We start from the raw sequence: 72089 nt of genomic DNA, 5'->3' as shown, positions 1-72089 counted from the left end.
TAATGAATGACCGAGTTGATACCCGCAACATCTCGAACAGCCCATTCCAAGAATGAGCTGAACGTCTCGAAAAGAGCACATGATATGGAGCATCCCATTGGCAGGCACCGGTCCACGTAGTAGGCCCCTTCCCACTTACAGCCTAGCAGTCTAAAACTGTCTGGATGTACAGGCAGTAGCCGGAACGCCGATTCGATATCTGACTTCGCCATTAAGGACCCCTGTCCATATTTCCGAACCCATGCCACCACTGCATCAAAAGATGTGTACGTAACCGCATAGTCTTCCGGTGCAATTGCATCATTGACAGACCCTCCTTTTGGAAAAGAGAGGTGGTGTATGAGTCTAAACTTGTTAGGCTCTTTTTTGGGTACCACCCCCAAAGGGGAGACCACTAACCCCCGCATCGGTACTTCTTGAAAAGGGCCAGCCATGCGTCCTAGCGAAACCTCCTTCCCCAATTTATCAGTAACTACTGTTGAATGCAGCAAAGCCGACCTTAGATTCTTGGCCTCGGGCGGAACTGCCGCCAGAGAGCAAGGGTTACTAAACCATTCGTAAAGCCTGCCTCCAACGTGGTGGCCGCTGCCCGGTCGGGGTATCTACTGAGGAAAGGAAGCATCCTTTCCACCCGCACCGGAGTCCTTCCTCTTACCTAAAGTATCTCCGGCACGACCCTTTCCCTTTTTAAAACATTTGGACAATGCATGGGATCCCGCGCAGCCTGAGCACAAGTGTTTGAAGCGACAGTTGGAGCCAAATCTGCAGTTTCCCTCATTGAACTGCCAGCAATAGCCCCATCTCTTCTCGGTCGGTTGTCCTGGAGCTGCTGAACCTCCGACCCCTGCCTGAAAAAACTGATTAGGGGCCCTCGCTGCCGTCATCAACCTCATCCACAGGCTGATGTCCTTATGATCCCAGCGTAGATTCGGTCTTACTGCCATCCGCTGATGAAATTGTTCATCGTAGTGTAGCCAAGCCATGCCGCCATATGTCCTGTGGGCCTCGCTAATGGCTTCCAGATACATGAACAGCGCTGAACAATTCTCGGGTGCCTTTTCACCTAATACACTTGCCAAAATGGCAAATGCCTGCAGCCAATTGGAGAATTACGCTGAATTAAGCAATACCTCCACTTTTCTTCATCCTCCTTCTTGCCCTCAACCGGTTTCAACCTATCTAGATTTAATTTTTCCAACGTCAAACAACGTGAAAATTTCCACATATTCGCCCTTCCATATTTTTTCTTTTATCTCTGCTTTCAAATAAGCCCCCAACGGGCCCTCAAAGCAGACATAGACCTTACTTCTCGCCGCGTCTGCCAATCTAACTGAATCTGCCTTTTTGTCACTTGGCTTCCCTTGATCCCCCGAAGTCGTAGCCACTGCTGTCGGACTGGGAGACACCTCAACCGCTGCAACAGCCGCCAAAGGCGTAACCGGTATGTCGCCCGCAACTGGTGTGGCGGCCCCCGTCTGTAGGGGAGTCTTCTCCGTTGTCCATGCCGTAGCCGGACCGCTTTCTGTCCCTGATTCCACTCGCGCTACCAGTTCTTTTAGTCCTGTTTATAGCTCCTGCAAGCCCTCATTCCTTATCTGGGGCACCACGGCTGGTGGCGGAGCCGGCATGTTCTCAGCCCCCCCCCCGACCTGGCTGCTCCCCCCAACCCCGAACGTCCCCTCTGTTCACCCGCCCCAACAAGTTATGCAATAAGATTGTAACAGGATTTGAAGAATCACACTCACCGGGCTGCCCAGGACTGGGCCCAACAGTCACCACTCCTGGAACCACCGTCACCTGATGTCCTTGGTCTTTGCCTCCGTCCGACCCGGACAGCTCTCCTTCTGAGCGATCGTCGCTGTTTTCCATCCTGCTGACCACCTGCTGCACCCCAGATGCAGACGCTCTGGTTGCCGAGGGCCTGCGGTGCTGTAAATGACCACCTCTCCCTTGATCACCGCCAGACCCGTTGGATGCCCCTTGTGATGGACTGCTGCGCGTACTATTTAGTGGGGTGCGTGTCGTCAGTCCGCTACCTCCACTCCCACTGGCCCTTGTGATTCTCGCTGACCCTCTCCCGAATTGTGATGGACTACTGGCCGACTCAGTCGCCTGTGCCGCTGCATTTCTTGCTGCGGTACGCTCTTGTGTGTCCCGACCCCTCCGCACCTCTCTCGCAGACCCCTCAGGCTGTTTCATGCATCTGCGACGGGCCGGGGGGGAAGAGCCCCATGTAGTGCTGGGCACCCTTCCCCCAGTCCCACCGACCTTGCGCCGAGTCCCCTGGACTTCTCTTCTTCCTTCCCTCTGTGTTTCCCCTCCGTGCTGGGTGTCTGTGCATCGCTTACCGGCTCCTGTTGCCGCTCCGAGCGGGACGTTCCCGGTCCTGACTCAGGACTGAATCTCAGGTGATTTGTGCGGAGAGCAGGGTGTGGGAAAGTGGTGGGGGGATTTGTGCAGAGAGGAGGGCTGGGAAAGTGGTGGGGGGATTTGTGCAAAGAGGAGGACTGGGAAAGTGGTGGGGGGATTTGTGCAGAGAGGAGGGCTGGGAAAGTGGAGGGGGGGATTTGTTCGGAGAGGAGAGTGGGGGGATTTGTGCAGAGCGTGAGCTGGGAAAGTGGAGGGGGTGGAAATTTGTCCAGAGAGAAGAACTGGGAAGGTGGGAGCTTTGTACAGAGGTAAGAACTGCAGAGTGCAGAAGGCAGGTTGTGCAGAGGTGAGAGCTGTAGGGAAAGCTGGAGGTGCAGTGGTGAAACATGAGAGGTGGCAAAGGTGAGAGCTGTGGATTGGGGTGAGCTTTAGATGGGGGTGCAGAAGGGGAGCAGAGATAATATGGATGGGAGTGCAGAGTGGAGCTGTGGACATGGGAAAGAAGAGGCGGGAGTCTCCCGCATTTGGATGCGGGCTCCCGGTCCCCCCGTTAGCGGGCTGCTCTGTCTGTGGCTGAGTGACAGGAGGCAGGGCCGGACTGACCTACCGGGACATTTTCCTGCCCTGGGGCCACTTTGGGCTAAGCTGTGGCTGCCTGTAGCACTCCCCTCCCTCCTCCTCTCCCTCCTCCACTACATGTCACACACAGTGGTCGGAACTGAGTGTAAAAAACTTTGGCCGCGCTGTGACAAAAGTCCCGCCCTCCTCCTAGACCAGCTCGTGTGATAGACAGAACACTGCGTCTATCACACGAGCTGGTCTAGGAGGAGGGCGGGATTTTTGTCAAAGCGCAGCCAAAGTTTTCACACTGAATTCTGAGACACAGTAGGGGGTGCCTGCTGTGTGTAATGCAGGCACTGACCGTAGTGAGGCTGCGATTATGGGCATGGTAAGGCTGCCATTATGGGCACTGTAAGGCTGCGATTATGGGCTCGGTAATTCTGCAATTATTGTCACAGTGAGGCTGCAATTATGGGCACAGTGAGGCTGCGATTATGGGCACGGTGAGGCTGCAATTATGGGCATGGTAAGGCTGCAATTATGGGCACAGTGAGGCTGCAATGATGGGCACGGTAAGGCTGCAATGATGGGCACGGTGAGGCTGGAATGATGGGCACGGTGAATGGGCACGGTGAGGCTGGAATAATGGGCATGGTGAGGCTGCATTTAATTGGGAGGGGGTTCAGCGGCAGTGCAAAACCTCCCTGAAATGAGTTTGCCACCTCCCTGAAATGAGTTTTTGCAGGTTGGGATGTCTGACTTCGCATTGAATGTAAGTACTATCCTGTTGTCTGTTTTTTTTTCTGCGCCTTGTGTGATATGCTGCTGCTCACAACTGCACAATACACAATCCTGAGCCCTGTGTGTTATGAAGTCCTGAGTCCTGTACTTGTGTGTTACACATTTCTGAACCATGCGACAGTTCTAAGCCTTTACTTATTACAATTATTTGGCGCTGGTGTACTTCTCTCCTTTAACCTCCCTGGCGGTATGATTATTTCGGATTTTAGGTGCTGAAAGCGGTACAATTATTTTCCATGGAAATTTGGCGTTTTATATTGTAGGTCTGTAAATCTTAACAATAACACACTTAAATCTGTCCAAACCAGAGTCTAGTAGATATCCCGGGTATGATAAAGTTTGAAACACAAAAACATAAATTATAATATAATAAATAAAAATAAATAATTTAAAAAATTAAAAAAAAATAGTAATAAAATAAATTTCCCCACAATTCACTATCGCTCAATTCTGCAAGTGTTCTAATTTACTATCGCTGTTTTCTAGCTGATCTAAAGCCACTTTTGTCGTAAAGGGACACTTTTTGGTTGCTATGGACAATCTCCAGTTTCCAGGCAGAAAGAACAGTGTATATCACATAAAACTGCATGCAGGGCATAGGACAAAGCACTGGGGACAAAAGGGATGTGAAATCATTTCATACAATACTGTAATCTGTAAGATTACAGTACTGTATGTGTTATGATTTTTACTTTTATTTTAATTTGCCGCCAGGCTCCGCCCCCGTGCGTCGCGCCGCTCGCAGGGAACGGAGCCTGGCATGGAGAGGCTTCGGAGGAGGACGGAGCCCTCGGACACTGCGGGTGACATCGCAGGATCCCGGGGACAAGGTAAGTAACGCCGCCCCAGGATCCTGCAATGCGATCCCGAGTGTGGCTCGGGGTTACCGCTAATGGTACTGAATTTTAACCCCAAACCATACTCGAGAAAACCGCCAGGGAGGTTAAGGAAAGTGTGTCTGTTGTGGGGTTTAGTTGTATATCGGAGTGGGGTTTGGGCGTGGTTGGGGGCAAGGATTTGGGCAGGGAGGGTGAGTTCCTGCACCTATTTTCTGAGAAAAAAAGCCCTGCCTACATCTATAACAGTAATGTGGAACATTTGTGTGTGTGTGTGACATGGAAATGAAAAAATTGCCAGGAATTCCACTTGAATCCTGTGGTGGCTGTTATCTTCTCTGTTATCTATATGAGAATATACTGTGTGACATTCTTGGTATCCTTGGAATTTATGTCATTTTATCTTAGTGAAATGGTTTATTGCAGGCAATTTTGATATATCTTGTTTCAGTTGGATATGTTGTTTTTGTGTGTTTCTTCTACTTAGAATTGATGAGAACAAATTGGGTAACAAAGTAAGTGTAAATGTATATTGCAATGTTCGCTTACCTTTATCTGGATCAGGGATAGGCAAAGACCAAGGCTGTGGCGGACATTTTCCTAAGTACAGAGCTTAGTGAAGGACACCAAGGTACATTTCAAATTAAAAAAGAGGACTGTACCAAAGAGAAGGAACAGTCAAAGTGCCACAAAATAGAGCCACAGGGATATGGTAATCAAAAAAGTAGAAAACAGAAAATATTCAAAAATGTATGACAAAATTTATAAATCCTGCTGAAATGGATCCAGACTCCCGGTGGTTCTCCTAGTGGCACAGCCACTATATAGTGGCTTCATAGGTAGACACTGTGCTTGGTATATATGTGGACAACTTGGATAGGTCTGGAGCCGAATGCTGCTGTAAAGTCCTGGTACTAGCAGTTAGATCCATGCCATGTCAGCCATGCTGCATTGGAGACATGGGATACAATGGACAGCGTCAGACTCACAGAGGCATGACGTCAATGCGTTTCACTGGGACTCCCTAGCTTCGGCAGGACGTGGCGCCCTCTAGCTGAGGCGTGTATAAATACACCTTCAAGTCCAGCCTCCTCTTTTCTTAGGAGGGGACCAATAGCGCAATGTGTATATTTATATAGGTTGATGCGTGGGAGATGCTGTAAACCTCATAAAGGTGAATTCTATATTTAAGTGGTCCCTAGGAAAGATATTGCCTACAGACATTTCAAATTAAAACCATCCAAAAACACTCTGTCTACTTTAGAGCAGGCCAGGGTCCCCATAGTTCCCTCTTTAGTCTTACCTTTTCACCTATATACCCCTTGCTATCAGGTTTTCCTGCACCACCAGGTACTCCAGGCTCTCCCTGCAAAGAATATATATATTTAGCCAACATGACCCCCTTTAGAGCAGGCCAGGGTCCCCATAGATCCCCTTTAGAGCAGGGTCCCCATAGATCCCCCTTTAGAGCAGGCCACGGCAGGTCCCTCATAGATCCTCCTTTAGAGCAGGCTAGGCCAGGGTCCCTGATAGATCCCCCTTTAGAGCAGGGTCCCCATAGATCTCTCTTTAGAGCAGGCAAGGGCTGGTACCCCATAGACCCTCCTTTAGAGCAGGGTCCCCCATAGATGCCCCTTTAGAGCAGGATCCCCATAGATCCCCCTTAGAGCAGGGTCTTCATAGATCACCCTTTAGAGCAGACCAGTCCAGGGTCCCCCATAGATCTCACCCTATAGAGCAGGCCAGGCTCCCCCATAGATCCCCTTTAGAGCAGGGTCCCCCATAGATCCTCTTTATAGCAGGGTTTCCATAGATGCCCCTTTAGGGCAGGCCAGGCCAGGGTCCCCCATAGATCCCCCTTTAGAGCAGGGTTCCCCATAGATCCCCTTTAGAGCAGGGTCCCCATAGATCCCCCTTTAGAGCAGGCCACGGCAGGTCCCTCATAGATCCTCCTTTAGAGCAGGCTAGGCCAGGGTCCCCCATAGATCCCCTTTAGAGCAGGGTCCCCATAGATCTCTCTTTAGAGCAGGCCAGGGCTGGTACCCCATAGACCCTCCTTTAGAGCAGGGTCCCCCATAGATGCCCCTTTAGAGCAGGATCCCCATAGATCCCCCTTAGAGCAGGGTCTTCATAGATCACCCTTTAGAGCAGACCAGTCCAGGGTCCCCCATAAATCTCACCCTTTAGAGCAGGCCAGGCTCCCCCATAGATCCCCTTTAGAGCAGGGTCCCCCATAGATCCCCTTTATAGCAGGGTTTCCATAGATGCCCCTTTAGGGCAGGCCAGGCCAGGGTCCCCCATAGATCCCCCTTTAGAGCAGGGTTCCCCATAGATCCCCTTTAGAGCAGGGTTTCCATAGATCCCCCTTTAGAGTAGGCCAGGGCAGGTCCCCCATAGATCCCCCCTTTAGAGTAGACCAGGCACTACACAAACCCACCCCCCGACCATGATTCAACGCTGCCGGGGCGTTCTCCTCCCGGCTGAACACGAGGCAGGTCCTGAGACCCGTCCTAAGGAGCTGCTTCCTGATTGGCCGGGAGGAGAAGCAGGAAGTCATTAGCGAATGTTAATTTGATAATGTCACACAAGTGGGTGGGCTTGGTGCGCAGAACACTGTGCCCCGAGCCCACCCTTCTTTGTAGCCAATTAGAGCCTCCGGCTCTGCTGAAGCCAAATAGAACTTCTGGCTCTGGCTACCACTAGGCCATCACTGCCTAGTGGTAATTTGCACTTTAGAGAGAATTTTTACAGAGGGAAACTGATAAGCAATTATTGAAAGAAGCATAACTCATTTCTTTTTTTAAATTCTTTATTTGGTGGTTTCACTGAAACATACAGGGTATTCAGTTGTAGCACTACCCCCGTAGGGATCGCTGATGTCAGGGTCCCCACTACTGCACCGCCAGTCACACAGCATTCCCTGCAGCCCCCTGCACATCACAACCCCCTCTACATCACAGTCCCTGTCACATCACCCCCTTTACAGCAGTGTCTTCAACCCCCCTTATATCACCCCCCCCATTAATATCACCTCCTCATCACATTCCTATTTTCTGCCCCCTTTATATCAGCCCCATCCTCCTTCACATTACTGTCATCAGCCCCCTTACATCACTGTTGGCACACCTCCGCACTTTATATCACCCCCTCCCCCTTCACATTCCTGTACTCAGCCTCATTTACATTGCTACCTCTTTCCTCCTGTATATCACCTCCTCCTCCTTCATAGTTACATAGTTACATAGTATTATACCTGTGTTATACCTGTGTATATCACCCCCCTCCTCCTTCAGATTTCTGTCCTCAGACCGATGTAGCACCCTGGTATTTAGGCAGGATTGCTAGTAAATTTAGTTTTCTAGGCGGTAGTTGCCCTGGTTAATTGTTAGTAGATCCACTGATTCCTCTCTAGTTCTGGACTTGCTGCACTTTTTTTTCACTAGGTGGCATTATGCTTGTGACATTAGATAGACAAGGGCTTAGCAAGGTCAGATTATGAATGGATAGGGTGTCTCAGCCAATTGGCGGGGGTTTCTTTAGCCCTTGGCCTGGTGGGAGAGCCTATTTATTTAGGTGGAGTCAGGTGATCGGGGTTCTATGCCACCTGGAGGGCTGTCTGGGTGGACGTGTTTTATGCTGCCCGGGCTGCTAGGCCAGAAGCCTGAGGCCTATCCCAGGGGCATCTGGCTGCTAGGCTGTCTGAGGGCCTATCCAGAAGCAGGAGAAGCAGCGCAGGGTTTGGACTGCAGGATTGGAGTCCAACCGAGAGTAACGGTTACGCCGGACAGGGAACCAGTTGTGCTCGGATGTAGAGGGGAAGCTGTCGCCACTAAGGGACGAATCACCTTGTTACTGGAGGCCACTGTGAGTAAGCTGGAGCCAGTACCAGAGCAGTCTTCTCACCAGCCGGGGATGGTGAAGAAGTGGGAAAACTTCAGCATGTGCCAAGCCAGGGACCCAGGGACCCAGCAGGACAGCAGAGGTGACGCTTGAGCACAACTTTTCCTGGTAACCAGCTTGTGATTGGTTGCTAGTAACCAATTACCTGCTAGTTAACTTGGCAGTTACTGCCCTCCATCCGGAGCTGTACTGCCTCCGATGTCATCCTCCTGCCTCCCCTTGTCCATGCAAAGCTGTCCTGCCACTGATAACCACTCAATAAGGATGATATCAGTGAGGGCAACTGATCAGGCTCCTAAATGGCAGGACTGCAGCCGGTCTGGATGGAACAGTGACTCGGATTTGGATCACGGTTCGCCATTTAGTGATGTCTGTTTTAGAATGTTCTCCAACATTCTAGACACAGGGGAAGGCACCAGAGAGCTGCCAGGATGAGTCATCCAGCCCTGGCCTCTAATAACCCTGACCCAGATTCAGTGCTTCAGGTTTATCCCTGGGCCAGGTATGCTTTCACAGTCGTAACAGTAACAGAAATAAAAAGAGAGTACACTGGATAGTGCCAGCAACTTGATCAATGCAAATCACCAAAATAATTCATCCTGACGACCGCCAACACCCACCAACAGATGTAAAAGGTCCTCTCACTGGAAGACAACATTAGGAGAGGAGAGTATTAGAATGGAAATGTTGGGGTGGACATTGGAGAAGTCATAGAACAGAAACTGCAGAAGTGTCTCAGGCTAAAACTAGAAGGGGACCAAATCTGTGTGTGGGGTAAATTGTTACCTCCACTAAGCCTACATGTTTTGGGGCCCATGCCCCTTCATTAAAGTGGAGCTGAGATATACTGTGAGCTTAAAATAGGCTTGTGTAGTTTTAAAATGGGGCCCAATGTGCTCCACAGCGTCAGGGGCCAGGGAGAGGAAAGCCTTTAAAGCAAGTCTAATGCTGGGAGGGCTGGCTGAGCTTTCACTGAGCTGGATGTAAACTAAGATTTGTCAAACACTCAGCAGATCCATGATATCTGTTGGCGGGTTCTGGTGTTTATCAGGATGAGTTATTGTTGGTGATATGCACTGTTTTTACATGTATATTTGGCCTGTGGAGCTTCAACGATATTCAGAGTTGCTTTGGTGCCAGTGAATTGCAATAATTGAAAATGTTATTCAGTCATAATAAATAGTGAGGAATATAAAAGATGACATTGGTAGGGTATATGAATACTCGGACACCAGAGCAAATAACAAATGTAAAAAAAAGTGTGCTGACAGCTTTTTAGGATGAAAACGGGGGACACTTCTTACAACACAAAAAAGAAGTGTTTTTTTTTACCACTAATTTTCCTTTATACTGACTCTTCAAAATAACAAACATGACTATTTAGAGGATGAGTGAAAGGCTTAGTGCAGAATAACGCTTATGTTCGTTTATTACATTTACATAGTACATATGTAGCACCCTCTAGCTCAGGGGTCCTCAACCTTTTGAAGAGTGAAGGCCACTTAAGTGATTTGGTAACTCGTCGTGGGCCATAATGAAATGAGATTTTCGATCTATTTATTTTGAACAGCGTAATGAACACTTTTTTCCTGCACCTGCTGAATGCCGACAGGAGGGAGAGGAGGAGAAGCTGTCTTTCAGAGGTTGCAGGAGGAAAATGAAGAGGATTGGTTCCTGTATATTCTGCCTCGACTCCCCTCCTGTCCAAGTGTAAAACAGAATGTGATGGAGAGGCCACTGGGGCCCCATGGAGCATGGGTCGAGGTCACCATTGCGAACACTTACACTATACCAGTGATTGGGGTGTGTGGTAAAAACACTTCTCAACTACGCAGTTTTACTGCCCCCCAAACTGCTAATGTAAACAAGCCCTTACTGTCCTGAGCATCCTATAAGGCTGCTTTCACACTGATGCACTACAGTTTACCCGCACCACAGGTGCAGCGCAATACACCTGAGGGTTAGCTGCACTATGCCATAATCTTCTATTATATATTTTGGGTTTGGTGCACTTTCTGAAAGCACACCAAAATTTCTGTTTTCAGTTTGAGGTGGAGGGCCACATCAGAGGGCTTTGAGGGCCACAGGTTGATCATCCCTGCTCTAGCTAGTTTGCTAGTTATGTATAGTTAGTAGGGATGAGCTCGATGTTCGAATCGAACGTAAGTTAGATTTGAACATCGAGTGTTCGCCCATTCACCGAACAGTGAATATTATGGGGTGTTCACAGGAAATTTGAGCGCCACGGAATGCCCCATAATGCACTGCGAGATCGCAGTGCTATGCTGTATGATGATTGGCCAAAACCTGACCTGCATGCTTTGGCCAATCACAGCACGCTCTGCTGAGAGAGCCATATTTGGCCAAAGGCAGGGTGCCTTTGACCAATCATGGCTCAAGGGGACTAAGTCCACGCCCCACACTATATAAGGCTGCTTACATAGCGGCCGTGTATAGTGTGTGGACGGAGATAGTTTGAGCTAGATTAGGCTTGTTAGTGGCAGTGTATTTGAAGCCAATTAGAGCTTCTTCTGGCTCCACCGGGCAGAATCCATGCGTTGGGCACCCTGCATGGAGATAATGGGCTGTGCGCATTGAATCGGGGGGGGGGGGGCAGCGCCCCTAATGGACGGGCCATCACTGCCTAGTGGTAATTTGCACTTTAGAGAGAGTTTTTACAGAGGGGAACTGATAAGCAATTATTGAAAGAACCATAACTCATTTCTTTTTTTAAATTCTTTATTTGGTGGTTTCACTGAAACATACAGGGTATTCAGTTGTAGCACTACCCCCATAGGGATCACTGATGTCAGGGTCCCCACTGCTGCACAGCCAATCACACAGCATTTCCTTCATTCATTCAAAAGCAGTATACAATCCATGGCTTGTTTTTGTTGTTTTATTAGGGGATGATAACTTGGATGTGGTAGGGAATTCTGGGATGCCCAACTTGAAAATGTCCAGAACATGGAACAAACAGGGGAGAACTTCCTCCCTATTTACAAAGAAATCCTCTTCTTCTTTCCTCCTGCACATGACTAGTGTAGTCCAGATGTACCCCATCTTATCCCATACTGTTAGCCACCATACTCCACCCTTTTACCAACCTAAATAATGAGACCACACCTTTCTTCTGGAGTATAAATGGCCACAACAGCCTCTTTTATTAAACAACTGTATAAATACCTCCAATATCAACCTAAATATATAAATAACATATAACCTCAGATAAAACAACATGTTTTAACCCAATCTGTTGGTCAATGACGGAGCTACCCCTTTTTCACCACATATCCAAACAGTACACTGCAGGAACATGTTTCAAAACTGATAAGGCCTCCAGCTGTGCCGCTCGGAGACAACCCCCTCCTTTCAGGAATACACAGGAGGGGCCATACTATTGCTGACACCCCACCCCTTTTACCACATTTTATTTACCGCTACCGTCACCGACCAACAGCAAAAAACCAGCCACAGCCCGAAAGGATGAAACCTTATCCTTAAGGGCCCCTCCATACCCTCAAGGCCCGTTGTATTCCTTCCTGCAACCCCATGGTCCATAGATCCGTCCCCACATCCATGAGGTGAACCCCATCCCTTCGCAAATAGAGGCCTACATTTATCTCCAACTCTCTATGGTGAATAACCATGCCCCCTTGCTGAACCAAAACCTCCCCACCACCTTATTGACTCGTATACGAGCCTTGTTGATCCTCACCACAGACCGTGCATTGCGCCACAAAGTTTGTGCTACAATATCGGACCATAACAACAATGTGTTTGGAAAATTAATGCGTAAATGCAACAGATCAGCTTTCACATCTGCTATCAATTCCCTGACCGTACGCACTCCCAAATCGTTACCTCCAGCGTGTATGACCAACACATCTGGAGGCCTGTCTAGCCACGCATATCGTTCCACCTCTGAAACCACTCTACCCCACATCATTCCTGGTCTCCCCAGCCACCTGATAAAAGCCTCCCTCCATGATATGCCTAACTGACGCCCGTCTGGTCTCGCATCACCTCTCCTTGCCCCCCAACAAACGTAGGAGTGTCCCAGTATCCAGACGAGGCGGGGAGACACTCCATCTGAAACGAAAAGACAACAAGGCAGGGTGATATCACCAACGCAACAAAACAAACCCCACTACCTGTGTGGGAAACAACCAAAATTATTAAATATACGTTTCTTTTTCTTTCTTTTTTTTTTTATTATTCCACTGCTATTTGAGGGCGAATGTATGTACGGAATCTCTTTGATTCCCATCTACCAATCCTCCGCACAGCTGCCTCATCCAACCCGCATCTGGCAGCTTCTGTAGCCGCCCCAATGCGGAAGGAGTGCGAGGCGTATGCCTTCCCATCCAAACCAATCACTGATAAGCATTTCCGAAACACTGCCACAAATTGAAACCTTGATAAGTAAGAACCATCCTCATGACATAAAAATGGTCCCTCACCTACCGGTCTAATCTTCCCAAAATCACCAACCGTCCTTACCGGACACACTGCTGATCCTGGCAAGGCATACAGCCACACATCTATGCCTTTTCCTAATTGATCCGTTTTTGACCTCCTCAGCCGTAAACACACCTTCTCCGTGTATAACCGCACATCCTGTACCAAAATACCCCCCGCGTCCTTTCTGGACGGGCTGACCAACTCCCCTACCCGAAAAGCCCCAAAAAACGCCAGCGAAAAAGCCGCTGTAAACAGTAAGCACTCATAACTTGAGTTACACACCGACCACAGCTGTTCACAAATTGCCTACAGGTTTGCAAAAGTGACCGGCCGACGGTTGTCCCTTTTCTTGTGACCCCTCCGGTACCCTTTTAATGCCTGCCTCACCCAAAATTATTTCGTCCAATCCTCCGTCCCCTGCAACTTAAACAGAAACGACAGCGCCGCCAACTTTTTACCAATAGACGATACCGCCACCCCGTTTTCCATGTTCCTGGACACAAAATAAAGGACCAATAATCTCACCTCCCCGCTGTCTTCCTCTGCCCCAGCTTCCCGGACAAGTCCCAACCATTCTTTCCATACCTTCACATAGACCGCCCATGTGGACTCACTCACAGACTGTTGTATCCATCCTGGGGTGACTCCAAGGCCAGCTCCCAGATCCAACCCGGGCAAGGAATTCCTTCCTTCTCTGCAGCCGGAGCTAATTCCCTGAACTTGTCCCACTGGAAGCAAGACAGCGAATCAGCCAGTGTGTTGTCAATCCCTGGTATATGTACAGCGTATATGAAAATATTCAATTGCAAGCACCGCAATACCAACTGTCGTAGTAACCTTATGACAGGTTGGGAAGACGCTGACATGCGATTGACTACCTGCACCACTCCCATATTGTCGCAGTTCAATCTCAACTTTAAATTCTGACAAGACCGTCCCCACAACTCCATAGCCAGTACTACTGGAAACAATTCCAGTAGTACCAAGTTACGAAGGAAACCTGCTTCCACCCAGGATTTTGGCCATGGTTCCGCACTCCATTGCCCCTGAAAAAACGTCCCATATCCATCCAGTAGATCCCGCCGCGTCTGTAACCAACTCCACATCAAAATTACTTACCGGACCCGACATCCATACCGACTTCCCGTTGTACTCCGTCAAAAAGTGATACCATACCTTTAGGTCCTCCCGATGTTCTTTTTTAAGCCTAATGAAATGGGCCGGTGCTTTTACCCCAGCTGTAGCCGCCGACAGCCGTCGGCAAAAAACGATACCCATGGGTATGACCCTGCAAGCAAAGTTCAACTTACCAAGCAAAGATCGAAGATCCCGCAGTTGTATTTTCTTCATCCCATGGATCCGCCGTATTTCTGTCTGCAAGTCCACTAACTTGTCTTGCGGTAACCTACATTCCATTGCCATTGAATCAATAACAATGCCCAAGAAACTAAGTTCTGTGGTGGGGCCCTTAGTTTTTTCAGCAGCCAGGGGAATTCCAAACCGTTCTGCAATGTGCTGCAACGTTGACAATAAAATTGCACACACACTGGAAGAAGGGGGCCTATGCATAGGAAGTCATCTAAGTAGTGTATCATAGATTCAAGCCCGAACACCTCCCTTACCACCCACTCCAAAAAGGAACTGAAAACTTCAAACATGGCGCAGGAAATGGAGCAACCCATAGGCAAGCATTTGTTCACATAAAATTGTTCCTGCCAGTGGCATCCCAACAGTCAAAAGCTGTCCGGGTGTACTGGAAGCAGCCTAAACGCCGCCTCAATATCAGCTTTTGCCATCAGTGCCCCCTTTCCATATCGCCTGACCCATCGAACTGCCGCATCAAACGAAGTGTATGACACGGTGCATGCATCCGGGTCAATGAAATCATTGACCGAGCCCCCTTTTGGAAATGATAAGTGGTGAATTAACCGAAACTTATTCGGCTCTTTTTTTTGCACCACACCACACCCAGTGAAGACACCACCAAGTCTTTTAATGGTTTTGACCCAAACGGGCCGCCCATCCATCCTAAAGCCACTTCCTTTGCCAATTTCTCCCCCACCACCCCCGGGTGTTGTAATGCAGATTTTAAATTCCGTGCTACTGGAGGAACTACCTCCAATGAACACGGTATTTTGAACCCCTCCCTAAACCCCTCGGTGATCAGTAACGCCGCTTTCCTATCCGGATACTTATTTAGGAAAGGCTGCATCCTTTCCACCTTCACCGGCATCCTCCCTCTGTGAGCAGACTCCCCTGCATGCTTACCTTTTTTGAAACACCGAGCCAGGGTGTGGGCTCCCCCACACCCTGAACATTCGTGCTTGAATTTGCATGATGTTCGGGGTTGTTTTGTTATATGGATGCTATTGGGGAGCACACAGAGTTTATGGGGGAACGGCTTGGCTGCGTTATGACGAGCAGTTTCGACAACGCAGAGTGGTTCGTCCGGCTCTGCGTTGGGACCATAAGGACATTAGCCTGTGGATGAGACTGATGTCCTCAGCTAGGGCCTCGCCTCAGTTTTTTCAAGTGGGGGCCGGGGGTACACACTCCTCAGGACTACCGGCCGGCAAAAAATGGGGAGTGTGCTGGCAATTCAATGAAGGAAACTGTAAGTTTGGGGGACCGTGCAAATTCAAGCACGAATGCTCAGGGTGTGGGGGTGCCCACACACTGGCCAGGTGCTTCAAAAAAGGGAAACGTACCGGGGAGCCTGTTAACAAGAGGGATGACGCCGGTGAAGGTGGAAAGGATGCTACCTTTCCTAATTAAATATCCGGATAGGGAAGCGGCATCGGGAAGGGTTCAGAATACCGTGTTCCTCGGAGGTGGTTCCTCCAATGGCACGGAATTTAAAATCAGCGTTGCAACACCCAGGGGTGGTGGGAGAAAAATTGGCAAAAGAGGTGGCATTAGGCCGCATGGTAGGGCCATTTGAGTTAAAGCCATTACCGGATTTGGTGGTGCCCAAAAAGGAGCCGAATACGTTTTGGTTAATTCATCACTTATCCTTTCCAAAAGGGGGCTCGGTCAACGATTTCATTGACCCTGACGCATGCGTGGTGTCCTATACTTCCTTTGATGCTGCGGTGCTTTGGGTCAGGAGGTATGGAAAGGGGGCGCTGATGGCAAAATCCATCATAGAAGCGGCATTTAGGCTACTTCCAGTGCATCCAGACAGCTTTCGGCTACTGGGTTGCCACTGGCAGAACCAGTTTTACGTTGATAAATGTTTGCCCATGGGTTGCTCCATTTCTTGCACCATGTTTGAAGCGTTCAGTTCCTTTTTGGAGTGGGTGATTAGGGATGTGTCGGGGCTGGACTTGGTTATCCATTACTTGGATGACTTCCTCTGTATAGGTCCCCCTTCCTCCAGTGTGTGTGCGATTCTATTGTCGACGTTGCAACACATTGCGGGAAGGTTCGGAGTGCCACTGGCAGCCGAAAAAACGGAAGGCCCGACAACCAAGATTAGTTTTTTGGGCATCGTAATTGACTCCATAGCAACGGAATGCAGGTTACCGCAGAAAAAATTTGTGGATTTGCAGAAGGAGATCCGGGAGATTCATGGAATGCGGAAGGTGCAATTGCGGACCCAGCAGTCTTTGCTAGGTAAGCTAAATTTCGCTTGTAGGATCATACCCATGGGTAGGGTGTTTTGTCGGCGGCTGTCGGCAGCTACGGCGGGAGTAAAAGCCCCCACACGTTTTATTAGGCTGACTCTGGAGCATCGGGAGGACCTGAAGGTATGGTATCAATTTTTGTCGGTGTACAACGGAAGATCAGTGTGGATGTCAGGTCCGGTAAGTAACTTCGATGTGGAATTAGTTACGGACGCGGCGGGTTCTACGGGTTACGAAGCATATTTTCAAGGGCAATGGAGTGCAGAACCTTGGCCAAAATCGTGGGTGGTGGCGGGGTTTCTTCGTAACCTGGTACTGTTGGAACTGTTTCCAGTTGTGCTGGCCATTGAGTTATGGGGGCGGTCTTGCCAGAATTTAAAGTTGAGACTGAATTGTGATAACATGGGGGTTGTTCAAGTTGTCAATCGCACGTCAGCGTCTTCCCAACCTGTCATCAGACTGATGCGGCAGGTGGTATTGCGGTGCTTGCAATTGAATACATTTATATATGCTGTGCACATACCGGGGATTGAAAATACACTGGCTGATTCGCTGTCTCGCTTTCAGTGCTAGCTCCGGCAGCAGAGAAGGAAGGGATTCCTTGCCCGGAGTGGATCTGGGAGCTGGCATTGGAGTCGCCGCAGGATGGATCCAGCAGTCAGTGAGTAAGTCCACCTGGATGGCCTATGTGAAGGTATGGAGAGAATGGGTGGGTTTAATCCAAGAAGCTGGGGCGGACAAGGACGGGGCTGAGGTGAGGTTGCTGGTCCTGTATTTTGTTTCCAGAAATATGGAAAACGGGGTTGCGGTGTCATCTATTGAATAGAAGATGGCTGCTTTGTCATTCCTTTTCAAGTTACAAAGGGGGGAGGATTGGACTATTTTGGAGAATTTTGGGTTAGGCAAGCCCTCAAGGGGTACAAAAAAGGTCAAAAAAGGAAAGATGCACGAAGGCCTGTCACTTTTGCGAACCTGGTGTCCATTCGTAGGCAGTTGGGGTCAGTATGTTTTTCGAGTTATGAATATTTGCTGTTTACGGCAGCTTTTTCGTTGGCGTTTTTTGGGGCATTCAGGTTTGGGGAACTGGTTAGCCCGGCACGGCGGGATGCGGGTGGCATTTTGGTGCAGGATGTTCGGCCATACAGGGATAAAGTGTGTTTACAAATGCGGAGGTCAAAAACGGATCAGACGGGAAAAGGTGTGGACGTATGGTTGTTCGCTTTGTCAGGATCCACGGTATGCCCGGTAAGAGCGGTCAAGGAATTTGGATGGGTTAGGCCGATTCTTGTGTCATGAGGATGGGTCTTACTTATCTAAATTTCAATTTGTAGCAGTATTTCGAAAATGTTTGACGAAAATGGATTTGGATGGGAGGGCTTACGCTTCACACTCCTTCTGCATTGGGGCGGCTACTAAAGCTGCCAGATGTGGGTTGGATGAGGCAGCCGTGAGGAGGATCGGTAGATGGGAATCGAAAAGATTCCGCACCTACATACGACCTCAATTGATAATGGAATAAATGAAAAAAAAAAAAAAAAAATGGGGGGGTTTGTTGGGGGTTTTTGGTGTTCAGATACGTTGGGATTTTGTTTCAGGTTTGTCATAAGTGATGTCACCTTGGCTTGTGATCTTTTCATTTCAGATGGAGGTGCTCCACGCCTCGTCTGGATTCTTGGGCACTCATATGTGTGTTGGGGGGCCAGGAGAGGTGATGCAAGACCGGATGGGCGGCAGCCGGGAATATCGAGCAGAGAGGCATATATCAGGTGGCTGGGGAGACCGGGTATGATGTGGGGTAGGGTGGTTATGGAAGTGGAACGCTAGGCGTGGTTAGATAGACCACCAGATGTGTTGGTCATTCACGCGGGAGGGAATGATTTAGGGGTTTGTACAGTCAGAGAATTAATAGCAGATGTCAAGTCGGATTTGCTATATATCCGAACGTTTTTTCCCAATACCCTGCTGTTATGGTCTGACATGGTGGCACGAACAACTTGGCGCAAGGCAAGGTCTGTTGAACGGCTTAACAAAGCACGTATACGTGTTAACAAAGTGGTGGGAAGGTTTTTGGCGCAGCAGGGGGGCATGGTGATCCGGCATAGAGAACTGGAAACTAATGTAGGCCTCTATTTACGCAGGGATGGTGTTCACTTCACGGATGTGGGGACTGACCTGTGGACCATGGGGCTGCAGGACGGGATCCAACGGGCATTGAGGGTGTGGAGGGGCCCTTAAGGATAAGGTTTCATCCTTTCGGGCTGTGGCTGTGTTTTCTGTTGGTCGGTGACAGTAGCGGTAAACAAATGTGGTAAAAAGGGGTGGGGGGTCATCGATAGTATGGCCTCTCCGGTGTATTCCCGAAAAGGAATACTGGTATGTTTACACTGCGGGCAAGGGGTTGTCTCCGAGCGGCACAGCTGGAGGCCTATCAAGTTGAAAATGGTTCCCGCAGTGTACTGGTTTTATATGTGGTAAAAAGGAGGTAGCTCTGTAATTGACCAACAGATTGGGGTTAATAACATGTTGTTTGCACTGAAGTTATATGTTATCTATATTTAAGGTTATTGGAGTTATTTATTCAGTTTGTTTAATAAGAAGGCTGTTATGGTCATTTATACTCCAGTAGCATGGTGTGGTCTCGTTAATTTAAGATGAAAAGGTAAATGGGGGTTGGAGTAAAATGGTATAGCAGTAAGAGGTAATATGTGGGTAAATCTTGAATACACTTGTCATGTGGTGGGATCCTTCCAGGCCAGCTATCCTGAGCTCCTGCCCAAGGTAAAACCCATCCCCAGCAGGGGTCCCTCAAGGGCCACCGACAGCACTGCTTCTCCATCGTCCACCCAACTCACCTACTGGAATGGCTCATGTCAATTAAAGGGCTTCTCATTCCTGTACCAGGCCCGCTCCTGGGGATTGGTTGAAGGCCTATAAATATTCAAGGCAACTCCTTCTAAGCTCCACCCACTATATTCTAGAACAGAGGTATTGAATTAAAGTTCACGGAGGTCCAGTCACTAAAATTTTCTTTCAGCAGAGGTCCGAATCGCATGTTTGATTCCTGATGGCGCCTTAAAGCATCGGGACCGCCAAACTAGCTTGGTGCAGGACAATTTTAAAAAAATTCAGGGACTTCATTTTCTGCGTTACTGCATGTAAAACAGCCTACACGTAGAACACAGGTAGCAGTGATATAAACCTAGCCTTAGATCTTTCACATCAGAACAGTGTTCTCAGCCCCCTGCACATCACAACCCCCTCTACATCACAGCCCCCTTCACATCACCCCCTCCACAGCAGTGTCTTCAACCCCCCTCAGATCACCCCCCCCCCAAATTAATATCACCTCCTCATCACATTCCTATTTTCTGCCCCCTTTATATCAGCCCCATCCTCCTTCACATTACTGTCATCAGCCCCCCTTCATATCAGCCCCCTTACATCAATGTTGTCACATTCCTGTACTTAGCCTCATTTACATTACTACCTCTTTCCTCCTGTATATCACCCCTCCTCCTCCTTCATAGTTACATAGTTACATAGTATTATACCTGTGTTATACCTGTGTATATAACCCCCCTCCTCCTCCTTCAGATTCCTGTCCTCAGACCGATATAGCACCCTGGTATTTAGGCAGGGTTGCTAGTAAATTTAGTTTTCCAGGCGGTAGTTGCCCTGGTTAATTGTTAGTAGATCCACTGATTCCTCTCTAGTTCTGGACTTGCTGCACTTTTTTTTCTGTCACTAGGTGGCGTTATGCTGGTGACATTAGATAGACAAGGTCTTAGCAAGGTCAGATTATGAATGGATAGGGTGTCTCAGCCAATTGGCGGGGGTTTCTTTAGCCCTTGGCCTGGTGGGAGAGCCTATTCATTTGGGTGGAGTCAGGTGATCGGGGGTTCTATGCCACCTGGACGGCTGTCTGGGTGGACGTGTTTTATGCTGCCCCGGGCTGCTAGGCCAGAAGCCTGAGGCCTATCCCAGGGGCATCTGGCTGCTAGGCTGTCTGAGGGCCTATCCAGAAGCAGGAGAAGCAGCGCAGGGTTTGGACTGCGGGATTGGAGTCCAACCGAGAGTAACGGTTACACCGGACAGGGAACCAGTTGTGCTTGGATGTGGAGGGGAAGCTGTCGCCACTAAGGGACGAACCACCTTGTTACTGGAGACCACTGTAAGTAAGCTGGAGCCAGTACCAGAGCAGTCTTCTCACCAGTCAGGGATGATGAAGAAGTGGGAAAACTTCAGCATGTGCCAAGCCAGGGACCCAGTGGGACAGCAGAGGTGACGCTTGAGGAGCATCAGTGAGTGCCAAGCCAGGTACCTAGCGGGTCAGCAGGGGTGACGCTTGAGGAGTATCTGTGAATGCTAAGCCAGGGACCCAGCAGGGAAGCGGGGGTGACGCTTGAGGAAGATACCGAGTTATGGAAGTGGAAGAGCTCAGGGGATCCAGTGGCGATTGGGTCTGAGAGTCTAGTGAGAGACTGGGAACTCGGTGAGTGAAGACCTACAGTGAGAGACTGCAGAGTGCGAGGAGAACTATTTGTGTTACGAATAATTAAATACAAATACCATTAGTGACTGTTACAATATTTTTTAAACAAAAAGCTTTTATTAATGTTTGAAAATAACATTGGTACAATCATATTAACATTTGTACATAAGTTTCATATAACAGTGAATAATTGACTTCAATAATAGAGTATTTACTGGTAAGGCCACCAAGGTGGTTTTGTATCCGACCTATAGAAGTCTCGGAGTCTGCCAATTATCATTGCATCTACTTAAGGGTGTCCTGGCCCTAATCCGCTCTCCAACAGTTCTGTTAAGAGACAATAAATCTCTTTTGCATTCAAAAAGTGTCTGGCGCCCATTACTCCATCTTGCATCACACCCACCATGCCTTGTAATCCACTCTACAAAGACGGATGTCAGCTATCCCTAACTTTGGAGGTCACCATGCTACACCCCTTTATATCACCCCCCTCCTCCTTCAGATTCCTGTCCTCAGCCCCCTTTATATCACCCTTCTCCTCCTTCAGATTCCTGTCCTCAGCCCTCTTTATATCACCCCCTCCTTCTTCAGATTCCTGTCCTCAGCCCCCTTTATATCACCCCCCCTCCTCCTTCACATTCCTGTCCTCAGCCCCCTTTATATCACCCCCCTCCTCCTTCAGATTCCCGTCCTCAGTCCCCTTTACTTCACCCCCCTCCCCCTTCACATTCCTTTCCTCACCCTTTACATTCCTGTCCTCACCCTCCCACTTTACATTCCTGTCCTCACTCCCCCCTTTACATTCCTGCCCCCCCCCCCCCCGACACACACTTTACATTCCTGTCCTCATCCCCCTTTACATTCCTGTCCTCAGCTCCCCCCCTTTAAAATCCCCCCTCCTCCAGGTTCATGCCTCGGCCCCCTTTTACATAATCGCCAGCTTCCCACACATCCTTCACAGCAGTGACAGTGCTCTTTCATGTCACACCTACACAGGACGGAAGGCGGGAGGCACTTCTGGAGCTGACATCGGGGGCAGGACAGCTCCACCTGGATGGTGGAAGGCGGGAGGCTGACATCGGTAACAGGTTAGCTCCACATGGACCCTGGGAGGCAGGAGGGGGACATCAGTGGCAGGAAAGCTCTGCATGGACACCGGGAGGCAGGAGGATGATATCGGCAGCATGACAGCTCTAGAAGGAGGGCAGAAACTGCACAACTTTTCCTGGTAACAAACTTTGATTGGTTGCTAGTAACCAATTACCTGCTAGTTAACTTGGCAGCTACTGCCCTCCATCCGGAGCTGTACTGCCTCTGATGTCATCCTCCTGCCTCCCCTTGTCCATGCAAAGCTGTCCTGCCACTGATAAACACTCAATAAGGATGATATCAGTGAGGGCAACTGATCAGGCTCCTAAATGGCAGGACTGCAGCCGGTCTGGATGGAACAGTGACTCGGATCACGTTCGGTTCGCCATTAAGTGATGTCTGTTTTAGAATGTTCTCCAACATTCTAGACACAGGGGAAGGCACCAGAGAGCTGCCAGGATGACTCATCCAGCCCTGGCCTCTAATAACCCTGACCCAGATTCAGTGTTTCAGGTTTATTCCTGGGCCAGGTATGCTTTCACCTACTCTTAATATTAGTACCACACACTAGAGGGTGCTACACAGTCATAACAGTAACAGAAATAAAAAGAGAGTACTCTGGATAGTGCCAGCAACTTGATCAATGCAAATCACCAAAATAATTCATCCTGACGACCGCCAACACCCACCAACAGATGTAAAAGGTCCTCTCACTGGAAGACGACATTAGGAGAGGAGAGTATTAGAATGGAAATGTTGGGGTGGACATTGGAGAAGTCATAGGACAGAAACTGCAGAAGTGTCTCAGGCTAAAACTAGAAGGGGACCAAATCTGTGTGTGGGGTAAATTGTTACCTCCACTAAGCCTACATGTTTTGGGGCCCATGCCCCTTCATTAAAGCAGGGTTCCACTATCTCCGAGATTTATTTATTTTTGGCAAAATGACAAAGATTAGGATCTATGAATATAGAACTTACTTGTTCTGTTTTTTTTTAAGGATCAGTGCTGTCCGTTTTCTCCTAATAAAAAAAGTTATAAATTCTGATACAGACGGTTGCCATCTTGCCTGTGGGCATGTGAAGCCCACAGACATCCTACTCCGGGATACGGTGCTGCTGATCGACCAGTATGCACCACCCATTCTATTTCTGATCTCGCGCATGCGCAGTAGACTGACATCGGAGCGCCGTCAACAGCTCTGGTTGCCATCACAACGAGCGGCGTTGTAGGAAGTCCCTCTCCGTTGTGATGGCAACGGAGATAAGCTTCCAGGATTGAAATCTCGAGATAACTCGCGCCAGGCCGCCGCACTGACTCCTGGGAACAATGACACAAGCTCCCAGGAGCCAGTGCGGCTAATAGGAAGTGACGATTTAGCCGCAGTAAACACGCCCATATCCGCAGGCTGTACATCCTGGAAGACAAAAAGATAATAACAACAACAAAGGTACAGTGGGAAAAAAAAAGTGTAGTTTTGTCATTAGGACATTGCGGTAATCCTCTTCAGCTATTGTTTTAAAATCGGGTGGAGATCCGCTTTAGAGTGGAGCTGAGATATACTGTGAGCTTAAAATAGGCTTGTGTAGTTTTAAAATGGGGTCCAATGTGCTCCACAGCGTCAGAGGCCAGGGAGATGGAAGCCTTTAAAGCAAGTCTAATGCTGGGAGGGCTGGCTGAGCTTTCACTGAGCTGGATGTAAACTAAGATTTGTCAAACACTCAGCAGATCCATGATATCTGTTGGCGGGTTCTGGTGTTTATCAGGATGAGTTATTGTTGGTGATATGCACTGTTTTTACATGTGTATTTGGCCTGTGGAGCTTCAACGATATTCAGAGTTGCTTTGGTGCCAGTGAATTGCAATAATTGAAAATGTAATTCAGTCATAATAAATAGTGAGGAATATAAAAGATGACATTGGTAGGGTATATGAATACTCGGACACCAGAGCAAATAACAAATGTAAAAAAAAGTGTGCTGACAGCTTTCTAGGATGAGAACGGGGGACGCTTCTTACAACACAAAAAAGAAAGGTGAAACCCGTAAGTGTTTTTTTACCACTAACTTTCCTTTATACTGGCTCTTCAAAATAACAAACATGACTATTTAGGGGTTGAGTGAAAGGCTTAGTGCAGAATAACGCTTATGTTAGTTTATTACAATTACATAGTACATATGTAGCACCCTCTAGCTCAGGGGTCCTCAACCTTTTGAAGAGTGAAGGCCACTTAAGTGATTTGGTAACTGGTCGTGGGCCATAATAAAAGGAAATAGTTAAATTTTCGATCAATTTATTTTGAACAGCGTAATGAACACTTTTTTCTGCACCTGCTGAATGCCGACAGGAGGGAGAGGAGGAGAAGCTGTCTTTCAGCGGTTGCAGGAGGAAAATGAAGAGGATTGGTTCCTGTATATACTGCCTTGACTCCCCTCCTGTCCAAGTGTAAAACAGAATGTGATGGAGCCCCATGGAGCCCCACGGAGCATGGGTCGAGGTCACCATTGCGAACACTTACAATATACCAGTGATTGGGGTGTGTGGTAAAAACACTTCTCAACTATGGAGTTTTACTGCCCCCCAAACTGCTAATGTAAACAAGCCCTTACTGTCCTGAGCATCCTATAAGGCTTAAATGCAAAAATTTGATTCACCAAAATCTAGCCCCAAGTGAACTCAAATAGCAGCGCTAAATAAAATCCTAATCATAAATGAAATAAACGAGTGATGAAATTAAATAATCCACCAGTGATAAACTTATATACTCACTCCTTCCTACTACTGTGCATCAAAATAATATGATCTATATTCACAAATATAGTGCGCATAACCAATTACGTGAATATCATAGCTGTACACAAAAATATATATAAAAATTGAAAAATATATATAAACACCAGTGTAAATAAGTCCACAAATGTGTAAAAAAAAGTCCAAAAGTATTGATCCGTGACGTGATACAGTGTAGATCTCCACTTTAAATACTCTTCCACCGCACCTCTGTGACTGTGAATCCACTCCCCTTAGGTTAATAAACTCACCAGCTCCTTTCGCCCACACTCTCGTGTTGGGCCACAAAGCTTTATCCAACACAGAAAGGGGAAATAAATGGTCTCCAATAGTTCACCTTTACATATCCAGAGTGTAATGATAAAGAGCTCTCCCCACATGGAAAAAAGAAAATGATCCAATAGTGCAATAACGTAATGATATTTATTAAAATAACACACTCCTCCATATAAGGGAGAATTAGCCCGCTTTTAAATGTGTGTGGAGGAGAAATCCTCATTTTAATATTAGTACTATTGGATTAAATGTTTTGATATGTTTATTAATACTATGACTAACGGAACCTTACATGCTCTGCTGCATTGTAATAGTGATGTATGGTGCGAGCGGGGACACAGGGAGCGCGCAGGCGCAGTAAGGTTATTTCCGCTCGGATCAGGAGCGGAGGGTATAAAGGAATGATTGCCGTGCCGTGTAGCCAATCCCATGATTAAATCTTCATGACGAAACATGTCGGGGCGTGGCTACACGGCAATCGAACGCTTGTGACGTAGGACGCTGTGACAGGGAGCGCCATACGAGGAAGTGCGGAAGTGGTTCCTAGCAACACCAGGGATCGGGTGAGACGGGTATTAGAGAGCACAGTACCTGGGTCCGCCGCGACCACCATTCACTGGTTTTACTGTTTGGAGGTTATGCTGTGACAGCTTGCTGTGCTGTTTTGAGCTTGAAGTGAATTTTAAAGATGTGAGTTTAATGGTGGAGGAGTGTGTTATTTTAATAAATATCATTACGTTATTGCACTATTGGATCATTTTCTTTTTTCCATGTGGGGAGAGCTCTTTATCATTACACTCTGGATATGTAAAGGTAAACTATTTGAGACCATTTATTTCCCCTTTCTGTGTGGGATAAAGCTTTGTGGCCCAACACGAGAGTGTGGGCGAAAGGAGCTGGTGAGTTTATTAACCTAAGGGGAGTGGATTCACAGTCACAGAGGTGCGGTGGAAGAGTATTTAAAGTGGAGATCTACACTGTATCACGTCACGGATCAATACTTTTGGACTTTTTTTACACATTTGTGGACTTATTTACACTGGTGTATATATATTTTTTTCAATTTTTATATATATTTATGTGTACAGTTATGATATTCACGTAATTGGTTATGCGCACTATATTTGTGAATATAGATCATATTATTTTGATGCACAGTAGTAGGAAGGAGTGAGTATATAAGTTTATCACTGGTGGATTACTTAATTTCATCACTCGTTTATTTCATTTATGATTAGGATTTTATTTAGCGCTGCTATTTGAGTTCACTTGGGGCTAGATTTTGGTGAATCAAATTTTTGCATTTATGGTTGATACACTTCAAGCAGCAGCTTAGATTTAGGCTTTATTTTCCATCAGCGCAGCGTTTTGGGTGTAGGAGGGGGCGGATTTTCTATATACCTGATTTTGACATTATAAGGCTGCTTTCACACTGATGCACTACAGTTTACCCGCACCACAGGTGCAGCGCAATACACCTGAGGGTTAGCTGTGCTATGCCATAGTCTTCTATTATATATTTTGGGTTTGGTGCACTTTCTGAAAGCACACCAAAATTTCTGTATTCCGTTTGAGGTGGAGGGCAAAATCAGAGGGCTTTGAGGGCCACAGGTTGATCACCCCTGCTGTAGCTAGTTTGCTAGTTATGTATAGTTAGTAGGGATGAGCTCGATGTTCGAATCGAACGTAAGTTAGACTTGAACATCGAGCGTTCGCCCGTTCACCGAACAGCGAATAATATGGGGTGTTCACTGGAAATTTTAGTGCCACGGAACGCCCCATAATGCACTGCGAGATTGCAGTGCATTGCTGTATGATGATTGGCCAAAACCTGACTTGCCTGACCTGTACAATTTGGCCAATCACAGCACGCTTTGCTGAGAGGGCCATATTTGGCCAAAGGCAGGGTGCCTTTGGCCAATCATGGCTCAAGGGGACTAAGTCCAAGCCCCACACTATATAAGGCTGCTTACATAGTGGCTGTGTATAGTGTGTGGACGGAGATAGTTTGAGCTAGATTAGGCAGGCAGGCTAGTTAGTGGCAGTGTATTTGATTCCATATAGTCTGCATTCAGTGTAGGCAGTGTAGTTTATATAACACAGTGTATTGAAGTGGTTAAAAGGGACCCTGCGCCAAAAAAAAAAAGCCATGGGGGTCCCCAAAAAAATCCAAACCAGGCCCTGGTATGGATTAAAAAAATGCCATGGGGTCCCCCCCAAAATCCATACCAGACCCTTATCTGAGCATGCAACCTGGCAGGCCACAGGAAAAAGGGGGGGGACAAGAGAACGCCAGGCCACATGCCCTCAGCATGGGGAGGGGAACTAGGGCCTCATCCCCACAACCCTTGCCCAGTTATTGTGGGGGTCTGCGGGCAGGGTCTTATCGGAATCCAGAAGCCCCCTTTAACCCCTTCCCGCCGACAGTACGCACATATGCGTACCCGGCTTTCCGGGGTTATACCGGGATGATGCCCGCAGCTGCAGGCATCATCCCGGTACCGTTGTTTCCAGCGGACGATCGGCTACCCGTGTATAGCAACCGATGCGGCTAAAAGCCGCTCGGTTGTTATACCGGAGGAGCGGGAGGGGACATCCCCCCCTCCCGCCGCCTCCCGCCGCTGTTACCGGGCCTCCCGTGCGATCGGGAGGCCCGGTGTCCAATCGGGAATCTTCGGCGGCTGGGGGCGGGCTGGAACGAAGCTGTGAGCAGCTTCGTTCCAGCCTTCTTGTTGTAAACGCGGAAGCGACGTCATGACGTCACTTCCCGTTTACTCGGCTGCCAATGGCGCCGGATTTAAAAAAGTACACAGTATTCAGAAACGCCGTTTTCGGCGATCTGAATACTTTGAAGTGTAAAGGAGGGATGGGGGGTCTTTTAGACCCCCCATCCCTCCATAAAGAGTACCTGTCACCACCTATTACTGTCACAAGGGATGTTTACATTCCTTGTGACAGCAATAAAAGTAAAAAAAAAAAAAAAATTTTTTAAACACAATTTTAAAGTAAAAAAATAAATAAAATAAATAAATAAATAAATAAATAAATAAATAAAAAAAATTTAGTGCCCCTGTCCCCGCGAGCTCGCGCAGCGAAGAAAACGCATACGGAAGTCGCGCCTGCATATGTAAACGGTGTTCAAACCACACATGTGAGGTATCGCCGCGATTGTCAGAGCGAGAGCAATAATTCTAGCACTAGACCTCCTCTGTAGCTCAAACCTGGTAACCGTAAAAAAATTTTAAAGCGTCGCCTATGGAAATTCATAGGTACCGTAGTTTGTCGCCATTCCACGAGTGCGTGCAATTATAAAGGGTGACATGTTTGGTATCTATTTACTTGGCGTAACATCATCTTTCACATTATACAAAAAAATTGGGGTAACTTTACTGTTTGGATTTTTTAAAATTCATGAAATTGTCCCTTTTCCAAAAATTTGCGTTTAAAACACCGCTGCACAAATACCGTGTGATAAAAAATATTGCAACAATCGCCATTTTATTCTCTAGATTCTCTGCTAAAAAATATATATATAATGTTTGGGAACTCTAAGTAATTTTCTAGCAAAAAATACGGATTTTAACTTGTAAACACCAAATTTCAAAAATAGGCTTAGTCATGAAAGGGTTACAAGGGGACCCCCAGATCCCGGCCCCCTATGTGAATGGGTAGGGGTACATTATACCCCTACCCATTCACCAAAAAAGTGTCAAAAAAGTAAAAACGACAGCAGACAGTTTTTGACAATTCCTTTGTTAAAAAAAAAAAGTGTCCTGCGATGTAAATCCATTGTCAGTTACAGCGCCGACGGTCCAGAGAAAAAAAAAACGGAAAAACTCTGCCTCCGTGGGAGGCGTCTCGCCGACTGCAGCCTTTTCGCGGTGACAGCTGTTGAATAGCCAAGGGTGGGGCCACCTGGTGATGTAACCGGGTGACTCCACCCCTTCTGATGTCATGTCACGTCAGAAGGGGTCAGGATCACCCATTTACATCACCTGGTGGCCCCGCCCTTGGCTATATAACACCTGTCAAAGCGAAAAGACGGCAGTTGGTGGCATGCTTCCCATGGAGGGAGAATTTTTTCCGTTTTTTTTTTCCGGCGTCGTGATTGACGATGGATTTACCGTATTTATCGGTGTATAACACGCACTTTTTTCCCCTTAAAATCAGGGGAAAATCGCGAGTGCGTGTTATACGCCGATCCCCTGCGATCCTGACCTGTCAGAACTAAAAAATCGCTGACCGCGATTTGAAAATGGCGCCGCCGGCGCCAAAATACACAGTGCCGGTCCTCGGCTCTTCTCGGCGGCTTTCGGTTTCACTCGAGCGCCGCCCGAACCTAGCCGAGTATACTCGGCTAGTTTCGGATAGCTCCGCTCACCGTCCGAGTGGAACCGAAAGTAAACGAGAGCCGCCGAGAAGAGCCGAGGACCGGCTCTGTGTATTTCGGCGCCGGCGGCGCCATTTTCAAATCGCGGTCGGCGATTTTGAAGCTCAGAGGCTTCAGCAAGACTGCACTGGGGCAAGGCTGGACTGGGGCAAGGCTGGACTGGACACTGGGGAAGGCTGCACTGACATGGCTGCACTGACATGGCTGCACTGACATGGCTGCACTAGCAAGGCTGCACTGACAAGGCTGCACTGACATGGCTGCACTGACATGGCTGCACTGACATGGCTGCACTAGCAAGGCTGCACTGACATGGCTGCACTGGCAAGGCTGCACTGACATGGCTGCACTGGGCAAGGCTGGACTGGGGCAAGGCTGCACTGAGAAGGCTGCAATGATGGGCATTTAAATGTAAGTTTTTTTCCCTTCAACTTCCCTCCTAAAAGTTTTTTTTCCTTAAAATTCCCTCCTAAATTGAGGTGCGTGTTATACGCCGGTGCGTGTTATACGCCGATAAATACGGTACTTTGCTGTCTGCTGTCGTTTTTACTTTTCTGACAGCTTTTTGAGGAACAGCCGTGCTCTGAGGAAGAGAAAAACGCGTCAGCCAGCAGTGACTCTTGTGAGCTCCTCCGGCACCTCCGGTGGGCTATGCTGCTCCTTTACTACATGCTGTGATTGAAGATTGTTTTATACTTTTGGGATCTTTTACTACTGGTTGTAAGTAGTTCCTTTTTATCATTATTATAATAAATTTTACCTTAAGGATAATGCACATGGCTGGTGCGCCCTTTTTTTCTTTTATCTCGCAATTTTCATCTTTCAGTGCTCTCACATTTTGAATGACAATTACTCAGTCAGGTAACATTGAACCCATATGAAATTTTTGCCCTTTTTTTAACACAAATAAAGCTTTCTTTTGGTGGTATTTGATCACCACTGGGTTATTTATTTTTTGCGCTATAAATGAAAAAAAGACCGAAAATGTTGTTAAAAAATGCATTTTTTTTTTCGTTTCTGTTATAAAATTTTGCAAATTAGTAATTTTTCTGCTACATTTCTTTAGTAAAAATAAACAACATCAGTGTATATTTTTTGGTTTTTGTGAAAGTTATAGAGTCTACAAGCTATGGTGCCAATCATTGAAAATTGATCACACCTGATGTACTGAAGACCTATCTCATTTCTTGAGACCCTAACAAGCCAGGACAGTACAAATACCCCCCAAATGACCCCTTTTTGTAAAGTAGACAAGTTGTCATTTTTTCCACAATTTTTTGCAAAATTAAGCTTTTTTTTTCTTTTTTTTTTTTTTTTTTTTTTTCCCCACAGAATTGTTATATTAACAGGTTATTTCTCTCACACAGTGTATACATACCACAAGTTACACCCCAAACATATTCTACTACTCCTCCTGAGTATGGCAATACCACATGTGTGAGACTTTTACACAGCTTGGCCACATATAGAGGCCCAACATGCAGGGAGCACCATCAGGCGTTCTAGGGACATAAATTACACATTACATTTTTTGACTACACTTTTGAATGCCCTGGAGCACCAGGACAATGGAAACGTCCACAATATGGCCCAATTTTGGAAAATAAACACCCCAGCATATATTCTATGAGGCATAATGAGTCTTTGAACATGTCATTTTTTCTGCAAGTTTGTGAAAAACGTGGAAAGAAAATTAAAACGCATTTTTTTAAACACAAAGTTGTCCATTTCTAAGATATTTCCAACACATAGCATGTACATAGCAAAAATTACACCCCAAAATACATTATGCTCCTCCTGAGTATGGCAATACAACATGTGTGAGACTTTTCCACAGCCTGGCCACATAGAGAGGCTCAACATGCAGGGAGCACCATCAGGGACATATATTTCAAATCTAATTTGACTACCTATTACACTTTTGTGAGACACTGATGGGCACTTTAGTGGCAAGGATGCGGCATGGATGAGAACTGATGTGGCACAGATGAGTGCTGATGTGGCACAGATGAGTACTGATGTGGCACAGATGAGTACTGATATGGCACGGATGAGTACTGATGTGGCATGGATGAGCACTGATGTGGCATGGATAAGCACTGATGATCACCGCTGTGGCACAGATGAGCACTGCTGTGGCAAAGATGAGCACTGTTTTGGCAAGGATGAGCATAAATGAGCCATAGATGGGCATGGATGAGCCATGGATGGAGCACGGATGAGCATGGATGGAGCATAGATGAGCATGGATGGAGCATGGATGGAGCACGGATTGAGCACGGATTGAACATGGATGAGCAAGGATGGAGCACGGATTGAGCATGGATGAGCCAGGGATGGATGGAGCACGGATGGAGCATGGTTGAGCACGGATTGAGCACGTATTGAACATGGATGAGCAAGGATGGAGCACGGATTGAGCATGGATGAGCCAGGGATGGATGGAGCATGGATAAGTCAGGGATTGATGGAGCATGGATGAGCACGGATGGAGCGTGGATAAGCCAGGGATGAATGGAGCATGGATAAGTATGGATGAGCACGGATGGAGTATGGATGAGCATGGATGGAGCATGGATGAGTATGGATAAGCACAGATGGAGCATGGATGAGTATGGATGAGCACGGATGGAGCATGGATGAGTATGGATGAGCACGGATGGAGCATGTATGAGCCATAAATTGATGGAGCATGGATGAGCCAGGGATGGATGGAACATGGATGAGCCCCGGATGGATGGAGCATGGATGAGCCAGGGATGGATGGAGTATGGATGAGCACGGATGGAGCATGGATAAGCCAGGGATTGATGGAGTATGGATGAGCACAGATGGAGCATGGATGAGTCAGGGATGGATGGAGTATGGATGAGCCAGGGATGTATGGATGTTACATGGATGGGCACATATGGAGCATGGATGAGCCAAGGATGGATGGATGTTACATGGATGGGCATAGATCAGCACAGTGGGCACTCCAGAGACAGCCCACATCGCTGCTGCACCCAGCTTCCCCTCTCCTCACATGCTGTACTGATCGCTGCGAGGAGAGAGGAGGAGCTGCGCCGGACAAGCTCCGGTTTGTTGACAAGTGATCGCTCTGTCATTGGACGGAGCGATCACGTGGTAAAGGCCGCTGTCATTGGCCCTTTACCCCGCTCCGTGGCGTGCCGGGTCCGGAGGACCCAACGGTCACATACATTCCTGTGTGCGCGCTCCAGGGGGCACGCGGGAGCGCCATTTTGGGAGGACGTCCATGGACGCCCTCCCAGAATAAGCCGACCGCTCTGTTGCCGTCTTTCAGCTATGGCCCGGTCGGCATGTGGCTAAGGGGAACCCCCCAGGCACGATATTTAAAGGCATTTTTCATTTTTATTGTTTCACTTTAAGCATTATTAAAATCACTGCTCCTGAAAAAACGGTTGTTTAAAAAAAAAAAAAAAAAATGTAATTGATACATGTTCTGCAGGTTTGAGCCCCATTGACTTCTCCCATTGACTATTCCCGCATATGTCGATTTGACAGGCATAGCGCGATTTCCATTTGCATGTCCGCCCAGTTTCCGAGAGTTCAAGTCTTAATTGGGTTTAATTAGGTGCTATTTTCATGGACTGCGGGATAGCATATTGGCGCTATAGTAAATGACCCCCTATTTGTGTTTATAAAGGAAATACAATGCTTCAGAAAATGTCCACCTTGTCTCCTGAGCCGACATAACAAGTTGAGCCTTCACTTATCTTTAACATTCACAAGAAGGAGCTGAGCTGAAAAACATATGTCTGTAAAACTTTTTTTATTTGCGCTAACAGTTAAATTTTCAGAACAAGCTTTTGGGGTGTATCCCTTTATTCTTGGACCAAATAGTACTGATACACAAAGCTTGCGGATGTTTATAATAGCTACTAATCTTGTCAGAGGGCTTAAGTTGAAACTTCATAAATCATATTTAGTGGTGTTTGAAGTCTGGTTTTAAGCTCTTCATTACATAGGGTTAGGTTAGAGGTTAAGTGGAAATGTTAGTGGGAAGGTTAAGGGTTAATGATTAACTTTTATGGTTTGGTAAAATGTTTGAGTGAAGGTCAGATTGGGGTTAATTGTTGGGATCAAGTGAAGGATTAGGGATAAATGTCACGTTGGGGGCACATATTCTATTTATATTTGTCCCTGCTTAGCCTTTCAGCCTGTTGTATACTACTAAATTCCCAACAAGTCACACCAAAAAAACAAAAACAAAAAAATAAAACAAATAACAGCTTCTGGAAAATGGTGTAGAGTAGACTGATTGTCTAAAGCCAGCCATAGACGGTTTGAATCTCGGCTGGTGCCAACCCACCTTACTCCTATTGACTGTCTACCCTTGTAAATGTGTACACTTGGACGCACAATGGTGCAAACATTTTGGTAAAAAATGTTGCTTGTTGTTGCTTCCAATAACCTGGGCTAATTTGCAGCAAATCAATTCATTCATCATATTATGATGATAACAGACCAAAGGTACTTTTGAATTCACTTGGTTCACATATTACTATTTAGGGGTCTTCAGCCCTGATGCAAGCAATGTGCTGACTCTTAGGAGGAAATAAGCAAATCGAAAAATCAGTATGCCTTGATGGGTGGATATCAGTCTGGAGGAGAAGGTGTTCCTAGGCAAACAACCTTTTTGCATGCAGACTGCCCAAGGTAATGTCCACATTTGATGCTGAGCCTCCATATAGAAATTAACTAAAATCCAATTAATGAAAGGGGCAGCCCGAGAACAGTTAGGCTGAAGAGGAAAGGGCTAAATAGTCCTGGAATTTTTCTAGCTAGGAAATAAGTTGGACTCTACCTGACTTGGTGCAGCTTCTAATGCATACTATGCAAAGCTCACAATGTGCAGTGAAATTAGAGTGAGCAATAACAGAACATGGGAGGAGCCCCCATACCACTGTGCAAGATGGAGGGTAAATCTGGAGTTCATCCTTAAAGTAGAACTATAGGCAAACGCCTTTTGTTTTTCATTTTGGATACAGGAAGGGAGGATTAGAACCCCTGTCAGATTATTTTTTGCCATCTGTTCCCCATTGTGGAGATTTTCCTTCAATTCCTGTTCTATAACCAAACAGGAAGTGAAAGAAAATCTCTCCAAATTAAAATAATTCCTTGGTACCCCCAGGTCACCAGAATTAGTGTCCCTATTGGAAGGTTTCCCCACTATAACTTTTCTGGGGACAACCCAACATGTTGGATTTTATTTTACTTTCACTTTCAATGATAATGGTAAACGGAACAAACAGAGAGGGTGAATCTCCTTAACCACCTCCTGCCCATCGAATAGATAAATGACGGCGGCGGGGTGGCTTTCATTCTGGGACAACTTCATATGACGTTGTCCCACTCTTGCAAGCGTGACGATCGGCGGCATGCTGTGTCCACGGGACATGGCGCATTCCCAATCTTGGTAAAGAGCCAATGATGTGGCTCTTTACCCATGTGATCAGCTGTGTCCAATCACAGCTGACCACATGTAAACAAGGTTATCGGCTTTCCTCCCCTCATACTGACAGCGTGTAAGGAGAGGAGTGGCATTTCCTCACAGGGGAGGGCTGCACAGATTTTCAGTGCCCTGATTATCAGTGCAGCCCCAACAGTGCCCAGAAGCGATGCCAGTCAGTGCCCATCAGTGATGCCAGTCAGTGCCCAGCAATGATGCCAATCATTCTACATCAGTGATGTCAATCAGAGCCTATCAGTGCTGCCAATCAATACTGCCTTTCAGCACCCATCAGTGCATGCTCATCAGTACCACCCATCAGTGCCCATCACCGCCCACAATCAGTGCTCATCAGTGCCGCCTATCCATGCTGCCTATCAATGCCCATAAGTGCTGCCTATCAGTGCCCATCAGTGCCACCTTTCAGTGCCCATCAGTGCCATCTATTAGTGACCATCAGTGCCGCCTTTCAGTGCTCATCGGTGCTGCATATCAGTGCCCATCAGTGTTGCATATTAGTGCCTCTTCATCAGTGCCACCTCATCAGTGCCCATAAGTGCAGCCTATCAGTGCCCATCAGTGCAGTCTCAGCAGCGCACATCCGTGAAGGAGAAAAATTACTTATTTACAAAATTTTCTAACAGAAACTAAGAAACTTTTTTTTCAACTTTTTCGGTCCTGTTTTTTTAGCAAACATTACCACAAAAAGAAAGCTCTATCTGTCTAAAAAAAGGATAAAATTTTAATTTAGGTACAGTGTTACATGAAAATTGGTCTGAGCAGGAAGGGGGTGAAAGTGTCCTGTATTGAAGCGGTTAAAGAGGGCACAGACAGCAATAAAAACTGACAAATGTTCCATTACCTATCCACTCCAAAAGTGAAAAAAAAAAAGTTTTGCCTTTTGTTATACTTTAATATATCAATAAACTGACTTGGTAGAACTAAGCCCTTCGATTTAACGGTTTCCCAAAACAGTTACATTCAAGGCATGCTGTGAATAATATCTGTCACAATTACTTGTGCTCTCAACCAAATTGTCAAGCCATAAAATAGTTGGTATAAGATAGCAGCTTCCTTGGACGTAAAGGATAGGAGGGTTGAGTTCCGCTTTGAGAAAACTGAAATCTGATCAATTGCTTTGTATTGCTACTTTGCATGTTATCAGTAATTGCAGCATTTTTATTATTATTATACAGGATTTATATAGCGCCAACAGTTTGCGCATCTCTTTGCAACATGAGGGCAGACAGTGCACTTACAATAAAATTTAATACAGGAAGAATCAGAGAGCCATGCTCGTTAGAGATTACAATCTAGGAGACATTAAATGAAATAAATCTGTTATGCTGGTTAATAATATTCTTAAACTGATCATACTCTGCAACAAAAACAAGTCATGTACATTCATTTATTTGAAGCTATTTAACTTTATGTTTTTTGTATAATGTTGTTTTTGTGAGTGAAATCAAGCTCCTGCTTTACCTTTTTCTTTTAGGAGCATCAAAACACTGTCACAAAGTTATACATTGAGAAAAAAAAGAATTCAATGTATTCCTTACTTTTGCAAAAGAGCTCTTTCCAGACAGTTGGAATAAAAAATGTTTTATATTTTCTGCCAGAATAGTTTCCAAGAATGCTTTCAATTAGAATCATATAGTGTATCCCCTTCCGACTAGGAACTAAGCCAAATTTACAAATGATCATCTGCTGTTTTCAGACATCCCCTCACTCTTTTAAACAAGAAATTCACTCTGAGAACTGGTAAAGGCTTTTTCTTTCCCTTGATATACATTCTATCTTTGCCATAATGAACATGAAGGCTATCATCATTCTGCTGGTTCTCTCATTGGTCACTATATTGGCACTGGTTGTTGTTTTACTGTCAGGAACAGGAAAGTCAAGCCAAAGCTGTGACACTCAATCACACTACAATACCAACCCCAATGCTGCACAGAAGAAAAAGATAAGCAACCAAAACTTAATATTTTCAGACCTGAAACCAGAAGAGTTTTCTGCAACAGTAGACTACCTAAAGAAAACACTTGGTAAGAACTTAGTCAGTGCAGACAATGCAAAGTCTACAGAAAATTGTATTTACTATATTGATGTTAAATATCCTCCAAAGCAGAAAGTCCTAGATTATTTAGATAATGGAGCTGAAAAGCCTAACCGGGAGGCACTTGCTGTGGTTTTCTTTGGTGATCAAGAAGAACCCAACATTACAGAATATGTGGTAGGTCCACTTCCAAACCCATCATATCATAAAGATATTACATTGGAGAAATACAAAGACAAACTGCCTTACCACCGTCGACCTGTTATTGGAAAAGAGTATGCTGATGCTTACAGTATGGTTTATGAAAGTGAATTTTCTAAAGCCCCTAACTTTTTACAAGCTCTGGGCTATAATGGAGATAATTTTGCTGCTCTTACAACTGCCCCAAGGGGCTTCAAATCTGGAGACAGAAGTACATGGTTTGTTATGTTTCTTAAAATGAAAGAAAGTTGTTTTTCCGTCCAGCCAGTTGGACTTGAAATTCTTCTTGACCATAAGAGTCTGGATGTCACCAAATGGAAAGTCACCAAAGTCTTTTACAATGGTGTTTACTTCTCTAACATGGCTGATTTGGAAAAACAGTACAATGCTGGAGGAATTAATGTGATTAAGATTGAAAATGTAACTCCAGACAATGACATTGGATCTATGAATCCTAAATCAAATCCAACACCTGGAGCACCTTTGCAATTTGACCCAGCTGGCAAACGATATACTGTTAAAGACAGCCGAGTAACCTTCCAATCTTGGGACTTTTTATTTGGTCTAAATGTGAACACTGGTCTACGTCTTTTTGACATCAGATTTAATAATAAACGTATTGTTTATGAAATTAGCACTCAAGAGGCAATTGCAGTCTATGGCTCTAATGCACCAGGTGGAATGATCACAAGATACCTTGATGGCAATTTTGGTATTGGAAGGTTCTCCTTTGAGTTGGTAAGAGGTGTTGATTGCCCTTATCTGGCTACTTATGTTGACACTCACTATCTAATGGAATCCGAGACTCCTGAAACGACCAAAAATTCCATATGCATTTTTGAACATAATACTGGAATGCCTCTTCGTCGACACTATTCTAATATGCACTCTATGTATTATGGAGGACTGTCCAACAGTGTTCTGGTTGTCCGAGCTGTATCAACTCTTATTAATTATGATTATGTATGGGATTTTATATTCTATCAAAATGGAGTTATTGAAGCCAAGATATATGCCACTGGATATATCAGTTCCTCATTCTACTTTGCTGATGGTAAAGATTATGGCTCAAGAGTTGGTGAACATACATTGGGAACACTTCATACGCATTTTATCAATTACAAAGTGGATATTGATGTTGGAGGTAAGATTTATAATCATCTGATTATACAAACAAAGGATTACTAGGAAAGTTATATTTTATAATATAAAGTGAAATACTATGAAATATAAAGTGAAATGCTTTCCATGCACACACAATTTTGCATTGTCTTTTTTTTTTGTGGCATTTGAAAGCATTTTATTTTAAATTGTTGAACATTTGCTGGTTCCTTTCAAATGCAGTCAGTTTTGATCACAACTGCAAACATTTTCCATGTAGTCTGTGATTGTTCTGCATGCTATAAAACGGTAAATGGAAAAAGTTTAAGGTAGCGCATATGTTACGAATCCTTAAAAAAAAATCAAAATATTTTCAGGTGATTTAATTAATTTCTCTTTCCTTTTGATGTCAGGAAAGTTGATAAATCATGCGTACAGAGTTCCACTAATCACAGATATGATAGAACAAAACTGTGTATATGGACTTTACTTATGTATGGTTTATAAAAAAAGAAAAACAGTTCCATTACTGAATGCCAAGAGTGTAAAAGAAAACTGATGCTGGACGGTGTGTGTCACAATAAACCATGTTGTTTAGGAGTGCATACATTTTACTATAACCACCAATGCTAGTTGCACCATGGCACACTTTGCATAGCACACTTTTATTAGCCCCAGAAAAACATTCCAAAAAAAAGAAACAAAGAAAGAAGAAAGTGTCCTAATGTTAAAAAATGTCAGCAGCTACAGTATGTGTTGCTGCTGACTTTTAATTTTTAAAGGTGCGGGCGGAACGCCACTTTAGGTTTAGGAGCTGCTAGTGTACATGAAGCTCAACTCTCTCAGGACTGGAGTCCCCATAATCAGGGGTGGAGGTTCTTTGCCACCTGAATATCCCTCTGAACCTCCAAAATTCCAGGTCCCAAACAGGAACTTAATAATGCGGAGAGAACTTTAAGTCAAGAAAAATGAGGGGAATAACTGCGCTATGGTGAAATACATAAACAATAACAATTATAGACGCGATTCATCTATGTAACACAAACACAGTGAAATTAAATGAGAAAAAAGGGGGGTGAATCGCGCTAAAACAGATTGGTGATCATACACATCATCACCAAACCAAATATTTAGAACTAAGTGAAGAGTTCCCCTTTAGTGTATACATAATATACAAAACACATGTCAAATGAATAATCAATCCAAAAATAAAATGTTCAAAGTGATAATAAAAAGTCCATGTATAAAAAATAAATAAATCACCCAAGTGATATAAAAGTATCTTAAAAAAGTTCCAAAAAACATAAATTCTTGCTGTGAGAAGAAAAAAGCGTGCTTGCTCCACCAGCGTGAAATCAGACTGGCCGCTTACCAGAAACTCATGATCCCCCGTTACAGAGGATCAGAGAAAGCTGTTTGTTAATACTGCTTCGAACAACGACCAATGGATCAGAGACCTTATACCGAGATGGGATATCAAAGACTGCAGGGTCAGGCTAAAGATGTTCACAATGTTAGTAGACAATAGTAGGCATGTTGTGTAGTCTGGAGTGCCGGCCGGAAGCTCACAGACAGCCCGTCCTACTGGAAACAACAGCAGCAATGGGAGGTGACGAGAACACATCGCTCTGCCCTACGCGGCGTTTCGTGATAGAGTCACTTCATCCAGGGGCGGCCATAGGCCTACACGACGCCGGAAGTGATGTATGCGCTCCACCACAGCTGGATCCACAACAAGGAAGTGGTGTTCGCTCCTTGGAACAGTGAGCCGGCTGATCTCTGTTACGGTGAAGTGCATGGTCTATACGCTTCCTTTGCTTGGTTGATTGCAGTGTTTTGTACGTATATCTATTGAGGGGGGTTTTTTGTGTGATGTGATGGGTATCCATTCAATAAATAGGATTACGCTATGTGCGCTCTTCTTTTGTTATTGATTTATTTTGGAGCCCTTATCATCTGTGAATCCCCCGGAGTGGTGTTGGCAGCAGCTTGTGGCTTAGATGTTTCTTCCCTTGGAGGCTTATATTTTTCTTAGCTCTGGTGAGTTTAACCCCCTGAGGGGAGCGTGTTCTCACATGGTGAAATTGGATTGACCAGTGGAAGGTGCACACTGAGATTCTGTTTTATGATCACCTATGAACACTCTCTGAACCACTTTTTAAACTCCTCACTACTCTTAAAGGACCTTCGTGTGAAGTTGGCCGCATGCTTGTGTGTTTTTGCTCAACAATAGCGCTGTTTGTAGTGTACTATTATAGTTCAATTTATTGATTATATTATACTACTTTTTATTATAACAGCAGGTTTAGTGCAATAAATCTCATCTCTGTCTGTCTAAGCTAATGCTGCCCAGGCATACCTCAACAAAAATAAAAATCCAGTATTGGCATCTTCTATGTCTTGGCAGTCCTCCGATCTTCTGGTGCCTCTTGACAGAGTACTGGGCACAGTAGCCCTACTTTAGTGTTCCACATTCTAGGCGGAAAATGCGAAACAACAGCTCAGGGAACCTGGCTTTCCTCTTCTTTATATACAGGGTTTACAGGCAGGATCCAAAAAACAAGGGAAAGGAGCCTTTAACCCCTTCCCCGCCTGGGCAGACTGACCCACTAACCATAACAAGACCCATACCTGTAGGCAATCTTCCTACACACATATTATGGAATCAGTTTGGTTATAGCACACGCACACTTAGACCAGCACGCTTGGACAAACCCAATACAAAGACAGGGAGAACTTGCTAATTCTGTAGGTAAAACTAAAATATGTATTGGGAGTTATCCATATATAATAATATGTGACAAATGTGTGTTTGCAAAGGGACACTACTATATTTTTATGCTGCTCCAGTAGAAATAACGTCTTCTTTTCATTAGTGGGGAAACGCCATTGGGAAATCTATTGAATATGAAGCTTCAGCTTCTGCTGATGGTGAAGATAAACTATTTATTTTATGTTTATTAATTGGTTTGAAGAGCTGCAGCTAAAGGTATACAGCATATAAGTGACCACAGGAAACAAAAGGCAATAATAAAAAAACTTTTTTGGGGGAAGGCCATCACACAAAGCAAAATAACAATGGGCCACCTGATTTTAAAGCACATATTTTTATGCAAATGTAATGATGTAAGTGGCTGCCAACACCATTGCTTGTAATACGTTTTGACTTTTGGAAAGGATACTGTAAGGTCATGTGAATTTGGAACTGAGCTAGTTCAGGCACACTTTGTATATTGAGGGTTCTATAGGGCCCAGTAAGATGTAGTGGTCACCACTGTGCTAATACTGATGGTGCAGGTTTCCGCAGTGCCGCCAGAGGCAGTTGATGTGTTGAAGTGCTAAGTAACAGAAAGGTCCTGATCGTCAGCTCAATGAATCTTGCCAGACATTTGTTGCAAATCACAGCTTGATAAGACCTTAATCTTTTTTTTATCATTTTGGATGGACTGTCTTTTCAAATACAGACGGTCCCCTAGTTACAAACATCCGACTTACAAACGACTCCTACTTACAAACGGAGGGAGACAATAGGAAGTGAGAGGAAATCTGTCACGGAACGTCCCACACTCCGCTTGAGTGCTTCCGTCATATACCACTTCCTCCCAGTCTGTATACAGATATCCCAACCTCTCTGAGCACAAACAAGGCGACACTTACTTGTTGCTACCAAGAACTCACTTTATCTAGAATCACAATTACAAGACTTTATATGCTGTTGGAACCTCCTCTAACAATACAACTGTAACTTAATTAACATGACCTAATTATCTAATCCTTTATACAGCCTAGGTGACTGAGACATGACCTTTCGCCCAGACTTGTGGTCACCGAGCTTCCCACAGTTATATCAACACAATAGCTGGAGCTAATTACAATTAACAATACAAACAAAACCTAATTAACATGAGCTCCAATAGGAGTCATCCCGTCTCCTACATTGTATAGAGGACAATGTGATCAGCTCATTCAATTAACATACATCCTGGGAGATATTGTGGACAAATATTACTGTCCCATTTTAAGTAATCCAAGATATATTTTCTCCCTCACCCTGTGCCAGGATGGCACAGGGTGCCTTAGACATAAGATGTATTCTGAGTTCCACGGGCCCCCCCGTCACAAAATCTACCCCTAGAAAGGGAAATTCCCTCCTGTAAGAGTTATTATGGGAAAAAGGTACCTCCACTGATGCTTCATCACCATGGCATGTTTCCACAACAACCCAAAATTTTCAAAATCCAATAGTCATTAGAACAGAATGTGAGGTGAAATCTTCTGAACAGGGGCACACACAGCAAAACAAACATTACAGGGGTGTTAACCCTTCCCTATGCTATCCAAAAAGCTTAAAAATATTTTTTTGGCTGGAGCTACACCTAAAAAATGTACCTGTTCCGACTTACAAACAGATTCGACTTTAGAGCAAACCTACAGAATGACAGACGGGGGCTCCCATAGTGTAAAACCGTAATTTATTAAAATAAGGATGTGGTAAAAAATGGGATACACTCACATTTTCTGGTGCCCAAGTCTGGCACCCATTGTGATCAGCATGCATTTTAATTAGGGGTATCAGGCCAGTTTCTGCCAAGACGCCGCTGTATTGCGGTGAGGCTCGGTTGCCTGTGATGCAATTTCCAGGCAGATGTATGGTCGCGATGATAGATGGGAATGAGGGACACCTATTACTAGTAAAAGTATGTAGGCATAGGACACACCCCCTGCCACGCCCCCTTAAAGGAGAATTATACAAAAAAAAAGGATTAGTTAAACCCACAAGTGTTTTTCTTTTTTACCACAATTATTCCTTTATATTGGCTTTAGAAATGTGCAAATGCAGCAATTTAGAAATTGGATGAAAGGTTTAGTTCTAAACACCTTTTGAAAGATTAAAAGTGCATTTTATATACAACTACACAAAACAGACTAAAATGAGGGAAAAATGAGGAGGAAAGAGGGACAGAGGGATTTTGTTCCAAATCAGGGACAGTCCCGCAAATTCAGGGACAGTTGGGAGCTATGTTTACCCCATTCCTTCACCATACCATACTTCAATTTATATCCTTAAAGTGGTTGTAAACCCTTTACAACCACTTTAAACTACAGGCAAGCCTATAATTAGGCTTACCTGTAGCTGCACTGGATATCTCCTAAACCTGCACGGTTTAGGAGATATCCGTGTATTTGCATGTGCCAACGTCATTGGCACATGCACACTTAAGCCAACTGAAGCAATGGCACGTACATGCCGTTGCTTCAATTGTACTGTGCTGTTCCCAGGGGCTCCCATGCGCATCTGCGGGAGTGACGTCATCACGGCTCTGGCCAATCACAGCGCTGGAGCCGCGATACCCGGAAGTAACCTCCGGGAGAGATGTCGCCAGCCGGAGGGGGAGACGAGGGCTTCGTTCTCGGGTAAGTAATTCATAATGAGCTAGTATGCTATGCAGGGCACAGTGAAGCAAATGCAGTAGGAGATTTGGTCAGGATCAATGGTGTCCTCAATGCTGAGAAATACAGACAGATACTTATCCACCATGCTATACCATCAGGGAGGTGTGTGATTGGCCCCAAATTTATTTTGCTGCAGGACAATGACCCCCAAACATACAGCCAATGTCATTAATATCTACTTTCAGTGTAAAGAAGAACAAGGAGCCTTAAAGTGATAGTCTGGCCTCCATAGAGCCTGATCTCAACATCATGCCTGGGTCTGCCTGGCTTCTGCATAAAGAGACAAAAGGATTTGAGGCAGCCTACATCCACAAAAGATCTGTGGTTTGTTCTCCTAGATGTTTGGAACAACTTACCCGCTGAGGTCTTTCAACAACTGTGTGCAAGTGCATCTAGAAGAATTGATGAACAGGGTAGCAGGTCAGGAGGCACACAGATCAGGGTCACACAGCAAAATACCAGGGCAAGATGGAGTAGCAGAGGAGGGACTAAATATGCTCCCAGCAGTCAGTATCAGGAGATGACTAATTGCTAGGAACTGCTGGCTGCTGAGAGACACCTGCTGGTGGACACTGGAACTACAACCTATAGGTCTGGGATCTACAGTGCCACCATCAGGTGAACCCATTCCTGACAGCTCCTCCCTCTAAGGAGCAGCCTCCAGACGCTCCAACCAGCAATAGCTGAACAAGTCCATAAAAGATACCCAGCTGCTGAATAAGTCCAGTGGGAAAGTCTGTCATAGGCCAAAGAAGTGTCAGGTTCCAAATAAGATGTCCTGCAGCCAGGATACAATAATAAGCTAGGTGTCCCACCGCCTGGGTCTGTTGACTGACTGGGTACCCCACCACTGGGGTTAGGCAACTGGCTAGGTATCCCAACAGCAAGTACCCCAACACTGGGGTACCATTGGTTTTCCACAAACTTAGCCCTGGGAGCATGTGTCAACACTAGAACACTGACACCGGAATGTCTTGTTATAACTGTGTAGCTTGTCTGGTTTCCAGGACTTCTTCTGCATCAACAGCCCCCTTCTCCACAAGGAACTAGTTACCTGACTTGAGTCCCCTAGTGCACCTGGCAATCACATCTGGGCCATGGCAAGGCACAAATGGTACTCTGTCACTCCCTGGGAGCTCATCACTACCAAGGTTGTGAAGGCACACGTAGCAACCAGTTACGAAAGGTATGTCCAGATCAGCAGGCTTTAGCGCCATAGGAACAACATACTGCAAGAGGGACCCAAACAAGGTGACTGTAAAAAGACTCTCGGGCCAAACAGGTAACCCATACAAGGCACATGAAGACTCAGAGGTGTCAGACCCATCAGCAGGTGGAAACCTAACCCTTATACTAAATATAAACTAAAATATAACTGCTGTAACAGTGTGCCCATTCCATCACCAAGCTCAGATGTAGACACAGGCACCTTTAATTGATAAGAGAGTTGGAATCAATCCACGATCCTTATAATTACTTTAATAACAAAATTGCAAGTGGTCTGAGGCATCCAAAGAACAAAAAAAAAGCAAAGCTGCAATGTTTTGTGGATTCTCTAGACTGCTTGCAGTTTATTAATAATCTATTGATAGGAATAGTGGACAGACTCCAGCTCTTTTATCAATTAAATGTTTTTTTTTAAATGTACCTGAACTGTTTAAGACCAACAACCCTGGACTGAATTATGATATGGAGGTAGGGTCCCTTTTTGTGAAGTTTTGTGGAAGGGCTATTGGCAGTTGCAGTTAGCTTGTCTGCCCCTGAGTTGGCTTTGTTCCCAATATAGTGTGGTAAAGGAAATTATGTAATTGGGTGTTAGGCCCCTTTTAGAGAAAACCTTCCTCCAGTGATGTAATGGGTGGAGTTAGTGACCATATAAAGGCCAGGATGGGAGAGCTAGTCAGATGTAGTCAGTTACTGTATATTAGTAGGTAATGGTGTTGTCACAACCGTGTGGCACTACAGACACAGAGAGTGACAATTCAAGAATCCATTATTATACCAATGTGTGGTGTGGGTCAGTATACTCATTATACAACATAAAAAACAAAAAAGGAATGGGGAATGTACCCCCAGGGACAGTAGGTTTTAAAGCAACCCCAAATAATACTGTTAAAATGTAAATATAAAAAAAAATGCAATCATAAACCTCCACCCATCACTTTATAAATAACAACGTTGTTACTATAACGAAGCCTGCCACAATAGGAAGTGGGTGAAACACATTGACCGTAGTGTCCACACTACAGGATACAGGGTCCTTATGTCTCATAATGACATACAGTGAAGCTATGTAAGTTCTGTGAGCCTACTGCAATTGACCAGCGGATATCCACTTATCGTGCATGTGCGTACCATACTGCAGGAACAAGAATGGAGTCCTAATCACCCATTGAGTAATCTACACTCGGGGTGTCATTTCTACTATGCAGCCATACCGGTCTCACTACAGCACACCTGGGAAGGTGAGTCAAACCTGGCTATCAAGCCAGAGAGGCCTATGGAATAACAAGATCCCTGGCCTCATACAAAGTCCATAGCTCCCTGGCCTCCTACAAGGTCCATAGCAGGAATATCTCTGCAATACATGCACTTTTGGGAACAGTTTTTGTCATATCCATATGACATATCCATATATGACACTTTCTATCATCATGGATTTTGTTGCTGTTTAAAAATCTTCATACATATGCACTATGTTGAACCAACCCAAATGCACAATGAATAGTATACGCATATGTCGAAATCCCTGATTATTATTGGGCACATTTCAATGCTCATTTCATGACTTCATCTTTCTTTGCAGTTGGATGTCCACATTCATTTTTAATTTTTTGGTTGTTCGAGCTTACCTACCTCCTAAAAAGTATAGCCAGTGATGCATAATCACCCTCATTACCTAAACACCATCCATGCTACCTAGTTATCAAGTATCAGGTGTACTCTAATGCCCCGTACACACGTTCGGATTTTCCGATGGAAAATGTCAGATCGGAGCGTGTTGTCGGAAATTCCGACCGTGTGTGGGCTCCATCGGACATTTTCCATCGGATTTTCCCGACACACAAAGTTGGAGAGCAGGAGATAAAATTTTCCGACAACAAAATTGTTGTCAGAATGTCCGAACAAAGTCAGACCGTGTGTACGCCCTATAAGGCATGGGTTGAGCATAGAGACATGGTGGACGCCCTTGGTATGACGGTGAATCTTATTAGTGACTTTTAATCTCGTCATTTTGAGTCCGGGCTCTGTTTGTTTTTATTGTAACAACATTGTTGTTATTATTAAGTGATGGTAGGAGGTTTATGATTGCATTTTGTAATGCTGTCTTTATTTAATTACGTTGTGCAAGTGCCCTTAAAGAGGGAGTCCACCTAAAAAAAAAAAATATTAAAAGCCAGCAGCTACAAATACTGTAGCTGCTGACTTTTAATAAATGGCCACTTACCTGTCCCAGGGTCCAGCGATGCCGGCAGCCGATGCCGATCACTTGCTCGACTCTCGGCAGCTGCCGCCGCCATCCTAGGTGAGGGAATCAGGAAGTGAAGCGTTGCGGCTTCACTTCCCATTTCCCTACTGCGCATGCGCGAGTCGCGCTGCGCGTCATAAGTGGTCCCCGCTATCTCCTGGGACCTGTGTGTTTCCCAGGAGACAGCACGGAGGGACACTCCCATGGGAGTCTATGCCGGAAGTGGGTGCAAATACCTGTCTTAGACAGGTATCTGCACCCCCCTCCCCCCTGAAAGGTACCAAATGTGACACCGGAGGGGGGGAGGGTTCCGAAAAGCGGAAGTTCCATTTTTGTGTGGAACTCCACTTTAAGGTCTTTTAGGCCAGGGTTCAGGGCACTTTCACACTGGTTTGTTTCAAAACTGCCAGTAAAATGCCAATGCGTTAATGGAGCACTTTTGTGGTGCTTTTCCCGTTTTTAAACGACGTGTGACTTAAAACTGCACCAAAAATGCTTAGGGGGGCGTTTTTGAAATGTTTTTGAACGCACTGCACTCCTGTGATCCATAGGAGAAGTAGGGCCAAAAAAGCTTTGGCCCTACTTCTCCTTTTAACCTGCTCCTATTCCCATTCTAACCCTTTTCCAACTACTCTGTAAATGAAAGATGTGTATACATACCTATGCTGAAGGCTTTTTGGTTCATTCACATGATTGGCTCCCAGCACCGGCTTCAGTGTAGATCACATATGGACCAGAGTGGCCTGAAAAAAGGTAAGCATGCATATCTTTTTTTGCACAGGTTAGGCGGGATAGTTATCAGGAAGGGGGATGGGACATTTTTAAGAATATTTAGTATTAGGCAGGAATTCCACTTTAAGAATTGTTTGTAAAATGAATTTTTTTTAAAATGTATATTTAAAGGTACTTTTAATCTTAATGCCTGTTTGCCTTATTAACCGCTTGCTGACCAGCGCATGACGATGTACGTCGGCACAATGGCACGGCTGTGCAAATGGGCGTACCTGTACGTCCCCTTTAAGACGCGACATTGTGGGCGCGCACGAGCCTGCCGCGTACTCTGTGAGCGTGCCCATGAGTCCCGCTGACTTGATGTCCGCCGGTGGCCCGTGATCATCACACGGAGTGGCAGAACAGGGACAAGGCATTTCCCTGTTCTGCCTAGCAACATGACAGGGATCTACTGCTCCCTGTCATCGGGAGCAGTGATCTCTGTCATGTTGTAGTGAGCCCATCCCCCCCACAGTTAGAATCACTCCCTATCACTCCCTAGGACACACTGAACCCCTAATCGCCCCCTAGTGTTTAACCCCTTCCCTGCCAGTGTCATTTACACAGTAATCAGTGCATTTTTATAGCACTGATCGCTGTATAAATGACAATGGTCCCAAAATAGTGTCAAAAGCGTCTGATGTGTCCGCCGCAATGTCGCAGTCATGATAAAAATCGCAGATCGCCGTCATTACTAATAAAAAATAAATAAATAATAATAAAAATGCCATAAATCTATCTCCTATTTTGTAGAAGCTATAACTTTTGCGCAAACCAATCAATATACGCCTATTGCGATTTTTTTAACCAAAAATATGTAGAAGAGTACATATCGGCCTAAACTGAGAAAGAAAATTTTTTTTATACATATTTTTTGAGGATATTTATTATAGCAAAAAGTAAAAAATATTGCTTTTTTTTCAAAATTGTCGCTCTTTTTTTGTTTATAGAGCAAAACATAAAAACCACAGAGGTGATCAAATACCACCAAAAGAAAGCTCTATTTGTGGGTAAAAAAAGGATGTCAATTTTGTTTGGGTGCAAGGTTGCACGACCGCGCAATTGTCAGTTAAAGCGACACAGTGCCGTATCGTAAAAAGTGCTCTGGTCAGGAAGGGGGTAAATTCTTAAGGGGCTGAAGTGGTTAAATAGATACATATATTTCCACACTTTTATTAAACTAATAGTGTTGCTAAGTGTTCAATTGTATTACTCTATTGCAGGCTGCATTAACAGTAATACATATGCCTCTTTTCTTTACTTTTTTCTAAAGAGCAATATATAGGATATAGGAGAGCAACTAAGCAACACCATCTTCCCTGACCACTACTTTAACCATAATCATTCCCACTCATCCGAGGAGAGCTGTTGATTAGAGCAGTGTTCAGGGGGCTGTGTCAGAGAGCTGGGCTGCTGCTTGTGTTCAGAAAGTCAATCCAACTCTACTAATGCTGCAAGCGTTATAGAAATGTATACAAAAATGTAAAAAATAGCATATTTATTACTGTATGTAGCAAGGTCCCAGGCCTCCTCTAGTCTAATGAGAACCTTTAGAGCCAAGAACTGCTGACATTCTTCCATATAGAGTGGGTTGTAAGGCATAGTGGGTGTAATGACAGTTAGATTCATGGGCGCCAGACACTTCTTGAATGCAAAGTGATTTTTTGTCTCTTAAACAGTACTTTGGGAGAGAGGGTTAGGGCCAGGACACCCTTAGGTAGTTGCAATGTTAATTAGCAGACTCCGAGACTTCTACAGGTAGACAGCCATGCAGGGAAAGGCATCCAGCAAGATGCCACATCTGCATGTGTAGGAATGTTGTCTCCTATGGCAACAGTCTTTAACAGTTCCTAACACAAGGTGTAACGGTTTCGTCACTTCCACTACAATCACTTCTTGTAGTTCTTCAACCCACTGAGCTCCCAGTCTCTCTCACTAGACTAGATGTTTCACTGCCACTGAATCCTTTGAGCTCTTCCAATCTTCACTGCAGTATCATCCTCAAGTGTCACCCCTGCTTCTCTGCTGGGTCCCTAGCTTGGCACTCTAGACACTTATCAAGCTTCACCCCACCGGCCTGCTCGGTCCTTGGCTTGACATACAATGTTGCTCTGCAAGCATCACCTCCGCTGGCTGGGTCGGTGACTTAATCACCGCCTGAAGTTTCCTGACTCTTCACCGTCCCCAGTTGGTGAGAACTCTGCTCTGGTACTTGCTTCAGCTACTCACTGTGGTCCTTGGTAATAAGGTGGTTGGTCCCTTAGTGGCAGCAGCTTCCCCTCTACCTCCGACCACGACAGGTTCTCCGGCTGGCAGAACCGTCACTTCTGGTTGGACTACAAGCCGCAATCCCAACACTGCGCTGCTCTTTTGCTTCTGGATAGGCCCTCAGACAGCCTAACAGCCAGATGTGCCCGGGATAAGCCCAAACTCTGGCCTAACAGCCCGGGCAGTACAACACACTTCCACAAAGACAGCCGTCCAGGTGGCACAGAACAGCAATCACCTGACTCCACCAAAATATATAGGTTCTCCCAGCAGGCCAAGGGATTCAAGAAAACCCCTGCCCATTGGCTGAGATACCCCATATACTCCTAATCTGTCCTTGTTTTGCCGTTATCTTACATAGTTACATAGTAGGTAAGGTTGAAAAATGACACAAGTCCATCAAGTCCTACCTATGTTTGTGCTTATATGTCAGTATTACATTGTATATCCCTGTATGTTGTGATCGTTCAGGTGCTTATCTAATAGTTTTTTGAAACTATCAATGCTCCCCACTGAGACCACCACCTGTGGAAGGGAATTCCACATCCTTGCCGCTCTTACAGTAAAGAACCCTCTACGTAGTTTAAGGTTAAACATCTTTTATTCTAATTTTAATGAGTGGCCACGTGTCTTGTTAAACTCCCTTCCGCAAAAAAGTTTTATCCCTTTTGTGGGGTCACCAGTACGGTATTTGTAAATTTAAATCATTTCCCCTCTCAAGCGTCTCTTCTCCAGAGAGAATAAGTTCAGTGCTCGCAACCTTTCCTCATAACTAATATCCTCCAGACCCTTTTATTAGCTTTGTTGCCCATCTCTGTATTCGCTCCGTTGAAGCCCCAGTTGAAGTCCGTTGGGACGAAACGTGTCGGGCTCGCTTCGCTTGCTCCCCACATTGCTTTTTACTAATTTTTTAACTCGTGATCCCCAGTATTTTTGTACTCATCTGCTATAATGCATTGTACTTTTAAATAGAAACCGCTCCATTTTTAACCCGCACCACATGGAGCTTTTCCATTTTTTATCTCCACTTTGGTTTGATTGAGCCTATCTTGTATACACCATTGACCTCCACACAGCTCCCCTATTGGGTGGAGGTTCCATGCTTCTTTGAGAGCCATTTACATCCAGGAACTTCGGCTGGATTGCTACTGTCAAGGAGTGGGACCATCCCATGTGGAGTGACCTTCTTTCTGCCAACTCCTAACCCTGAGATATACGGCCTACACAAGCCTGATTGACCCACTACAGCTGGTAAGTGGGTCCACCTTATCCAGTAAGAGTACCCACCCATACTCTTTTGATAGAGGGTTTCCTTGTTTCAACAGCTTCACAGCCAGTCACAGATTATTTATACCACCATCACTTTTATCGAGGACTCACAAGTCACATATTAGATGGACATGTTTTTTCAGTAGTTTTCTCTATATTTGAACTTTCACATTCTCTTGTTCACACATTGGACTTTCACTTTACATATTTACAACATTCATTTATATGTTTTGGCATGATTTATTATTTCAGTTTATTACTGTCATATTATTGTATTTAGCGCTACACTTTTTGATTTTCACATTTTGTTTGGACTTTGTTTCAGTGTTAGCAGCTTTTTTTGCCACATTTGGGTTTAGCGCACTCATTTCTCCAAATTTTTTCTGCTACATGTATAAATAGCCTGGCTTCATTACAGTAAATGAAGAGGGTTCAGTTGAACTTCGGGCACACAAATACATATACAGTACATAGGTTCATACAGTAAATAAACACCTTTCTGTTTTATAATTTATACAATATGTTTTTTTATAGGCATTGCTAATTCTGTTATGACCCAAGATATGCAGTTTAATCCCTTAAACATTCCGTGGCAGACAGATGTCAAGATACAGAGGCTAAAGGTGGTGCGGAATACTCTTGAGACCGAAAATAAAGCTGCATTTGAGCAGGATGCCAAGATGCCCCGATATATCCATATTGCCAGTAATTCCACAAACAAATGGGGTCACCCTCGTTCCTACAGAATCCAGATACTCAGCTTTGCAGGAGAAACTTTGCCAAAAGAAAGTCCTGTGGAGAATGCAATAGGATGGGCCAGGTAAGGAATAGTGGTAAGCAAATCAATGATGAAATCAGATATGATCAAGCTAAAGCTGGCCTTACATGGATCAAAGTTCTGCCGGTTCAGCAGGAACCGGACCAATTTCACTCCATGCACTGTTCAAGAGGAGTCGATCTATTTAAGATGTTTTCCTGAATATATGCATGTAGATGTGTCCAGCCTGAATAACTTAACTCCCTAGATCAGAAAAAATGAGGGAATCAGCCAGGGGCTTTGCTAGGTCTACAAAACATGTGGGGCTATAGCCCATAGCAGCGAAGTAAAGAAAGTCATACGGGCGGGCATACACATGTATATAATATACGTGTGTGTAAAATATTTATATATATATATATATATATATATATATATATATATATATATATATATATATAATTACATATATTATCGTTACATCAGGATCCCTAGAGAGCCCCCCTTACATCAGGGTCCCCAGAGAGCCCCCCCTTACATCAGGGTCCCCAGAGAGCCCCCACTTACATCAGGGTCCCCAGAGAGCCCCCCCATTAAATCAGGGTCCCCAGAGAAAACCCACTTACATCAGGGTCCCCAGAAAGCCTCCCCTTACATCAGGGTCCCCAGAGAGCCCCTCCTTACATCAGGGTCCCCAGAGAGCCCCCGCTTACATCAGGGTCCCCAGAGAGCCCCCACTTACATCAGGGTCCCCAGAGAGCCCCCCCATTTAATCAGGGTCCCCAGAAAGGCCCCCTTACATCAGGGTCCCCAGAGAGCCCCCCACTTACATCAGGGTCCCCAGAGAGCCCCTCCTTACCTCAGGGTCCCCAGAGAGCCGCTCATTGCATCAGGGTAACCAGAGAGATGGCGGGCAGTGAGAGATGATGTCATCTCTCTGCTGCCTGCGGCTACGCAGTGAGAGCAGAGCAGCAGTGATGCAGGGTGGACAGTGAGAGATGATGTCATCTCTCTGCTCTCTACCCTGCCCGGCTCTCCCGTGCTGCCTGCCCACTCTCTGGTGCTGCCTGCCGCAGAGATGCCAAGCCGTCTCTGAGAGACTTGGGGCTTTGGGCCCCAGATTTGGGGCTATAGCCCCTAAAACCACACCCTAGCGTCACCACTGGAATCAGCTATTCCTAAAGTTTCATAATGTGCAATGTTATTTTAATGAGCTAGAGAAATTAGTCATATGACTTTAAAGGGTCACTGGCATGTTGCCTATTCAGGCCCCCTTACCCAGTGTTTCTCATTGCTCCCTCATGTGTGCTCATCTGTGGGAAGCCTAACGTGTAGCTTACCTTAGTACCATTTATTCCCACATTAATTCGGGTTATAGAAAGTTCTCTCTTTTAATTGCACTCCACACTTATGTCAAGTTGTATTGTTGTCTGTGAAGACTGCACCTGCCATACACTGTGGTACAATGTCAATTAGAATTATTATACAGGATTTATATAGCTCTGACAGTTTGTGCAGCACTTTACAATCATTTTAAATGCCATCCTAATGCACTAATAAAGTTGCTAGCGATGCACCAATACTACAGGACACTAGAAACGCACATGCCTGGTACGCTTTGTTGAAGACAATAACTCACATCAATTTATGAATGTGTTGTGGTGCATTGGCAGCCCATTCAAAGATAATGTTTTTTTCTTAACACAATGCTCTTTATTTGGCCCTGAAAGAATGTATATAAAGCCATGGCTTGCCACATGCCTTGGCTGTTACATTTTGGTGTGTTTACACCTATCTGTAATATCTAAAGAAAGACTGCTAGGGCTGGAGGAGTGGTAGGGTGCATCCCCTATGAAAGTGCACTATTTATCAATGTTTTCACCCAAAGTTCACACATCTTTCACCCATGAATCACACATTTTTTAATCAAAGCCTATGTAAAAATCTGTGAATATTGGGTGAAAGTTGGGTGATTTAGTGGTAAAAACATTTACAAATAAACACCTTGGTCTTACATTTTTCTAAATTTATCTTTTGATAGTTACAATGTTTTAGCAAAATTATTTCAAATTATGGATCATACAACCATAACCACTTCAGGATGTTGAAACATTCCAAAGCCATTGTGTGACTCAATAGTAATGTCCATTATAAGGAATTGGAGCTGATTTACTAAAGAATATGCGCAAATCATATTCTATAGAAGTTCCTATAAGTTTGCGATGCACGTTGACGGCTGTGCACAGGCTCCAATAAATTTACACAGATTTTACCAGCAAGCCCTACTATTAAAGAGAAGATAAGAACTCAAGGTGGTACTATGATGGATTTAAAAGGGGGTTTAAAAAAAAAACAATGTGGGTAGAACATAAAGGGAGTTAAAAAAATGAGAATACACATATGTGACATCACGAAAAGGAGAAAATACATATATGGGGTTATGAAAGAATGAAGAGAAAAACACCCATTTCATGATCACTACAGACAAGTTCATGAGAAAAGCTGAAGTGGTACCAATTTCCCTTCACTTCAAAAATTACAAGGAAACCCCAGAGGTGGTAATTATATAAAACAATATGTCCCAAACAGAATCCAAATGGATTTCTACAGTGAATACTCTAGCACCTTAGGGCCTCAACTTACAGACAGAACTCTGATTTTGATTGACTGTCTTACCGACATGGAGCTATAGGACAGAGCGATTCATCTTAGTTCAGCAATATAAAGTTTGAGCTTTAATTTTGACAAATTATTTTATACTTAACCTCAAATAAACTTCCGGAACTTCCGGTTACCAGAAGTTTGTAAAAAACCTTAGGTTCATAATATTTATAATGGACATTTTTATAATAAGCTGCTCACTAAGGAGCATAAAAAATTATTTTATGGGCCTAAAAGTGCTTAAATATTTTTTATTTTTATGTTTTTTTATGTTTATTTTTATACAATTAAAAGTAACTTGCATTTTGGTGATAATCACTTTTTTTATTTTTTATTTCTTGGTAAGATTCTACAATAACATTTTAATGCTTGTAATATTTTTCATTATCTTTATACTTGGACTTTTTTTTTTTTAAAGGAAAGCATCCAATGACAGTCAGTGTATCCTGCAGTGATATCCCACGTGCGCATCTGCACGGCTCTCTCTGAAACCTGCTTTCCCACAGGCCACAAGTCATGTCTTCATATTGAAACCAATACACATTATTGGAATACTTTATCTGTCCTGTGAGACCCTACATAAATAATTATCACAGAAGGAATGGGCCAAGTTTAGCCTGTACCGAAAAGCCTTATGCCCCGTACACACGGTCGGACGTTGATCGGACATTCCGACAACAAAATCCTAGGATTTTTTCCGACGGATGTTGGCTCAAACTTGTCTTGCATACACACGGTCACACAAAGTTGTCGGAAAATCCGATCATTCTGAACGCGGTGACGTAAAACACGTACGTCGGGACTATAAATGGGGCAGTAGCCAATAGCTTTCATCTCTTTATTTATTCTGAGCATGCATGGCACTTTGTGCGTCGGATTTGTGTACACACGATCGGAAATTCCGACAACGGATTTTGTTGTCGGCAAATTTTATAGCGTGCTCTCAAACTTTGTGTATCGGAAAATCCGATGGAAAATGTGTGATGGAGCCCACACACGGTCGGAATTTCCGACAACAAGATCCTATCACACATTTTCCGTCGGAAAATCCGACCGTGTGTACGGGGCATAACTCTTATCATTTAAGGTCACTTTAAAAAATTTTTTGTAAAAATCCTTAGTGAACTGTTCGCATAGATTTATCTTACTGTTGCACAGAAGTTTAGGCAATAGCCAATGCAGGAGTTTTCATACGTTAGTACTTTAAATACGTAGTAGTTTAAACAATAGCCAGTGCAGGAGTTTCAACACATTGGTACAATATATTACCAAAAGTGTTGGCATCCCAGTCTTAGTCCGTAGATAATAGATAATATACTTTATTGCAATTGTATACATAAAACAAAATGTATCAAGATACTCTTTACAACAGTATTGAAACCCTTCTCAACAAGAAGTAGGGTTAAGTATTGAGTTGGCCCACCCTTTGCAGCTATAACAGCTTCAACTCTTCTAGGAAGGCTGTCCACAAGGTTTAGGAGTGTGTCTATGGGAATGTTTGACCATTCTTCCAGAAACGCATTTGTGAGGTCAGGCACTGATGTTGGACAAGAAGGCCTGGCTCACAGTCTCCACTCTAATTCATACCAAAGGTGTTCGATCGGTTTGAGGTCAGGACTCTGCAGGCCACTCAAGTTCCTCCACCCCAAACTCACTTCTCTATGTCTTTATGCACCTTGCTTTGTGCACTGGTCCAAATCATTTGGTGGAGGGGAGATTATGGTGTGGGGTTGTTTTTAGGGGTTGAGCTTGGCCCCTTAGTTCCAGTGAATAGAACTCTTTGGCTACTTTCACACTGAGGCAGTTTTCAGGCATTTTAGCACTAGAAATAGGCTCTGAAAGCACCTGAAAACCGCCTCCAATTCATTGCAGTGTATCTTTTCACACTGGGGCGGTGCTCTTGTGTGACGTTACAAAAAGTCCTGCAAGCAGCATTTTTGGGGCGATTTAGGAGTACTGTAAATAGCGCTCCCAAAATGCCCTGCCCATTGCAATGAATGGGCAGAGCTTTCAAAGCGCCAAAAAGCAATTTGAAAGCGCCGCAAAATACCATTTTTTTGGTACAAAGCTCCCCGCTAGCGGCCAAAAATTGCTGCAAAAGCGCCGCAAAAGCACCGCAAAAACAAGCAGTGCTTTAGCGCTAAAGGCACAGGCGCTCAGTGGGAAAGTAGCCTTAAGGTGTCAGCATATCAGGACATTTTGGACAATTTCATGCTCTCAACTTTGTAAGATCAGTTTGGGGATGTCCCCTTCCTGTTCAAACATGACTGCGCACCAGTGCACAAAGCAAGGTCCATAAAGACATGGATGAGTAAGTTTGGGGTAGAGGAACTTGATCGGTCTATACATAGTCCTGATCTCAACTTGATAGAACACCTTTGGGATGAATTAGAGCAGAGACTGCATGCGACCTTCTCTTCCACATCAGTGCCTAACCTCACAAATGCGCTTCTGGAAGAATGGTCAAACATGCCTAGCAGCAGTAGCTTCTCTGCATCACACACAGGCTGCCTCCCAGGTGGAGAGACCCCAGGAGAGAGAGCTCTGATCATACCCTCCCAAACATTTATCTTCCCCCCAGCCACATCTTATGGGTCAGCCACCCAACAGTTGGCTAAGATCAGATAAATATTCCTAATCCAATGACTGATTCTCCCACACTATTTCTTGAACACTTTTCCAGAGGCAGGCAGAAGCAATCAGGGATAAACCTGATCAGATCTTAAAAGTAAATTACAGCTTAGCTGGTTACAGCAGAGCAATACACCAAATTTAGCCAGCCCAGGGCAGGGGTGCTACACTTGGATGTTCAATGAGCACGGCAAACTAGGATGACACAGTACGCCTTGACTGATAGTGTGTGATATGCTAGATAGGTTCAAGATCTGCATCATGAACAAATGATGCAAGCATACAGGTAATGCAATTTTTTTTACCTGCTCTAGGCCCATTCAATGAAGACTAAAAGCACAGTAATCACAAAACAGCACTGAAAACCACTTTGAATAAAACTGTAAAACAATTGTCAAGCATGGTAAAAAACTTTTTATTTCCAATAAGGTACAAGCTAGCAGTGACCAAGCGTAAAGAAGAAGAATCTGAGAGCAGTTCCATCTTCAATCAAAATGACCCTTGGACTCCTAGTGTAACTTTCTCCGAATTCATCAATGATGAGAATATTCAAGATCAGGTGAGTTGAAGTTATTTGAAAGGCTGACTTTATCCAAGTAGATTGTGATGGACTGTCTGGCACCTAGCCTGGGTGCCTCTACCAAGATACAGCTTCCTCCACTCTGGAACCAAGAACCAAGTATTATAGCTGAGAATTGCACCCCAGAACTAGACAACACTAGCTTAGGTGCACACTGGAACTGACTTTATTGTAAATTCATACAGAATATCACACATCAGGTAAGAGCTTTGTCAGATAAGGGTACTCACCGAGGCCGAGATGCTGAGAGCGGTAACCTCTTGCGACTAAGCGCACTCCACTCCTGGAGATGGTACAGGGGGTGAAGGGCACAAAGAGGCACAAGTCACCAGCAGGCTGGGCAGGTCTTGCGTGAAGGTCACCAGCAGGGAGACAGATGTGCAGGACTGGAAGATGCTGAAGCTCAAGAAGGAGGATAAACAGCTGATCCAACAACAGGCTGGGGGTCAAACACCGCTGACTAGTAAGAGTCTCTAGATAGGCAAACACAGTCTAGTGCAAAGGACTGTTAGCAGGTCTGTCAGCAGGCTGATGACTTAGTACTGAAGATTGATAGCAAAGTCTGTAAACAGGCCGAGGGTCAAACACAGGTAACTGGAAGCAAAGTCTGTGAGCAAGCCAGGGGTCGAGCACTGAAGACAATAGCAAAGTCCAGGAGCAGGCTGAGGGTCAATCACTGGATACAGGAAGCAATATCCGTAGACAGGCCGAGGGTCAAACACAGGAAGCAAGTGGAGAAGTCCGAGAGGCAAGCCGAGGGTCAGATGCAGGAAGAGATCAGAGCAGGTCAAGGTCAATCCGGGTCACAAAAGGTAATCAAGAATCAGGATACAAGCAGGAAACATACGGGAAGCTGAAAGACAAACCAGCAATTTGGTAATGGCACAGAGTGGCTTTTATAGGCCAGTGGGAGGCTCATGTTGTGCGCACTATTGCGTACGCACGTTCGCCGTCCGCTGAATTGCACACAAACATTAGCCGTTTGGCCAAATTGCGCACGCGCATTAGCCGTTTCGCTGTATTGTGCCCAGGGATGCGCCGGAGTGCCGCTCTACCGCGCATTTGCGAAGAAAGGCAGCGATATTGGCAAGACTGGTACTTGCCTCATTCCTGACAAGCTTAATCACAATATCCTAAACAAAGCAAACTGTAAACAGTAATGTCAGTACAATTAATGAACAGCTAACTTAACCGCTTCAGCCCCGGAAGATTTTACCCCCTTCCTGACCAGAGCACTTTTTGCGATTTGGCACTGGGTCACTTTAACTGACAATTGTGCGGTCGTGCGACGTTGCACCCAAACAAAATTAATGTCCTTTTTTCCCACAAATAGAGCTTTCTTTTGGTGGTATTTGATCACATCTGCGGTTTTTATTTTTTGCGCTATTAAAAAAAAAAATAAAAGCAAATATTTTTAACTTTTTGCTATAATAAATATCCCCCAAAAATATATAAAAAAAATATTTTTTTCCTCAGTTTAGGCCGATATATATTCTTCTACATATTTTTGGTAAAAAAAAATTGCAATAGGTGTATATTGATTGGTTTGTGCAAAAGTTAAATAGGGGATAGATTTATGGCATTTTCATTATAAATATTTTTTTTATTAGTAATGGCGACGATCTGTGATTTTTATCGTGACTGCGACATTATGGCGGACACATCAGACACTTTTGACACTATTTTGGGACCATTGTCATTTATACAGCGATCAGTGCTATAAAAATGCACTGATTACTGTGTAAATTACACTGGCAGGGAAGGGGTTAAACACTAGGGGGCGATGAAGGGGTTAAGTGTGTCCTAGGGAGTGATTCTAACTGTGGGGGGTGGGCTACAACTCACATGACAGAGATCACTGCTCCCGATGACAGGGAGCAGTGATCTCTGTCATGTCACAAGGCAGAATGGGGAAATTACATAGGCACTTCCCCATTCTGCGGCTCCGTGACACGATCGGCGGGAGACCGGCGGACATCGAGTCCGCCGGTCCCACGGGCACGGTCACGCTGTACATGGCGCCAAATAAAGGGGATGTACAGGTATGCCCATTTGCCCACCGCTGCCATTGTGTTGACGTATATCGGCGTGCAGCGTTTGGCAAGGCATTAAACATAAACAGTAAGCTAATTAACACTTAGTTGCTTAGACAAGCCTAGGTGTCAGTGCCCACTCAGACAGTTCGGCACCAGTATTCAAGAATACTCCTGGCTGTCCAAATCATATTAACCAGCTTTCTTTTCACATCCATCTTCTCACTGAGTTTCAAGTTGGCAGAGACCATCATGGCTTCCTTGACTGTTAAATATGGTAATGTCATCTTGCATTATATAACAGGACATCTTCCTGAATTCGTATAGCTCCCTCAAATCCCAGGGCCCATTGTCAGTAGGTAAAAGCCCCTGTATGGTCTGCACATAGATATTTCTGTTCTAGGTGAACACAGGCAGCTTCTTATATCCGTTGCTCAGATATCTTTCAATAGTTTATTCCTCAATACTATGTCTGCAAGGTGGAATGACCAGCCATGTACAATATGTATATTCTGCATTATATTTTACTGTAGCATAGACCATTTTGAAGGATGTTGGGTATCTGGAGTCCCTTAGAAAAATGGGAAGTTAGTATTTGATTCAATGTGTAAGCAACAATGCTAAACTGAAATATTTTGACATGATCTTTATGGTATTGATCTTTTGGCAAGTTTTGTCCTTAAGCCCTGGTTCACACCGGTGTGGCTTTAAAATCGCAACTACTTCAGCGAAATTTCAAAGCCGCACATCACTGCGATTTGCACTGCTGATTTTATTGCGACTTCATTTAACAGAAGTCTATGCAAGTGGCAATGAAATCGGTACAAAGTAGTGCAGGAACCTTTTTCATAATTTCGGCAACATGAGTCACGGCGATATGAACGGTTCCATTGCTGGCAATAGGGTGCGACTTGTCATGCGATTTGCTAAGTCGCACCAGTGTAAACAGGGGCTTAAGCAGAAATACACTGCATTTGAGCACCACAAACCAAAAACGCTATTTCATTTATTTTTACTATTCAAAGCAACAACCTACCCCGCCCCCAATCCATTCATGCTTTATTTTGCTGAGAGATCACTTTGAAAAACACCCTCTAGCAGTTTTGGCTGTGGCCAATTTAAGTAAGGGCAGATGATTTATGCAGCACACGGGTGTCAAACTGGCAGCTCTCCAGCTGTTGCGGAAATACTAGTCCCATGAGGCATTGCAAGGCTGGCAGTTACACCCCTGTAAGGTTTGTTTTGCTGTCTGTGCTCCTGTTCAGAAGATTTCACCTCACTTTCTGCCCCTGTGACAGTTAGATTTAGAAAATTTTGGGTTGTTGTGGAAACAATAATTAGTAATAAAGCTTCAGTGGAGACCTCTTTTTTTTCCATGATAACTCGTACAGCAGTGAATTTACCTTCCTTGGGGTAGATTTCCTCTAACTTCCTGTTGTCTCCTTCTGTTTGTAATAATGAGTGGTATGTAAGCCAGATGTTTGTAACTCGGGGACTGCCTGTACAGAAATACCTTGGATTACGAGCATAATTCGTTCCAGAAGAAGGCTTGTAATCCAAAGCACTCGTATAGCAAAGTAAGTTTCCCCATAGGAAATAATGGAAACTCAGATAATCCGTTCCACAGCCACTGCTTGTCTATGCAGTACCGCATGTGGCCAGAGGTGCGGGGGCGTGGGACACACTCGGAGACCCTCAGAGACCACTCGGAGATGCTTGGAGAGACTCAGGAACGGAGTGTTTCCGAGTGTCTTCGAGTGTCTTCGAGCATCTCTGAGCGTCTATGGCACCCCTGCACCTCTGGCCAAATGCTGTACAGCATACCCCAGCAGCTGGAATCCCGCTTGGACAATGCTTGCAAAGCGAGTCAGAATTTTTTTTTAAAAAAAGCTTATATTGCGAAACGCTCGTAAACCGCGTTACTCGCAATCCAAGGTTCCACTGTACTGCTAAATCTGTGCTAATTTTGGACTTAAGACTGGTGACTTAACAACTCTGGAAATTCTCTTTGTTAAGGTAGTGAATATCTCAGGATAAACTAAAGTATATTTAAAGGCAAAGGGAAACCTCCCCAATGAGACACAGGCAAATGAACCTGATAAGAGTTTATCCCTTCTCTACTTTATCCAAACCCCATCAAAATTCCAATAACTGTGGAAGAGGTCATGCAAAAAAAAAAAAAAAAACATGCTCTGCACTAGGAAAAGATGAGTAACCTAAATCTCATGAGTGGACACTCAATTCTATTGCAAAGATGTCTTCTCACGATATTTGGGTTGCTCTGTATTCTCCATAATCTCGCTGGAAGAAGCAGCTCGACGCCACGGACACCTAGGCACCGTACATGAAAGATTGGGGTAAGGTAGGTAAAAAATCATATCAATTTTTTTTAATTGGTATCTTATGGACCAACTGTTAGCAGGCAATTTAGAAAAGTAGTTGGGGGGGGGGGATATGCGGTGGACGACAGCATATTTGGGACTTGCATTGCACCACAAGCTCTGTTTTAACATGTTAATATTTTAATTCCAAAAGAGAGTATATCAAAGTAGTAAATATCTATATGATTTAATAACTTTCCATTTAAATCAATACTGGTTTTGTTTAAGACATTCATTATGTTTTAATGGGAAATATGAGGTTTACCAGGATGGATTTGAATACAAAGGGCTAAAAGTCTACAATGTTAATTCTAGTAACTTCCTTAGTCTGGTTCTGCTCAGTATCTTATGAAGCATTTATCAGTATAGTACAGTTCTCACTGACATGTCTCTTCCACAGGATTTGGTGGCTTGGATTACAGTTGGATTTCTTCATATACCCCACTCGGAGGACCTTCCAAACACTGCCACTCCAGGAAATGGTGTTGGGTTCTTTCTCAGGCCCTACAACTATTTTGACATCGATCCCTCTGTCTACTCTCCAGATAGTGTTTTTTTTCAGAGTGAACAGGATTACAGTTCATGTGATGTTAACCAAATGGCTTGTATGTCCAAAACAGGGTCTTGTGTTCCCAAGATCCCTCCTTTCACTTATGAAGGCTTTAAAAATCTTGTAAATTTATAAACCAAAGGATATACATGTGTTCTGTGACAACTAGTGGATGTATGATCTGCTGCACATATTAAAGTATAACTAAAGGCAACACTTTTTTTTTTAGTTTTGCATAGTGTGCAGAGGGGTTAAAACACCTGGTTTTTATTGCTGTCTGTGTCCCCGTTAATGAGATTCACCCTCTCTATTTGTCCTGTTTACCATTAATATTAAAAGAGAAAGTAAAAGAAAATCCCAAATTTTAGGTTGTACTCAGAAAAGTAATAGAGGGGAAATCTTCCAAAGGGGACATTCACACTGTTGACCTTGGGGTCCCCAAGGAATTCCCTTAATTTGCAGGGATTTCCTTTCACTTCCTGCTTGGCTATGGGACAGCAAATAAAAGGAAATCTCCCCAATGGGAGACAGATGGCGAAAAAAAATCTGACAGTGGTTATAACCCTCCCTTGCTTTGGCCAAAACGGAAAAAAAAGTTTTGCCTATAGTTCTACTTTAAGTAACAAGCAAGTACAAATGCCTGAGAGGGGCCTTCAAGAGCAGATCTTGCTCTAAGAAAGTGGGAAAATTACCATTTTGTGTTTGAATTGCTATACAACAATGATGCCCCACAAACTTTTGTTCCATTTGTTTGATGAATTGATGCTTGGAGTGGCTGAGATTATCAATCAATCACAGAGATTTTTTAACATTTTGGGAAAGCTCTGTTTATGGTTACTGTTGCTCCCACTGCTTTGGGGTACTTAAAGCTGGACTCATAGGAAATACAAAAAAATCTACCCTTGTAGTGTGCCCCTTCCAAACTGGGTTAAATGCTTGTTAAAGTGGAACATCACCCCCATTCTTTTTATTAACCTGTTATGCTAAGTTGTCCTCAATTCACATACTTACCTGCCCAGCGAATCAAGCTTTGTTCTGTTCCAATATATATTGCCCCACTGCCATAGCCCAGCCCCATGTCGCAGTCTTCTTCCTTGATGCCATCGAAAGCCAGTTGTCCCTTCTGGTTCATGCAACCTCCCCGATGTTACATTAGGGTGGTGGGGCTGGAGTAGGAACATTTTTAAAAATCATATTAAAAAAAGCCCCCAAAAAATGATCTTTTCACATTTTGGGGGTGGGGGGAGTAATTTTAGGAGTGTGCTTTAGGTGAAGGGTTAGAAGAAAAAGCTGTACTGCTTTACCTTATTCTTTACACCAACAGTCTTCCTCCATCCTGTTCTAGTGGTTCCCCAAAATCTCTTCTGAAAAGGTTCTCCAGCCAGCTGTCGCATTCTGATGTCATGTTGTATAATGCTGGACCAATCCTGCAATGTACATAAGGACAGCAAGAGCCTGGCCACAACCTGAAGTGTGAGAGAGCGGTGGAGAGTGCTGGAACAAGGAAAAAGGTGAGTATTACACCTAATTCCTCATCCCTTAGACTTAAAGGAGAAGTACAGCCAAAGCTTGTTTGGCTGTACTTCTCCTGTGGATAACAGGAGTGCAGTTCATTGTGACCTGTTTTCACCAGACAGCAGCCTGAAGCCCGCAGTCGGTTGATGTTGGGATCCACCCACATGCCTGGACCGCTGGGAGCTTAAACCGGCCGCTCCCACCCCCTCAACAGTCCAGTGCTCCAGTTAGTGCGGGGGGGGGGGGCAGAGCAGAGAGCGGTGAGTGACAGTCCCCAGACCTCTGCTCAGGGAGCTCCGAGAACCAAGCGATCGGCTGTGTTTGATCGCTCGGTTCTCAGTGTTAGAGTTTTTTGCCATGGGGTGCCATGTTGAACTTCCCGTGACCAGTATGAGTGTGAGAGCGATAACACCATTTTTAACACACCTGCTCCCCATTCACACCTGAGACTTTGTAACACTAATGAGTCACATGACACTGGGGAGGGAAAATGGCTAATTGGGCCCAATTTGGACATTTTCACTTAGGGGTGTACTCACTTTTGTTGCCAGCAGTTTAAACATTAATGGCTGTATGTTGAGTTATTTTGAGGGGACAGCAAATTTACACTGTTATACAAGCTGTACACTCACTACTTTACATTGTAGTGTAATTTCTTCAGTGTTGTCACATGAAAAGATATAATAAAATATTTACAAAAATGTGAGTGGTGTACTCACTTTTGTGAGATACTGTAATCCATACAGTAAAAACAAAGATAATAAAGAGACCATCGTCAAAGAGACAAACATTAGCAATGGGATGTTCTCAGGTAAGTATTTTGATATCAAAAAAGAGTATCATTATCAGAAGGCAGGAAACATGGGCATAATCCACAAGGGACCAGAAACATACCAATTCTAATAAGTAACTTGGATTTCAACCAGGTATTAAAAGGTACAGGAATAAATGCATAGTATGGGGAGATAGGGAGGGTGCGGGGGAAGTAGTGGATAGGAATAATGAGAAAGCCCTACACCTATTTCTAAGAATACCGTCAAAAGCAGAACCATATAAGGCCCTGAAGACAACCTGGTACAAACAAGACTAAGCAACAGAAAAAAGAGAAGCAAAATCACAATGAAGAAAGAAAAAGAAAGGGAGAGGAGGGTCAGACCGGGGCTCATTAGGGAGCCGAAAAATATATTGGATCCAGGGATCCTATATTTTATCCAAATTCTTAGTGTTGTTATGAAGTGTATGAGTGAGTTTATCATTGACCGTAATCCAGTTAAGTTTGCCCTTTACATAATCAAGAGGAACTCTGAATTTCACTGCTCAGTTTCATGCAGATTCTGTCTTTTTTATATCGGTAGGTTCAGGTAAACAAATTGGAAATGGCTGGAATACAATGCACTGAAACCAGATGTAATCAGACATACATGATACATTATTCATTTTGAATGATCTTCTGAAATTATTTTTATTTTTGCTTACAAAACTCTTAATACTCTATTCCTAGATCAGTGTTATATAGACATTATAAGGATTGGTATATTTCAGAAATGCACAATTTCCACTTTCCTTCCTTTACTTTGTATATTAGTAAGCTCATTATAAAATGGTTTAAATATGTTTGTAGCAAGGTCTCCGGCCTTGTCCAGTCTAATGAGGACCTCCAAGGCCAAAGATAGCAGAAATCCTTCAATATGTAGTGGGTTGTGAGGCATAGAGGGTGCAAAGATGGTGAAAGTCATTGGGCGCCAGACACTTCTTGGATGTGTCTGTAAAAGAGGTTTTATTTATTTTGACAGTCCTTTTTGTATTTTTGGGGGAAAGAGGGTTAGGGCCAGGACACCCTTAAGTAATTATAGATTCAATTGGCAGACTCCAAGACTTCAGGGAAAGGCCCCAGCAAGGCACCACTTCTGCACATGCAGGAATGCTCTCTCCTATGGTAACAGTCTTTAACAGTTACTAACTCAAACATAACAGTCCTTTCAGTTCCACTACAACTGCCTCTTGTAGTTCTTCAACACTGAGCTCCCGGTCTCTCACTAGACCCTTTGATTCACTGACACTGAATCCCTTGAGCTCCTCCAAGGTTTGCGGTGGTATCTCCTCAAGCGTCACCCACGCTTCCCTGCTGGATCCCTAGCTTGGCACTCCAGATACTTCTCAAGCTTCACCCCTGCTAACTGGCGAGGTCCCTGGCTAAACTCACAAGGCTGCTTTGCAAGCTTCTCTGCGGGTTGGGTCCCTGACTTGATCACCGCCTGAAGTTTCTCGATTCTCCACCGTGCTCGGTGAGAATGTGGTTCCAGTACTTGCTTCAGTTACCCACTGGGGTCCCTAGTAAAGGTGGTTGGTCCCTTCGTGGCAACAGCTTCCCTTCTACCTCCGACCACAACAGGTTCTCTGGCCGGCAGAACCATCACTTTTGGTTGGACCACAAGCCCCAATCCCAACCCTGCGCTGCTCTCTTTTCTTCTGGACAGGCCCTCACACAGCCTAGCAACCAAATGCCCAGGAATAGGCCCAATCTCCGGCTCAGCAGCCCGGGGCGTACGACACACGTCCACCCAGACAGCCGTCCAGGTGGCACAGAACATAGATCACCTGACCTCACCCGAAAGCCCCTGCCCATTGGCTGAGATGTCCCATATATCCATAACAACAAGGCCTGGGGAATGCCCAGGAAAAAAACCCAAGCCTACTTACCAACCAGCTCACAGACAACCGAATTAACCTGTCTAACAGTATGCATTAAAAACAGGGGTTTAGTCCACACGCATTTGCAAATGCATGCGTAAGCCACAGAGCCTCATCACGGCACCCTGGTATCTGTGGTCCTAACGCTTAAATATGAGTATCCCCACAGTGGAAGCACATGCATTCTGATGGATAAATGAGGGCAGGTGGACTGAAGTAGAGCCTAACCCCTTCTTAAAGGTACAGGAGCACTCCAAACACCCAGCAAGTAGCACAATGGCTGCAAAGGTGTTGGTGCGTTGCTGGACCAATACAAACACCAACGTGATAACAAAAAACTTGCCACCACCCTCACCTATAGCTGGCTATTGCAGTAAGCAGCATTGGAAAGCTAAAACAGGTAACAACAACAGCCCATATACCCATAATGTGACCTTGGGTTGCCCTTCTCGTATCTAGTGCCACCAAGCACCCGGCCACCTAGTGGTAGAAGAGAAAAGCACAACAAGGCCAAACTTAAGCAGAAATCAATAGATCTCTATCAATCGACCAAGATAACTACTCTTGGTAAGTAAATTTGTGAGGAGCTCCTAGCTAAACCCCAGGGTGCTACATGTTATAGAAAATAAAAGTAAGGCAAAATACATTCCAAAAATTATGTATCTTTATTTTTGAGTAAGAAATTGTTTACTGCAAAAAACTTCAGGCTGGATTACGGAAAATAATGTTGGAAGCAAAATGATTACTGGAATATACAGTCTTCCTGTTAATTCCCTGCAGCAAAAGAAAATACTTTGGCCACAAGTATCTTGTGACTGCTGACAGCAACCCATACACTCTTCCCACTTTAAGTTCCCAGAAGTGGCCAAACAAGGAAAAAGAAAACAGCTAAATATACAGATGACATGAATGTAAACAAGTTGTCTAGGGTGCATTTACACTGACAGTTTTAACCCCCTTGGACTGGTTTGTTAGTGTAGTGTGAGAGCTCCAAACCATATCCAGGAGTGGTTAAGCATACTGTGCCCAGGACCACTTAGAAGAGATGGTCCTGGGCACGTTTGACTTGTGGTCTGGCTTTAGAAGGAGTGAAAACTATGCTTGAGCACAGAATTCCCCATAGATCACTGAACACACAAGCAGGGATCATTGTGGTCTGGTTGGCAAAGATGATGAAGTAAGTGAGCCCAGGAACAATTGCCTATGACCCAGTGTAAGTGCAGACCTTGCATTTAAAAAGCTACATGTCCTATGTACCTTTTTTTTTTATTTTGACCTTCAACACCCATTGTAAAATATAGAAATCAACATTACAATGCCATTTATTCCTAAAAAAAACACTTCCAAAGATTGTAGTACAAACTGTACATTTGCAGTAATAATTTATTTGCACATACTGTAGGCCCCAATTTGAACAGGACCCCCAACAATCTAGAAATCAGCTTCCCAGCACCATTCCACATCAGAAACAGAACCTGCTAGAGTTGTCCACTTATACCCCTTATTTTTCCTCCTGCTGCTGGAAGTTTTTTTGTAGAAAAAAGTGCATACACTGTACCTGGTACCCGGTAAAAAAAAAAAAAGGTACCTGGGAATTTACAAAGCTTCCTGTGCCATTTTAGTGGCTCAAGAAACTCTCACAAATGTCATGTGCCACATTAACTAAGAAACAGGTCGATCTGCGCCACCTGTGCCAGTTTCTATTGCAGAGTAAAACAGAAACTAGTGCAGGTCTCCACCTAATTAATAGAGGGAATCTACAGCTGTTTTCTAAATTCTATATAGAAAACAGCTGTAGATTCCTGCCAAGTGTAACCTTGTCATATAGGATGTGGGCTGTCAGCAGACAGCTCACATCCCTCTCTCTGCCTGTGCAGTGATTACACAGCACAAGCAGAGACTGCCCAGGGTTGAGAACCCTCCTACTCTGAGCTGAGCGAGGAGCGGGAAAGGGTTCCGAGGTAATCAGGTCAGAGAGAAGAGGTCTGATTACAGTGCTCTCTGGATTGGTAAGTCCTCATTTGGGACCCAGGTATGGAGAGACTTGGGTGTAAAATGCCTGCAAACCCTGATTACAGGGCCTTCAGTCCTTAAAGGGTTTACTCACCTGCAAGGGAGGCTTGAAAGGCAGCAAGAAGGAGTGAACACATGTCAGTGAGGTGGAGTGTGAGGCAGTTCACAGCTGTGAGTTAGTGTGGACTGTCTGGAGACTGAGACTCTGTTTGCTGAGCTCCTGTGCTTTTTCCTGTACTTTGAGCAGACGGAACCCTTAACCCAAGTATAGTATTGGCATTTCGGCGGTAAGCCATAATATTGCTTTCACTATACCAGAACTATGGACTGTAGGCATATTGCTTTGCTGAGGAAAGCTGTATTATTTTCATGGTTTGTGAAGAAACAATAAAGACTGTTTTACTTTTACAAATGGTTGGTTGGTGATCCTGGGCTCTGCATATTACAATGTGTGTGAAAAATTAAACAGCGAGTTGTTAACGAGTAACTCCATTTTACTTTCAATTTTTTCTAGCCTACTCTTATTAATTTGAATAATCTGTTAGTAGGCACTGCTGTGTCACACAATTCACAGAGCCTGCCTTCTGAACTACAGAGGTGCCGAAAGGAGGAGTTTCAGGAGGCGGAAACAATACAGGAATTACTGCTTGTGGGCAGAAAAGTACCATGGGACCTCCCTCTCTGTGCACATATAATCAGGAGGGAGCTCTGCCCAGGCAAGTCGAGTCCAGCCACATGGGGGAAGACAGGCCGACAGCTGCTTTGTAAGTCAATCCTCCAGCAACCACTGAGGGCTCTGTTCCTCTCTGTCTTCAGCTACCTTCTCATCCTGACTGTCCTCATGAGAGATTGCCTGCCTGGGGAGCCTGCCAACATGCCTGGGGCTGCTAAAACCTGTAGTCCCACAACACACAGCCTGCTGCATGGGAAAGATAGACATAAACAGCCAGCAAGGTGTGGGAAAGTGCTTCTGTTCTTGATTTCAGCAAAGCTGCTACAGACCTGTGTCCTGGAGCCTTCCACATGTAGGGGATTGCTGGGACTTGCAGTCCTCCCTGAAGATGTCAGCCATGGACTCTTTCCTAAGCAGGTATGCTGGGGCAGTACACAAGCCTGTAGTTAGGTACTAGGGATGTTAGGGATTACACTTTGGGGTTCATTTACTAAGAAAAACGGGAAGCAATGGTCACTCTACAATTAGTTACGCCCAATTAAGACTTCAACTTGGCGAACATGTGAATAAAAAAGGTCGCTAATACCTGGCGAACATGCCTTTGTAAATATCAAATCAGCATATCCACAAATTTGCAAGTGCCAATTGCTACCCCATTTAGAACTGCACTGATCACATGAATATGAATAAAACATTTTTATGTGAGATGTGCTCTACCTCATGTGCATCTATTTTTGTATATTACAATTAGTATTCTTAGTTTGTTTTCTTCTTTTGCTAATGAATGCAGTTATGAATGGGTATTACAGAGTACTGTATGCAATTCTGTAAAGTTACATATATTGAACATTTACAGTTACATATCTGTTATATGTTTTTTTCCATGTAATTTTTTTTTTGAGACTATAAATCAGTAATTTTTTATGTTCATTCTTTAAGCGCTTGCCGACCGACACACACAAATGTACGTCGGAAGAATGGCACAGGCAGGCAAATAAGCCTACCTGTACGCCCCTTCAAATTTGCGGCCTATCCGATGTTCACCGGCGGCCCGCGATTTCGGTCTGGTGAGGTAGAACGGGGAGATGTAAACAATGCATTTCCCCATTCTGCTTAGTGACATGATAGGGATCTACTGCTCCCTGTCATCGGGAGCAGTGATCGCTATCATGTCAGTGGAAACCCACCCCCCACAGTTAGATCACCTCCCTAGGACACACTTAACCCCTTGATCCCCCCTAGTGTTTAACCCCTTCCCAGCCAGTGTCATTTACACAGCATTCAGTGCATTTTTATAGCACTGATCGCTGTATAAATGACAATGGTCCCAAAATAGTGTCAGAAGTGCCTGATGTGTCCGCCATAATGTCGCAGTCACGATAAAAATCGCAGATCACCGCCATTACTAATAAAAAAAAATGAATAATAAAAATGCCATAAATCTATCCCATTTTTGTAGATGCTATAATTTTTGCTCAAACCAATCAATATATGCTTATTGCAATTTTTTTATCCAAACATATGTAGAAGAATACACATCGGCCTAAACTGAGAAAGAAATGTGTTTTTTTTTATTTATGTTATTTTTTGGGGGATATTTATTATAGCAAAAAGTAAAAAATATTGTTTTTATTTTCACAATTGTTGCTCTTTATAGTGCAAAAAATAAAAAACACAGAGGTGATCAAATACCACCAAAAGAAAGCTCTATTTGTGGGAAAAAAAGGACATCACTTTTGTTTGAGTACAACGTCGCACGACCGCGCAATTGTCAGCTAAAGCGACGCAGTGCTGAATCGCAAAAAATGCTCTGGTCAGGAAGAGAGTAAAACTTTCCGGGGCTGAAGTCGTTAATCATGCTACACTATTATGCAGAACTGGCGTACTTAGCACAGTGGCTTGGTGGTGTCTACTGATGTCTACAAAGCACTCAGGTTATGAGTTCAAAT

The 72089-nt window shown here is 44.7% G+C and overlaps 1 protein-coding gene across 1 annotated transcript; it reads left to right on the top strand.

Moving 5' to 3' along the window:
* Positions 1-36778: 36778 nt before the first annotated feature.
* LOC141114382 (amine oxidase [copper-containing] 3-like) lies at positions 36779-65466 on the top strand. The gene is made up of 4 exons (XM_073608028.1): positions 36779-38467; positions 52190-52475; positions 58134-58263; positions 63099-65466. The coding sequence occupies exons 1-4, from the start codon at positions 36874-36876 to the stop codon at positions 63381-63383; spliced, it is 2295 nt and encodes a 764-aa protein (XP_073464129.1). The 5' UTR covers positions 36779-36873; the 3' UTR covers positions 63384-65466.
* The last annotated feature ends 6623 nt before the right edge of the window (positions 65467-72089 follow it).

This window comes from Aquarana catesbeiana, linkage group LG12 (assembly GCF_042186555.1).
Source record: "Aquarana catesbeiana isolate 2022-GZ linkage group LG12, ASM4218655v1, whole genome shotgun sequence".
Taxonomy (NCBI): Eukaryota; Metazoa; Chordata; class Amphibia; order Anura; family Ranidae; genus Aquarana; species Aquarana catesbeiana.
The sequence above is the reverse complement of the archived record's forward strand: the minus strand, read 5'-3'. Positions and strand labels throughout refer to the sequence as shown.

Coding starts and splice junctions, on each gene's coding strand:
- LOC141114382 (XM_073608028.1), top strand. CDS start 36,874: ATGAACATGAAGGCTATCATCATTCTGCTGGTTCTCTCATTGGTCACT. Junction 38,468..52,189: donor AGTGGATATTGATGTTGGAG/GTAAGATTTATA, acceptor GTTTTTTTATAG/GCATTGCTAATTCTGTTATG. Junction 52,476..58,133: donor AATGCAATAGGATGGGCCAG/GTAAGGAATAGT, acceptor ATTTCCAATAAG/GTACAAGCTAGCAGTGACCA.